The sequence below is a fragment of the Danio rerio genome, chromosome 24, assembly GCF_049306965.1.
Source record: "Danio rerio strain Tuebingen ecotype United States chromosome 24, GRCz12tu, whole genome shotgun sequence".
NCBI lineage: Eukaryota > Metazoa > Chordata > Actinopteri > Cypriniformes > Danionidae > Danio > Danio rerio.
Window position 1 is genome coordinate 44,378,439 of NC_133199.1, and position 72,089 is coordinate 44,450,527.

General features: G+C 36.1%; 3 protein-coding genes and 1 long non-coding RNA gene across 7 annotated transcripts in view; 1 reads left to right on the plus strand and 3 right to left on the minus strand.

The window, feature by feature from the left end:
• Window positions 1-9,741: 9,741 nt before the first annotated feature.
• LOC110439132 (uncharacterized) lies at window positions 9,742-43,416 on the plus strand. 3 transcript variants are annotated; one of them, XR_012399614.1, is made up of 5 exons: window positions 9,742-9,796; window positions 29,677-29,795; window positions 29,888-30,228; window positions 31,931-32,004; window positions 43,276-43,416. It is a non-coding gene; the product is annotated as an uncharacterized lncRNA (long non-coding RNA). The 3 variants fall into 3 exon arrangements; XR_012399613.1 differs by lacking the exon at window positions 9,742-9,796 and having other exon boundaries at window positions 29,664-29,743; XR_012399615.1 differs by lacking the exon at window positions 9,742-9,796 and having other exon boundaries at window positions 29,676-29,836; window positions 29,921-30,228.
• smyhc1 (slow myosin heavy chain 1) lies at window positions 12,173-23,919 on the minus strand. Of its 2 annotated transcripts, XM_005162920.6 has the most exons (38): window positions 23,894-23,919; window positions 23,670-23,719; window positions 23,302-23,510; window positions 21,659-21,802; window positions 21,401-21,557; window positions 21,288-21,315; window positions 21,102-21,207; window positions 20,901-20,993; window positions 20,270-20,333; window positions 20,068-20,166; window positions 19,882-19,985; window positions 19,351-19,489; window positions 19,149-19,267; window positions 18,910-19,059; window positions 18,655-18,825; window positions 18,260-18,569; window positions 18,080-18,156; window positions 17,773-17,978; window positions 17,416-17,676; window positions 17,077-17,332; window positions 16,733-16,975; window positions 16,478-16,654; window positions 16,207-16,352; window positions 16,024-16,114; window positions 15,526-15,915; window positions 15,316-15,442; window positions 15,116-15,234; window positions 14,825-15,021; window positions 14,529-14,712; window positions 14,268-14,433; window positions 14,061-14,185; window positions 13,663-13,971; window positions 13,371-13,574; window positions 12,969-13,265; window positions 12,777-12,881; window positions 12,585-12,680; window positions 12,359-12,493; window positions 12,175-12,268 (listed from the first exon to the last, which is right to left on the minus strand). In XM_005162920.6, exons 3-38 carry the CDS (start codon window positions 23,500-23,502, stop codon window positions 12,248-12,250), a joined length of 5,817 nt encoding a protein of 1,938 aa, XP_005162977.2. In that variant the 5' UTR covers window positions 23,503-23,510; window positions 23,670-23,719; window positions 23,894-23,919; the 3' UTR covers window positions 12,175-12,247.
• Window positions 36,313-56,594, minus strand: smyhc2 (slow myosin heavy chain 2). The gene is given in 39 exon segments (NM_001102626.2): window positions 36,313-36,333; window positions 37,585-37,719; window positions 37,812-37,907; window positions 38,013-38,117; window positions 38,201-38,497; window positions 38,583-38,786; window positions 38,871-39,179; window positions 39,309-39,433; window positions 39,509-39,674; window positions 39,856-40,039; window positions 40,199-40,395; window positions 40,510-40,628; window positions 40,710-40,836; window positions 40,923-41,312; window positions 41,391-41,481; window positions 41,571-41,716; window positions 41,811-41,987; window positions 42,065-42,307; window positions 42,383-42,638; window positions 42,716-42,852; window positions 42,933-43,056; window positions 43,253-43,458; window positions 45,712-45,788; window positions 45,867-46,176; window positions 46,283-46,453; window positions 46,539-46,688; window positions 46,777-46,895; window positions 46,997-47,135; window positions 49,403-49,506; window positions 49,582-49,680; window positions 52,117-52,180; window positions 52,267-52,359; window positions 52,473-52,581; window positions 52,695-52,722; window positions 54,441-54,597; window positions 54,677-54,820; window positions 54,904-55,116; window positions 56,381-56,417; window positions 56,568-56,594. Coding segments are annotated over 37 exon segments (5,820 nt in total). The 5' UTR covers window positions 55,105-55,116; window positions 56,381-56,417; window positions 56,568-56,594.
• Window positions 56,595-68,630: 12,036 nt separating this feature from the next.
• Window positions 68,631-72,089, minus strand: part of smyhc3 (slow myosin heavy chain 3) — a 13,304-nt gene continuing 9,845 nt past the window's right edge. Inside the window, 11 exon segments of the mRNA NM_001136523.1 lie at window positions 68,631-68,742; window positions 69,520-69,654; window positions 69,747-69,842; window positions 69,948-70,052; window positions 70,133-70,429; window positions 70,515-70,718; window positions 70,804-71,112; window positions 71,209-71,333; window positions 71,428-71,593; window positions 71,676-71,859; window positions 71,961-72,089. The exon segment at window positions 71,961-72,089 is cut by the window's right edge and continues 68 nt beyond it. Coding sequence (NP_001129995.1) covers window positions 68,722-68,742; window positions 69,520-69,654; window positions 69,747-69,842; window positions 69,948-70,052; window positions 70,133-70,429; window positions 70,515-70,718; window positions 70,804-71,112; window positions 71,209-71,333; window positions 71,428-71,593; window positions 71,676-71,859; window positions 71,961-72,089 — 1,771 coding nt within the window. The 3' untranslated portion in view covers window positions 68,631-68,721.

Consider the following 72,089-nt stretch of genomic DNA (forward strand, 5'->3'; position numbering starts at 1 on the left):
TTCATAATTACCATTAACTAATAGAACCTTATTTTAAAGTGAGACTATTTTAAGTTTGCACTGAAAGTTTGCCCACCCAGCTTTAATTTACATGAACTTGTTTCCCCATGACCGCATTTAAATTTATATATATATATATATATATATATATATATATATATATATATATATATATATATATATATATATATATATATATATATATATATATATATATATATATATATATATATATATATATGTAATGGAAGCCAATGCAGTAGAAAGTGTAGTATGACCAAACTTTTATGGTTCAAATATTGGCAACATAGACAAAAAAAACATTGGTTACACTTTAATTTATTCACACTGTTAAATACTGGCTTATTACCTGCTGATTATTAAGATATGAACAGTTTATCAGCACTTAAATAAGATTATATTCTACATCCTAATCCTACTCAATGCCTAAACCCAACTACTACCTTACTAACTATTAATAAGCAGCTAATTACTCATTTATTGAGGCAAAAGTCTTGTTCATAGCGTGAATTGTACATTAAAATAATAATAATGTGTAATTAAATGATGTTTTCTGAGCAGCAGAATTTAATATTGAGTAAAACTAGTGGCTTCCTGAACAATATTGATGAGATTTGTCTCTGACTCCTGATGATTTGAAGGCAGCACACACACACACACACACACACACATGCACAGGGCTGTCATGTGACCATCTCTCCTCCAGTATAGATCTACCATTGAGCTCTAGCTGATCTGAATCTCTCTCTATTTCGTGATGGTGTGTGTTTGAGTGAATCCTGTAGCAATGAACTCCGTGTCGTTTGACTCTTTCGTATCTTGACTTTTATTTGATCGTGACCAGCGGATGTCGTTTCCTTTTCCTTGTTATTGTAAAGCAATATTACGGTCTCCTACAATGCCTATAAGATATTAAACCACACGCACAGTAAACAGCGCTCATAGTGTCAAACGCAGCTCCTAGAAAGTGCAGAGGGTTTGAGGATGACGGATGAATGATGACCTGGTGAAAAAGAAGTGCGCTCGATTATAATGTAGTGTACTTCTGATCTTAAAAGTGTCCTTCATTAAGAAAGTGACACTTAAAGAGAGACGTCTTAAATGCACTTTATAATGATTTATACATTATAATAAGTACATTTTAAATAATTTGTCATGCTTTAGCAAAGCACACATAATTTTATGTGTTGACTAACATACAAAAATATGTGATCCTGGACCACAAAATCATGTAAAATCTGAATAAGTTAGCTTTCTATTGATGTATGGATTGTTAGGATAGCATTTTAGATGCAACTATTTTAATATCTGAATTTAAAAAAATCTAAATATTAGGAAAATCACCTTTAAAGTTGAACAAATTAAGTGCTTAATTGCATATTACTAATCAAAATTTGCGTTTTGATTTATTTACAGTAGGGGATTTACTAAATATCTCAATGAAACATGACATTTACTTTAAATTCTAATGCTTTTTGGCATAAAAGACCAAAAAGCTTTAATGCTTTTTTTTTTTTTTTTTTTTTTTTGGCTAATGCATATGATCTACCCATGCAATATGTTAATATGTTTTACTAATTTGAATGTTTATAGTCACAAATGTGTACACAATAGAAATTACTTTATATTTTTGCTCACCATAAACGTTTGCCAGTGCATTAAGCAAAATATTACAGTTAAAGAAAAATAATGAATCTTATATTTAAAAATAAATCTTATATTTAGTTGAAAGTTCACCACAAATATTTTATTTTACTCATCATTTACTCACCTGTTATAATCGCTTATAATTTTTCAGCAGGATATTTTGAAGAATGTTGGGATTTCCATAGTTGGAAGAAATATCATGGAAGTCAGTGGCTGTTGATTTCTTCAAAATATTGTCTTTTAGATGTAATGAAATAAAGAAATTCAATGGAGAATGAGTTAATTACATCATTATTGTTATTATTTTAGGTGAATATAACTTTGAAGGTCCTGTGAAGTGCTTTGAAATGTGCATTTTTATTGAATGTTTGACGTAATCGCAACTGAAACAAAGAGAGGGCGGGACTTATAGTAGCCCCTCCCCTTTAAAAAAAAAACAGCCAATAGTGTCGTGTTTTATCACAGCTCTGCCAGTGGGAGTGATTGAGCTAAAACGCATCGAATGAACAGCCAATGTTAAGAATGAGGGGGCGGAGCATGTCAGACACGAGAGGTCATTTTATTGGTCAGATTTGATAAGAAACTAAAGTTTTAGGTGATGCCAAAATAATTGATAATCCATTTCAGTGGAAGAGACAAACTGCAAGCTTTGAATGTTTATTTCAGATTTATATATTCTAAATGTGAATTTTGTCAGTTTGGAGCACACTAGATATCAAAACTAACAGACTTATAGGGTTATTTTAATTTCACAGGACCTTTTAATGCATCAGAAATGTAAACAAACTTCATTTAATATATTAAAAGTAATATGCATCTCCATGTGTATCAATTAACAAGCTCAAAATTCAAGACATACTCTTTTATTAGAAGTATACTACATGTATGTGTGCTTCTTTTTCGCTCGGATAAAGAAAATCAAGCAAGTTTTGGGTGTAAACGGAGGGTTTCTGTCGTAAGTGAATTGTGTTGATGCTTTATCAGCATGTACAGTAGAAGTACAGTAAGTTTTGACTTGTCAATGAGGGCCAGTTTGTGCCTGGTACTGTTAGCATTTTGCCTTCAGAGGGACGAATGAGCGAATGTCGCGTGATTTGAAGTATTTGCTTAATGAGAAAGCAGTGAGTCTGCTGCTGGTTTCAATGCTTCTGTTCCTGCAGGTCTGTTTCAGAGTGAACGCTGTGCAGTTTTAGTGTGATCATGCGAGTCGAGCGGTTCCTGCGGGGTTTTAATGCTGGAGCTTGTAGCTTTTTTTTCTTCTCTTTCGTAGCATTTTTCTGTTTTACAGTAGCTTATCTTCTAATAGCCTTTTTAAGGTTTGATAATCACGCACGCTTGACATGTGGCTGCTTGGTTTAGCGTCCTTTTGGTGTAATAATGGGGTGAAATATCCGTTAATTAATAGTTTCCATATTTTGTGATTTTTAAATCGTTTATTTTACAGATGTGAGTTGCCATATGAGATCCTGGGCTCTGTTCTGCTGATGTCCGATGTTGAAAAATTGACTTTTATTGACATTTTCTGGTAGTTTTAAAACAATATGTTGTATACGAAATAGGATTGGTGCAGCAGTATTGCTCTCAATATACCGGTCTGTTGTGGAGAAGAGTCTAAATCTACGTTCCTACTCTCACCTATGCTCATTAACTTTGGGTCATGACTGAAAGGACGAGATCTTGGATATAAGCAGCTGAAATAAGTTTACTTCGCTGGGTGGCAGGGCGCACCCTTATAGAGAGGGTGAGGAGCTCAGAGTAGAGCCGCTGCTCCTCCACATCAATTGAAGTCAGCTGAGGTGGCTTAGGCATCTGTTTCGGATGCCTCCTGGACGCCTACCTAGGGAGGTGTTTGAGTAATATCTCACCGGGAGGAGGCCTCTGGGAAAACCCAGTACATGCTGAAGCGACTATGTCTCTCGGCTGGCCTGGGAACGCCCCGGTATCCCCCCAGAGGAGCTGGAGGAAGTGTCTTGGGAGAGGGAAGTCTGGGGTTCTCTCCTAAGACTCGACCCGGCCACGGAAAAGTGGATGAAAATACAGTTTAAGACCCTATTCTAAATTATTTTAAATATTATCCAAGTGCAGTTTATTAACATTTTTAAACATAATTGGTTTATTAACTAATTCCTAATTACTGATATCTTTTGTTTTTGTCATGATGACAGTATTTAATATTTTAGTAGTTATTTTAAAAGATATATAAGTGCTTTATTAATTAGGCAAGTCATTGGGCGGCAGTGGAATCAAAAAAGTCATTAAAATAATCTCAGCCAAACTTAAAAGAAAAAAGACATTTACAGAAGAAAAATTTAATAGGAGTTACTGTGAAAATGTCTTTGCTTTGTTAAACTCTATTAAGTGACCACAGCTATATCACCCTGCAGCCCAAGAGTGGTTACTCAGTGAAGCTAAGCAGGGCTGAGCCTGGTCAGTAACTGGATGGGAGACCACATGGGAACACTAGGTTGCTGTAGGCAGAGGTGTTAATGAGGCCAGCGGGGGGCGCTCAACCTGTAGTCTGTGTGAGTCCTAATGCCCCAGTATAGGTAATGAGACACTATACTATCAGTGAAGGCCGTCTTTTTGATGTTAAACTGAGGTCATTAAAAATCTCATGGCACTTCTCGTAAAGAAGAGTTGGAGGTTGAAACTCCCTCCATCTGCACTTAGCGATCATGACCTCTCAATAACCCAATCATTGGCTAAATCACTGTCTCTCCACTCCACCTATAGCTGCCGTCACATCATCCAAGTGGATACTGGACACTGGTGGAGGTGTGGAGAGACCCCCCTCATGATTGTGAAGCGCTTTGGGTGTATGGCCATACACGATAAATGTGCTATATAAACACACTTTACATAAATTGAGCTAATAACTGTTATAAACATCAATAAAAGTCACTTTGTCAAACTTTTGAACATCACAAGTTGTCGGACCCAAAATGCAATTTAAAATCATTAAAAACTGGAGAAAAATAAAAACTGAATCACAAAATATGGAAAACACTGTTAATTTATGATTATTTTTGTTTTCTCAGTGAGGATATACAGTAGCTGTTCTTTCTTATTTTATTTAATTGTTTCATCAGCGTGAGCAGTATGGAGGACAGACGTTATTTAGCGCGCTTACTTATTTACCAGTATGACAGAGTAAGATGCATCTATTGCTTATTCTCGGGCAGAAATCTTTAATCCCAAATCATTCAGAGCAATAAGACTGTCACTATGACAGAGCCCAGATTCTGACTTTTAGAAACGTATATATCATGCATGACTGTAAAACAATCAGAGTTAACAAATATTGTGAACAATAAAATCAAATTGGCATGTTAGAAAATCCTGTTTCTTTTAATTCCGATTGAAATATAATGTTTTAGATGGAAATACAAGTAACTTCATTGTGTATTTAAAGAATTCATCTATTGTTTGAGTGGAAGAGCCAAAATAAGGTTGCATTAATTTATGAACTTATGATTTTGGGCAATAACAGATTTTATTTATAGTCTTTATTTTCTTTTCAAGACATAAGAGTTGTGTAAATATTAGTATTTGAGCTGTGTTGAGCTTCTTTTCTTTCCTTAAGGGCCCTTTAGTCTTTCAGGATATGTAATAATGTTGGGTCACATTGGAACCGGTGCCTGAATGAACCCAGAGAACAATCAGAGAATTTATATGCTTTTACAATTGATCTCCCCATTAGATCTCCCAGTTGAATGCATTTATTATTTGCACAAAATGTTCAGCGATGTGGAGGAGAAAAAGAGATTTGTACTGGTCAAAGATTAGTAAGGGCTGGTATTATGGATCTTTAATAGCTTTAACTTAATATAATGTACCTTTAATGATGCTGTATCCAGTGAAAATGGCAAATGTATTGAAACACACTATACAGGTCAGAAGTTTTACAACAGAATGATTTTGATTCAATGTTTTTAAAGGATGTAAAAAGTATAGCAAGAAAAATCAAATGAATTTAAATGAGTTTAAGTATTTAAAACAACTGTTTTCTTTATGAATATATTTGAAAATGTCATTTGTTTTTCTGATTTGAAAGCCGATTTTTGCTAATATCATTACTCCAGTCACGCAATAATTCAGAAATCACTGTAAGATTCTGGTTTAGGAAACATTTAATATTTTTGGTTAATATTAAAATTATTATGGCATCACGGATTCGAGTCCCGGCTTAGCCAGTTGGCATTTCTGTGTGGAGTTTGCATGTTCTCCCTGTGTTGGCGTGGGTTTCCTCTGGGTGCTTAGCAGTCCAAACGCATGCGCTATAGGGGGATTAATAAAGTAAATTGGCTGTAATGTATGAGCATGTGTGTGTATGGGTGTTTCCCAGTACTAGGTTGCAGTTGAAATGGCATCTGCTGTGTAAAACATATGCTGGAATAGTTGGTGGTTCATTCCAGTGTGGCAACCCTGATAAATAATAGACTAAGCCGAAGGAAAATGAATGAATGAATGAATTTTTATTTAAGCTTTCTTTGGCGAATGTCTTCATCACTTTTGATCAATTTATTTGCTAATTTCAGCTTAGTCCCTTTATTAATTAGGAGTCCCCACACACACAGCGGAATGAACCGCCAACGTATCCAGCATGTTTTTTACGCAGCTTCCAGCTGCAACCCAGTACTGGTAAATCTTTGCTAAAGTAAATAAACCTATTCGTTTCTATAAACTCTGAACCAAAATAAAAACAGATAGTGACTGTAAACCTTTGAATAATATAGTGTATAATGCTACAAAAGCCTTTTATTTCTGATAAATGCTAATCTTTAGATCATTTTCATTCATCAGTGAATCTTAAACAAATGTTAATGATAACATTATTAATATTAGTATTAATAAATGTTTCTTGACCATCAAATCAGAATGATTTCTGAAGGATCATGTGACTGTAGTGATGCTATTTCAGCTTTTAAATCACAGAAATGTCTTACATTATAAAATATAATAAAGTTAAAACCAGTTATTATTAATAGGAAAACAATATTTCAAACATGTGCATGAAATGAATGACCAATAGAGACTTAAAAACATAAAACTCATACAGTTGTAGAATATTTGACTGGTAGTATAAATTAAAGCACACTATTTTTCTTTTCTTTCTTTCTTTCTTTTTGGCCGCAGTGTCTTTAATATCGCTGTAAAGCTTATGCCCAGGCGGATCACGCCCTGATAGGCATCAGTATTTATCCCATTTTAACAATTACTAATAATCTCTGATAATAACTCCTAGTCTTACAAGAGGAAGATACTCTGAATAACACTGTCAAACTAAACCGGGGGAAATCACATTGAATGTGTTTCAAATGCACAGATTTTATTGTGCCATGAAGGACCAGGGCATCCTGTTCACGCAGGGAGAGGAGAGGTCCAATATTGTTATCATCATAATAATGATGATTTATTATGTTTTGTTCTGTTTTCTGGGAGTGATCTGGGAGACATGTTGCCCTGGAATATAATGACACTCGTAAAGATGTTCAACCCTAAAGTATCATGAAACTAAAGAGACATTGATGTGCAGTAGATGCTCCAAAACTGATAGAAACATTCAGAAAGCAGAATCCAGGTGAGACGTTTACCAGACTCTCATCCTTTGCGAGGTTTTTGTTGGTTTGTTTTCATTATTTTTGAGGTTTTTTTCCATGAAAACTGAAATTCATTGTAATTTTTTTGGTTTGAATGAGGTGTTTATTGTGGTTAATTGTTAACTATGATGTGATTATTAAACATTAAATAAAATAAAGTGTTTAAAACATAGTTTGTGTCATGTTCTTATTAAAGCAACATGGTTTTTTGGTGTGTCAAGGGGCTGTTTTACTTAAAATCTCACTGCATGCTTCACTAAAACTGTTTTAAAGTGGTTGTTTTTGAGGTTTTGAGTTGTTGAAGTAAAATTAATCAACAGAAGATTGGCGTTCTGTAATTAAAAGTTATTAAATTAATTTATTAAAGCATTCATTTTTGACTTGTCAGGTCTCAGACTGTTTCACATTTTATTTTGAAGGCTTGTGGTTTGTCTGCATTGCATTTGTAGCATCATGATGTCAGATGATCCTGTAGATTTTCTATTTGAATATATTTTAAAATGTCTGTATTTTCGAAGGTGGTTTTCAGGTAAGACAAGTGTGCTGGCGTTTCATGTCTGTGATAAAAAATAATGGGAAAAAGTTTCAAGTTTGAAGTATTTTACTAAACAAAATAATTGCACTGTCGCCTCATAGCCACAAGAAGGTTGCTGGTTTGAGTTGACATTTCAGAGTTTGCATGTTTTCCCAATGTTGGCATGGGTTTCCTCCGGTTGCTCCGGTTTCCCCATTGTCCAAAGACATGTTGTATTGGGGAATTGGGTAAGCTAAATTGTCCGTAGTGTATGTGTATGAATGGGTGTTTCCCAGTGATGGGTTGCAGCTGGAAGGGCAACCGATGCGTAAAACATATGCTAGATAGGTTGGCGGTTCATTCCGCTGAGGCGACACCAGATTAATAAAGAGACTAAGCTGAAAAAAATTAATGAAGAAATAAAAATAGGTGTTTTCTATTTGAATATATTTTAAAAATGTACGTTACTTTAAAGCAGATTTTTTATCGTCATTAATCCAGTCTCGTGATCCTTCAGAAGCCATTCTGTTCAAGAAATATTTATTAATATTCCTATTATTTCAGCTTCCTTTGGTGAATAAAATTTCACAATTACCAGCCTGATCTCATGAGGAAACGCAAGTATTTTACATTCTGTCAGATTATTGGCTAATTTGTACGAATTTGTACGATTTCAGTTGATTCCACCCCTACCATCACTGAGTGATGAGCAAATTGTGCTAAATTGTACGCATTAGATCGTACGAATTCATACGAATTAGCCACTAAATCAAAAAGTTACGAATTGCTGTGAGATTGCGTTGGAATTGCAGCATTTATCTGAAATAGAAATCTTTGTGATATTATAGTTTGTTTTATTATCAATTTATTGATTAATTTAAAGCATCCTTGCTAAATAAAAGTATTAATTTCATGTATTCATGTTGACATTTAGCATTCCTACTTAAAAAAAAAAAAAAAAAAATTTCTTTTACAATGAGTATATTGTAATGCTGGAACACAGCTAGCATTTTTCCACCAATGATGAACTTCTGGTAAAAGCTTTGTGACTATTTTCAATTTCATACAGCACCGATGTTGTATTGTCATTACGATACACTCAGTTGAATAGACTGAAGCATCTATTTGGTTGTTATTGCATAAATAGAGATGAAAGACTTTTTAAACGCAGACTCTGACATTAGCAGCAGGCTGCTGCAGAAATTCCATTGAAAATACTGAGGTAAAATTATTTTATAATCATTTACATTTATAATATTTCCATATTTTAAAGACATGGTGTGGAAAAATAGACTTTAATACGGTGCTTCTTGTTTGATCTGATACCCACTTTATATTGTATCTCAGCCAGGCAGTGAAGATTGCACATTTTTTAAAAGAAATCAGATCTTAAATGCAGTAATTTTGTTTGATAAAGTCTAGATGCGTGGCTGGCGGATCAATATAGCAACATTTTTATGACACTGTATAACAATAATTAATATTTTTACAGTTGGGTTTATAGGGCCACAGGTTGGCATTAAAAATACAATTTATTGGGTAATTTAATAGAAAACATAAATAATACTTGGTACAACTACTGTTTTACATTACTGTGACGGTTGGGGTGGGGGTACACGTTAATAAAATACAATAAAATAGGAAATTAGTAAAGAATGTAAATAATTGTCTTTATCTTCCAGCCTCAACTGTATCTGATCTAGCAACAACCATTTTATATTTACTGAAAGCCATGGGGCTAGCTGACTGAAATTAAAATCTGTGTGCATATACCCCATTTATTATAAATGTTTCAAATGTGAAATAAGCCAAATACACTTGAGAGTATAAGCATTTGAACCACTGATCTATAATAGGAAACATATCTATAACATATAACTATCTATATAATAGTCATTATATATAGATCAGTGATTTGAACGCACTGGGATGTATGTGTGCTGCGTGCGCCTGCGCAGTGACATTCTTCTCCAACCGTCGATCCGCTGTAACGAACGTCGTCTCTCCGCCTCAGGTGAGTGAAGAAGGATTAAACTCATTTATATTACAACATTTATATACAACAATATTATTATGTGGTAGTTGTCTAAGAAACAAATGATTCGTTTAACCTTGATTGTGTTGTCTTTATATGTCAAATAACTTTAGCTTCTACTGAATCTGTGTTAAATGGCTAACATTACTTACTGTAAGTAACGTCAAAATGGCAAGTACACTTAAAAATATTACTTATACACTTCGTCCTAAAAATATGTACTTTTTATGAAGGAAAAGTAAACGCTTTTATCGTGTAACAGAAATGTATGCAAAATTTGGGGACAAAACTATCATTTTCAACAGACGGTTATGCTCCTGCTTAATGTTATATGTGCCTGTCAATCATCTCGACATATTCTCGATGTCTTTCATTTATAGAAGTCTCCTCAGGTCGTTGATCAGAAGTTACTGACCAATCGTGTCTCTATTGAAGTTCACATTGTCGTTGCAGATTAAATATAACGGAGAAAACGTGATGACAATATTTTCCAGTGGGTTAACATAAGATATTAGTTAACCCTTCAAACATAAAGCCTCTCTGCATTTAAAGATAAGTCTCGCGCATCCGCCATGATTGTAGTAATATTTTATTACCCGCATTTGTAACTTAGTTATAAAATTCACGTCTAATGACAAGGCTCTAATCTTTCGAATATATTAATATCTTAAATATTAAATATCTTGAAGCAAATCTGAAAATATTTTCTAACGTTTCTTTAGAAAACAAGTGCCCAGTATTAGTCACAAACATGATGATATCAGTGTAACATCTTAATATCCATATTAATTTGTTATGTACGTTAATTATTTTTTAAATAGTCAACCAAGTGAAGTTTAACAGAGCAAGTAATATTTATTTTTTCATTTTGGAGAAAGTCTTGTTTCTTTAATTTTTTAAAAAGTAGTTTTATTATTTATTTATTTATTTTAAATATATAATGCCAATATAAGTAGTGCCCTTAAGATTTTTTTCTTCGATGGCTAACAAAGCACTGCTGTACAATCACTAGCCTAATTTACTTTAAGCCGAATACTAGTATGATGCAAAATAACAAAAAAAAAAAAAAATTGTATTTGCTGTTATGATCAATTATTTATTAAGACTAGTATATTTTAAAATGTGTAAAAAATCTTCCCTCTGTTAAGCATCACTTGGAAAATATTTCCAAAGTAATACAAATTTCTCAGGGGGGATAGTAAGTAAATCTTCAACTCTAAGCATATTATTTGTTGAGTGATAGATTCTGATAGAGGAAGAAGTTATAATTCAGGGTTCATATGGTCATTCAAAACCTGGAAAAGTCATGGTATTTTGAAATGGCGTTTTCCAGCCTGGAAAAGTTTTGGAAAAACAGAAAAACTCACAAAGTTTTGGAAAAGTCATTGAAATTACGTTTACATTTAGTCATTTAGCAGACGTTTTTGTCCAAAGTGACTTGAGCTGCGGTCACACTAGATTGTGTGCTTGCGAAATTCTGTCGTACGGCGCTGTGAAAAACGGCGAAGTTAAACATAATGATTAGACCTTCATAAAAGTGATTGATTGCTCTATATTTTAAATTTCCTATTTTAAATGATTTTATTAGTCTAACTAATGTGATTTCACAGGTAAGAATTCACCAAGCTTAAAATTTCGAATGCAGTAAAATGCTAAACTTGCGTTTCTGGTTTGCCGCATTCGCATTCCTATAAATGGATGTCTATCAAGTGAAAAGTGCGATCACAGCTTCACAATAGAAGTAGTTTTACCTACTATTACTATTTTAACAAACTAATAACATTATCTAAAATTAGTTTGACAAATATTTGGTACTGGAATGGAGGTTAGTTGTTTTAGCTTCTTTTCTTGCCCAAAAACATGATCTCACATCATTAGTGCTGTGTAAGCATCATCTATTTTACATAGATATAGAAAAAAATTGAGACTATTGCGTGTTTATGATATGCTTTATTAAATTGTGCATTGTTTCTCTTTGATCTACCATGTACACGTAGACGTTACATGAAACATTAGCTCATGAAAATTAACTTTAAAGTCCTGGAATTTTTGTAATAAAAATGTGTATGAACCCTGTATAATATAGTTGAAATAATCAAGGAGATGTGATTAAAGAATAAATCACAGATTAAACACTGGATTAAATAAAATAAATTGTTGTAAAAGTAACAGAAGAATGTGCAATAAATGACATAAAAAGTGTTTACTTCATCAAAACCCTTGATAACAACTTCAAAGTTTCCCTTAACACCATTTGACTTATTTATGTGATTGACTTTTTTCGTCACACCTGTAATTCACACATTTTCACTCTATATACATGAAATATAGACTAAAAAGGCACAGATGCAGTAATTCAGAATTGCAGTTTTTATTAGAACCAGTACTTAAACATGGCTTCACAACAAACAAACTCGTTATACTGGATGATTACTCTTCATCATGTCCTTTCTGTAATAAGAGAGAACAAAAGAAGAAGGTAAGTGTCATTACTAACTGTGCTGTGATTTCTAATAGTTATTTGGAGCAGAAAAAATATACCTTGGGTCCTGAATCACGGCTCTTGGCTCTCATCTTGTTGACCTGAGATTCAGCAATATCAGCCCTCTCCTCTGCCTCGTCCAGCTCATGCTGCAGCTTACGGAACTTGCCCAGGTTAGAATTGGCCTGTTCCTCCTGAAAAACACAGGGACAAACAAAACATCATGAGGAAATCATGATGTTTCTAACGCAATGCTTTAATGTCTGAGTGCTATCATTTACTTACAGCCTCTTCAGCAGCTCTCTTGTAGGACTTGACCTTCAGCTGCAGTTTGTCCACCAGATCTTGAAGACGAGCCAGATTCTTACGGTCTTCCTCAGTCTGCAAACAGAATGTACAAAATGACTTCATCGTGTTCTGTATGTGTTAGAAAAAATGGTGCTATGAATAAAACTGCATATTTGTCAAAGAAATAACCTGGTAGGTGAGCTCCTTGATGCGCCTCTCATATTTACGGACTCCTTTTACAGACTCGCTTGCCTTTCTCTGTTCCAACTCTACCTCATTCTCCAGCTCTCTCACCTAACGAAACAAAATTAAATGATGTGAACTACTCTTTAATATTTGCAAAATGTGTAAAGAGAAAACGCCTGATTTTCAGTAGCTTACCCTGGCTTCCAGTTTCTGGACCTGCTTCTTGCCACCCTTCATGGCAATCTGCTCAGCTTCATCCAGACGGTGCTGCAGGTCCTTGATGGTCTGCTCCATGTTCTTCTTCATGCGCTCCAGATGAGCACTGGTGTCCTGCTCCTTCTTCAGCTCCTCTGCCATCATGGCAGCATCAGTGATGGCCTTCTTGGCCTTTTCCTCAGCATTCCTGCACTCCTGCACTGCCTCCTCAACCTCAGTCTGAAGCTGAGTATTATCTCCCTCCAGCTTCTTCTTCTGATTCAGCAGGCTGGTGTTCTGTATCATCAAAATTGTTTATATCATTAAAGATGTCAACAATACCGAAGTATAAAATAATAATTAAACAGTAATACAATCACATGAGTATTTAAAATGTTTTACCTGGGCATGCAGGAGCTGAACTCTCTCACTGACGTCCATCAGTTCCTGCTCAGCCAGTTTCCTTCCTCTCTCAGTCTGTTCCACCAGGGATCTCAGCTCATCCAGTTCAGCCTGCAGCAGATTGTTGCGTCTCTCCACAATGGCGATGTTCTCTTTGAGATCATCATTGCCACGCAGAGCATCATCCAGTTGCATTTGGGAATCCTGTGAGGTATGAATAAACGAAATTACTGCATACCTATCCTGTATTTCACTAAAGGATAATAAAATCTGAACTGAAGCTTGGCCATACCTTGACATGTCCATGAAGACTCTTGAGTTGCTTCTGGGCTTCTGATGCCTGCCTGTTAGCCTGGCTGAGCTGAATCTCCATCTCATTGAGGTCTCCCTCCATCTTCTTCTTCAGTCTGAGAGCTTCATTCCTGCTGCGAGTCTCTGATTCCAGTGAGCTCTGCAGGGTATCCACCACTCTCTGCTGGTTCCTCTTGGCCTGCTCCATTTCTTCATCTTTCTCAGACAGCTTACGCTCAATGTCAGCTTTGACCTGATTGAACTCCAACTGAGCTCTCAAGATCTTGCCTTCCTCGTGTTCAAGAGAACCCTTTAAGTATGAAGGAAAGCATTTTAAGTCATTAGCCTTAAATTACTCTAATGTAAATAACATAATAGGAAATGATCATTCTCGGTTACCTCAGCCTCCTCCAAGGCTGTCTGGATCTCTGCTTTTTCTTGCTCCAACTGCTTTCTGATTTTCTCCAACTCATGGATGCTCTTTCCGGTTTCTCCGAGTTGCTCAGTAAGGTCAGAGATTTCCTCTGTTAAACAGAAGAATAACTGTTAAGCAAACATTTGCTGATGGTAGCATCTGTTAATCTTGTAGTTAACCAAAATACATACCTTGAAGGTTCTTGTTCTCTCTCTTCATAGTCTCAAGTTGATCCAGGACCTCTTCATACGAGTTCTTCAGCTTGAACAGTTCAGTGCTCAGAGATCTGGACTCTTTTTGGGCACTTTCCAGTTCAGTCTGAGACTCCTCATACTTCTGCTTCCACTCAGCCAAAACCTGATTAAAGCAACAATTTAGGTGTTTAATAACCACCTATACTGAAAAGACAAGTAAAATTAATTCAGGTGATACATGTTTATTTTATGTATTACCTTGTCAAAGTTTCTTTGCTTCTTGTCCAGAGCAGCAGCAGCAGCATTGGATCTCTCCACGTCCACCATAAGATCTTCAATCTCATTCTGGAGCCTGTGCTTGGTCTTCTCCAGAGAGGAGCATTTAGCATTAACAGCTTCCACAGCCTCTTCTGCTTCCTGGAGACGCTGTGCCAATTTTTTCCTAATTGTGTTAGAAAGCAGAATTTCACAACCGATTAGAAATAATAAATCATAAATGGAAGAATTAGTAAATTTACTTTTGAAAACCAAATAGCATATTTCCAAGTTCTTACTTGGCATCCTCCAGCTCCTCAGTCCTCTGGATGGCATCAGTTTCATACTTGGTTCTCCACTGAGCCACTTCAGAGTTTGTCTTGGACAGACTACGCTGCAGCTCAGCTTTGGCTTCCTGCTCCTCCTCAAACTGCTCCCTCAGCAGGTCAGAATCATGACGAGCAGACTGAACTGCATGTGCCAGGGCATTCTTTGCCTGAAAGAAGTAAAAATATGTTGTTATTGTCCTGCATAACAAAACGAATTCAGTTTCTAGAAGAAAAAAAAAAGCATTATGAATTACAACAAACCTTGACTTCCTCCTCTAGCTGTCTCTTGAGGTCTTCAATCTGCTGAGTGTAGGACTGCTTTCCTCTGGTCAACTGAGACACCAGGGAGTCTTTCTCCTCCAGCTGTCTGGACAGTTCACCTGAAATACCAGAAAATAAATTTAATGACAAATTAAAATTTTAGAGCGACACATTTTAGCTGATTACTATTGAGACCCTACCATTCTCAGTTTGCAGCTTGGCTTTTTGCATGGTGAAATCGTTGATTGTGCGCTGTCCTTCCTCTGCTTTGGTTCTGTACTCACTCATCTGGTCCTCCAGAGTTCTGCACATTTTCTCCAGATTGCTCTGATAAAATGTATTGCATAAGTAAACTACATGAATTCTCCATTGCCGGTCTTACTTACAAACGTTTCTGGGTTGCTACTAACCTTTGACTTGACAATCTGCTCCATGTTGGAGACCACATCATCAAGCTCTAACTTCAGCTCGCTCTTCTCTTTCTCCAGCTTCTGCTTGACTCTCTGAAGGTTGTCGATCTGCTCTCCCAGATCAGCCACACTGTCGGCATGTTTTTTCCTCAGTGTTGCAGCAGTGGCCTCATGCTGCAGAGTGGCCTCTTCAAGGTCTCTGCGCAGTTTCTGGAACTCAGCTTCACGTTTCTTGTTCATCTCGATCTGGGCAGCGGTGGCTCCACCAGCCTCCTCCAACCTCTCGCTGATCTCCTCCAGTTCTCTGGACAGATCGGCTCTCTGTTTCTCAACTTTGGCACGGGCAGCTCTCTCAGCCTCCAGCTCTTCCTCAAGCTCTTCAATTCGGGCCTGGTGATTGAGGCAAGTCACAGTTTTTGATCTGAATCATATTAAGTGATTGTTTTATACATGTATTTGATTTCTTTTTTGTTTGTTTGTTTGTTTGTTTAAATATACCTGAAGCTCCTTCAGTTTCTTCTGGAGCTGGGCACCAAGAGCTTGCTCATCCTCAATTTTGCTGTTGAGCTGGCTAATTTCAAAGTCCTTCCTTTATTGTATAAATAAAATTGTTTCATGAGAGAATTTTATTTATTGATTTATTTAACAGAAATCTACTTGAATTGTTTCAAGTGTTCTTACTTCTTTAACTTCTCCTCCATTTGCTGTTTGTCATTTTCCAAATCCATAATGCTCTCCTGGGTCAATTTTAAATCACCCTCCAGCTTTCTCTTTGCCCTTTCAAGATCCATGCGGAGCTTCTTTTCTTGCTCCAACGATCCTTCAAGCTTATTATTTAAAAAGTAATTATTTAGCATTGTATTGCAAAACATGTCACATCATTATAGTACACTAGCATATTTAAAGTAAAACTTTGTCAAGACATTTTACAATGAGATTTTGCTCTACCCACATCATCCACTTGCTGCTCCAGCTTGGCTTTGGCTTTGGTGAGTGTGTTGACTTTGTCTTCCTCACTCTGGAGGTCGTCCAGTGTTTGCTGATGGGCCTCCTGTAGAGCTTTCTTCTCCTTGGTCAGCTTAGCGATAATCTCATCCAAAGCTGCCATCTCTTCTGTCAGGTTTTTAACCTAAGAAAAAGGAAATTAGATCAGGGAAAACTCACAACAGCCCATTTGTAAACATGCAAAAACTGTAAAATGTATAACCTTGTTCTCAGTGGCATGTTTCTCCTTCTCCACTTTGGCCAGAGTGAGCTCCAGATCATCAATGTCTTTCTTGAGTTCAGAGCATTCATCCTCCAGCTTTCTCTTCTTTGCCACTAATTCAGCATTCATTTCCTCTTCATCCTCCAGCCTCTCAGTCAGCTCTTTGGCTTTGGCCTCAAGCTGGATCTTACTTTTGATTAGACCCTCACATCTCTCCTCAGCATCGACAAGATTATCTTGCTCCTATCAGAATGGGGGGAAAAAATGAATGAATGAATGAATGAACTTTTTCAACATTATTTGTTTTTTACTTGTTAAACGTTAAAGTCGTTTTATGGACTCACAGACTGCACTGCAAGCTGCAGGTCATTCTTCTCTTGGAGAAGGGAAACCATCTTTTCTTCAAGTTCCTTTTTGCGGGCTTCAGATTTGGCATAAGCCTCCTTCAGCTTGGTGAATTCCTCCTTCATGTTGGCCATCTCTTTCTCAGTCTCTGCAGTCTTCAGCAGTGGTTTGATCTTGAAGTACAGCTTCATCCAAGGCCAATTCTTGACCCCCATGAAGGCACGCACATTCCACTGGATCACCAGCAATGAATCTCTGCAAAGTAATCCAGTGATAATATTAGCTGACAGTGACTAATATGTTTTTCGTTGTATTAAGAAAATATTATTAATCCTAACCTGCGTTCAACAATTTTCTGGAACTCAAGTCTTGAGAGAATACCACGAGCTCTTGCTTGAATACCAGTAATGATGAGAGCAAGACGGTCATCTCGCATCTCCTCAAGAGTACCCAGAAGACCAGCCTTGAAGAACACCTTAGTATGTCCTAACTTGTACTGGTTGTGATCAATGTCCAGTGAGCCCAGGAGTTTCTCAGCAGCTTTCTTATTGTCAATAAATTGTCCCTCAGGGTTAGCAGATGGGTTCAGAATACGGTATCTGACAAGAGGTTAAAAAAAGTAACAAGGTTTTGTGATTTGTGCATTAAAGGTATATTTGTTTATTTAATTTTAGGTGTCTTGTTTAGGTTCTTACCTCTGTTTAAAATCTCCGTACAGGATCCTGTTGGGGAAGCCCTTTCTGCAGATTCTGATGCCCTCCAGCACACCGTTACAGCGCAGCTGGTGCATGACCAGAGGATTCTCCATCGCCCCAGGAGTCTTAGTCTCATTGGGGATCAGGCAGCGCACAAAGTGAGGGTGAGTTGACCTCAAGTTGGTCATCAGCTTATTCAAGTTCTCCTATAAGGTTAAAGAAATCACAACGTCAGAATATTTTTGAAGTACACACTTTGGTTTCATTTGTTTTTTTTGTTTTTTTTAAATTGCTTTATAACTCTTACCCTATGAAGGGCTGACACAGTCTGGAAAGAAGAACCCTTCTTTTTTCCACCTCCTTTACCTCCCTTGGAATCTTGGGCTGAATCATGTAAAATCATGTTATTCTGACTAGTCATAGTTCAACCCCCGAAAAAAAAAAATGTATTCTGAAAACATCTATACTGAGCATCAGAAGAACTCACCAGAGTCAGCACCAGAATATCCAGCAAACAAGAATGACAACAGCTTCACTGTAGACTTTTGGAAGAGTCCGACAACAGTCTCATTCAGAGGATCCTTGTTCTTCACCAGCCAGTTTGAAATGTTGTAGTCAACAGTGCCAGCGTAGTGAACCAAAGCGAAATGGGCCTCTGGTCTACCCTTGACAATCCTGGGCTTCTGGAAAGTAGGGTTCTTACCAAGGTGGTTGTCATAAAGCTTAGCTTTGAATGTTTGATCGCTAGCTTTGGGGAACATGCACTCCTCTTCTAGGATAGACATGATACCCATGGGCTGAAGAGAAATGTAAGACATAAGTGTTAAAAATATGAAGATCGAACACATATATCTGAAGCAGTTTGCAACCAGAATTACCCACCTTCTCAATAAGCTCAATACAAGCCTGCAAGTCCATGCCGAAGTCAATAAACTCCCAGTCAATGCCCTCTTTCTTGTATTCCTCTTGCTCCAGCACAAACATGTGGTGGTTGAAGAACTGCTGCAACTTCTCATTAGTGAAGTTGATGCACAGCTGCTCAAAGGTGTTGAACTGTAGACAGAAGATATTATATAATTACATGTACTGCTTTTACATTAGTTTCTGAATTACAATAATCAGTTGTTATCAGCTTACATCAAAGATCTCAAAGCCAGCAATGTCCAGCACACCAATGAAGTACTGGCGAGGCTGTTTGGTGTCCAGGGATTGGTTGATTCTCACAACCATCCAGAGGAACATCTTCTCATACACTGACTTAGCCAGAGCACCAATCGAGTAATACACCTGAAAGAGTGGAAGCAAATTTAAATGTAATAATATATTTCATGATTTAAGTGGTTGTGTCAGTGGTAAATGATGTGATGTTTCTTTACCTGCTGGACATTCTGTCCCTTGGTGACCCACTCATTTCCTACTTTGACTCTTGGGTGGCACAAACCCTTGATGAGGTCAGCAGAGTTCAGGCCCATCAGATAAGCGACTTTATCAGCATCTTTTAGAGAAAAGAGTTCCGTTAAAACCTTTTTTCACAAAGTCACCAGTGGCAGTGAGGTAATGAGTGTAAGGATTACATGCCTTCAGTGCCATCAGCCTCTGCCTGTTCCTCTCTCTGCTTCTGCTTGAACTTCATGTTACCAAAGTGCATGATGGCACCAGTCAGCTTGTAGATGCCTGATTTTTCATCTTGTGTGAAGCCCAGCACATCAAAGGCATCCTGTCATTTGAAAACAGCATGTCACACCAATAAGATCAGTCTACTTTTATTTGACTTTTCGTAGTACGTATCACTGGCCCCAATCTATGTATATGATTTTGATGAGTTTGACAGATTGATTGGCTCCCTCATCACACTTTGGAGATTTTAGCTGTTTTGATTACACATCATCATGTATTTTAATCAATTGGCATGAAGGCTAAACAGGGGTTGGCTAAACATATTGGTCAAAAAAATCATCATATATTGTCCATCAGCTAAATATTCCTCCATTTAGTTGATGGACAATTTTTCAAGATTTTGACCAATATTCTTAGTCAACCTCTGTTTTCTTAGCCAGAGAAAAACCATATCAGTCAACCTCTATTTTGATAATAATGAATTTCACTAACGTCAGTGGCAATCAACTCTTCGGCATCATCAATCGATGCCACTTGCGTCTCTCCTTGGGAGATGTAGGAGTAATCATAGGGGTTGTTGGTGATGAGCAACATCTCTGTAAAGAACAGGCAGTACAGTTAGAGACAGTGTATAGGCACACTTTAAAATGGTATATTTAATTCCACACCGATACCTACCCAGCAGCTCCGGTTTCTTCTGAGACAGGATCTGGTAGAAGATGTGGTAGTCTCTCTCAGCTTTGAGCTGATAAGTGACACGAGACTTCTCAAGCAGGTCTACACGATGAAATTTAGCAAAGTTAATGCAGTGTTAAATATATTTTATGTGCTATTGGAGTCTTCTAATTATCATAATAGTAGTAATATAAAGCATACTCACAAGTTTCAATATCTGCTGAGGCCAGTTTTCCACTCACACCAAAGTGAATTCGGATAAATTTACCCTGTTTATAATTGAAAATAATAATCACATTATTCATACTAATAGGGTATATGCCGAAGCATGCTAATAGGACTTTTAATTTGCTAGTAACCTGGGTTAAGCACTTCCAGCGAACTGTATGCCAATGCAAAAATCGGTGCGTTTAAGGTCTGTTTTCTTTAAAAATCAGCGATCTCCACTGGCTGAGTGATATCCGATATAAAGTGGGTCTCAGATTGTACAAGAAGCACTGCATTACATTACATTTCCCCCCGTCATGTCTTTATAATATGAGCATTTACTTTACCCCAGTATATTCAATGGAGCTTCTGCGCTAGCCTGCCAATTCTGACGGGCGCGTGTGAGTAAACGGCTTTGTCTCGTTTTACGCTTTAACAACTAAATGAATGCCACAGTTTATTTAACTGAATGTATTTTAAGGACATTACAACATTAATGCTGTAAAAGGAACCATATAAAATGGAAAAAAGTTGACAATAACAGCTCACCGGAAGTTTATCAGTATGGGAACAACAATAGCTCGACATATACCCTAGTACACATCTATACACAGTGCATTTTTACTTACGAATCGGGAGGAGTTGTCATTTCTGATGGTCTTGGCATTACCAAAGGCCTCGAGAGCAGGGTTAGCTTGGATGATTTGATCCTCCAGAGTACCCTATTAACAAACATTAACATTTTTAAAATCACAAAAGAATTACATTTATTAAAATAATTCATATTGATGTTTTTATTTTTGTACAAGGAGTTCTGTAACTATAATCACCTTCTTCTCAGAAGCTGCATCTTTTTTCCCAGATACTGCAGCAATGCTGGCAAAGTACTGAATGACTCTCTTGGTGTTCACAGTCTTTCCAGCACCAGATTCTCCACTGTGTATTTTAAAGGATACACGTTTTACAACATTCAAAGCATTTTTAAGCATTTCACATGATTGTGAGAACTGACTTACGTGATGAGGACGGACTGGTTCTCTCTGTCTGTTAGATGAAATGGCCAGATATAAATGAGGGAAGTTTTGTGCATAATAAAATCTGCTAAATATATGTAAAGTACAGTTCTTACCTGACAGCATGTACTGGTAGGCGTTGTCAGAGATGGAGAAGATGTGAGGAGGAGCTTCAGTCCTCTTCTTGCCTCTGTAGGCTTTGACCACAGAGGAATCATACACTGGCAGCCACTTGTATGGGTTGACAGTGACACAGAACAGTCCTGAATAGGTCTGTAATGTAACAGATGAATAGGTTTAGTGGAGTTGTACACATCAGTACTGGCAGTCACTTCATTACGGCTCAATGTTCATGCTCAATGTTCATCACTCACGTAGATCATCCAGGCTGCGTAACGCTCTTTGAGGTTAAACAGCACAGCAGGCTCGTGCAGGAAGGTGAACATCGCCATGTCCTCAATCTTATCAAACTTTGGCGGGTTCTGAGGGTGAACATCGCACTCCTTGAAAGTAAGAGTCTGTAGAACAGAGCAAATTAATTAGTTTTTCACCAGCTACAATACAAATTTTGTCACTTGTATATGTTTTGCTGTATTAGAAAGTCATAGAAACACAATCATGGTATTTTTTTTTCTTTTTCTTTTACTTTTGGGGAAACTTATGTATATGAATTTCCATTCACCACTTTAGACATTTGATAAATGTGACCAGAATTTCAGAAATATGTAACAAAGGCCCACTATTATCATATTCAAATAACTATAGCATCCTTACCACGGCTCAAAATTAACTTTCTTACTTGGTATCAACCGGTGCTCCCAACCTGAAATATTTATATTAGGAGCACCAGAAAAAAATTTAAGAGCACCAGAAAAAATTTAGGAGCACCCAACAAAAATTAGCAACGCTGCAAATTGTATATTAAGGGATTTATTGTATTTGAAAACAACATCAGTTTGGACTAACAAAAGCCAGAAACAACTATGTAACTAATGCTGTGATGACTTAATATTTGTGCTATAATTCCAAAATTAATGTTGAATAATTATGAAATATTAATGATGACAATAATAGTAACAATGAATTATATTTCTCATCTTCATGCTGCCTTGAATGTACTTTAATGTAAGTTATCTGCTATATAAAGTCCTACTGTTACTATAAGAAAAATAAATTGATGGTTTGCATCAAACACAAATGAAGCATTGCAGTAATATTTATTTTGTACTATTGTTTTTATATGCATGTCAATTTAATAAATAATATTTCTGCTACAAAACAAACTAAAGATTATAATAAATCATTCAATTCAAGGCTGAAAGATGCAAAGCAGTCATCAGTAATTAAATAGAAAAATAATATACACCTCAAGAATGAACGGACGAAAGACGGAAAAAAAGTCTCACTTATAAAAGTTTTGGTTTCGGTTCGTGTCTTTTTAATGCTCAGCCTCACTACGCGCTGAATTACATCTTTCTGTGTTTGCGGAAAAGCATGTGAGTCAGCCGGCCCAATATATGAGGGGGGCAGAGCAGGATTCTCCCGCAATACTGTTCTTTGTTATAACCCGCATCAGTTTAAACTAAGTAAAGGCAAGCTTCTTTGGCGATGGTGTTTTAGCGGACATTTGCGCTGTTGCAGCCTGATCTCACAAGGAAATGTATGAACAAGTTACGAATTGCCATGAGACTGTGTTGGCTGAACACGCAGTGCATGCAACGCATCGAGATTCAGTGTACTTTTTACTCTTCAGCCGTTTCCATTCCCCGCGGTCACAAAAGCCCTCCCTGTCATCTGACAGCAGAAAGTCTTGAGTGATTGACAGCTAATATGAACCAATATAGCGGCAAGGAAGACCGCTTTAACCACGTTTTTAAAAAGAAAAAAGAAAAAACAGGTCGCACTACAACCATTATATGCAGTCGCACGATTGCTCCCAAATATATTATGAGGTCGCATAGCTTAAATTTCAGGTGCATATGCGACAAAAATGGCCGCAATTTCGAGCCCTGCTTACCTTTCCATATTCAGTATCAACAGTGACTTTATCACCGTCTCTACTGGTGATGGAGGCTTTGACGTACTCAACCTCAGGGTCAGGCACAAAGCACTCCTTCTTCATGTCAAAAATACGAGTTTGGGCCTCCAGACGCTCCTTGTCAGACTTGCGCAGGAAGGGAGCAGCAGACCCAAACTCTGCCATAACGGCGTCACCCATTTTGAAATCTAAAACAGATGAACAAACTTATAAATATAATGTGCTTCTCTGAGAAAAGGAACAGCACAGGCAAATTTACAAGTGTAACACACTGAAATCACAGTTACAGGAATGATAAATAAATGCATTTTAGTATTGTTTTTTCAGGTAGATGCAAAACTTCTCACCTTGTGTTTGTCAGACCTCTGTACCTTGTAACTGCAGAGCTGGTGTTATGCTAAGGACACAACAAAAGAGCGTTTAAGAACACTAAAGTGATTTACTTATCAGGAAAATCACGATACCTAAACTTGTACTGGATTTGTCTTTCTGTGTTGGCTTTGGATGCAGTGTTTGTGAGGTCCAGGAGATCTCCCTTTGGCTTTCTGCATGGAAGTTCTTTGGTTCTTACCTCGGGTTGTCCTGAGTGTTGTGTCCCTCCAGAGCTGGTTCTACCTTTTAAAAGCCAGTCGCTGATCCCAAAAATGGTGGTTCACTGTATATGCCCCACCTTTGTTTCACTAAATAAACCTTCAAATGATTGGATGGCGTAGGATGCTCGAGCGGTTGACATATATGGTGTGATGTAACAATAGGCTTAAAGGAGGATGGACAAACGAACACCCGTGTTGCTTTAAAGATTCATCAACACCATCCCAATTAGGAACTTCTTTTTACGACGTTGTCTCAGGTCAAAAAGAACAACAGCAGTCTATTTTGGATCCCTTCCTCGTAGAGCAGGACACCTCTTGACATCTGAGAAATGTGAAACAGGGAACAAGAATTTTTATTGTTCTGCTCAGCCTCCTCATTGTTGTCTTTTCTCAGAAAGATCAAGCTTCACAAAGAGCCAGCATATGCAATTTATCTGATTCATTTTAAAGCCTAATTCTCTCTGCATTGGATGGGGTTTTATTATAAACCTTTTTAAGACTGTTCAAAGATGACTTGGAAAATGCAAAGACTTTTGAAAAGTGCATTTTGGATGAAGTGCTTGAAACTGCTTTAAAATATAAATGGTTTGCTTTCTTAAATTAACTATTAAATAATATTTAAATATGTAAATAATATATATTATATATATTATATACATAGATATAATAAAATATATTATTTAAAAAAAAAATATATATATATATATTTTTTTTGCTTTTGCATTAATTTAAACTCTGGAGTCTGTACTTGTTTATTAAATATAAATTTAAGATGAAAGATGATATACAGTTGAAGTCAGAATTATTAGCCCCCTTTGAATTATTATTTTTTTTAATTATGTCCCAAATTATGTTTAGCAGAGCAAGGAAATGTTCACAGTATGTCTGATAATATTTTTTCCTCTGGAGAAAGTCTTATTTGTTTTATTTTGGCTAGAATAAAAGCAGTTATTCATTTTTTAACACTATTTTAAGGACTAAATTATTAGCCTCTTTAAGCTACATTTTTTCCGATTGTCTACAGAACAAACCATCATTATACAATAACTTGCCTAATTACCCTAACCTGCCTAGTTACCTCAATTAGTTAAGCCTTTAAATGTCACTTTAAGCTGTATAGAAGTGTCTTGAAGAATATCTGAAGTGCTGTCATCATGGCAAAGATAAAATAAATCATTCATTAGAAATGAGTTATTAAAACACGCTAATAATTCAATTAGGCTAATAATTCTGACTTCAACTGTATAAAATAAATTACATTTAATAGGCTCAATGACAGTAATTCAATGCTGTGCAAAAGTGCTATCAAAGATGTCCTTTGGAAGACTTCAGTGTACTGCAGATTAACAAACAGCATGTAATGATGTATCTATATGCATGTAAATATGAAATGTCTCTCTTGTAACATGATGGAAAAGTTTGAAAATGCACCTGGAAAGTGCTTGAAAAGTGCTTAAATTTGACTTTAGAAAGGGTTCATTAATCAGTTCCATTTATCTAAAGTACCACGGCCAGATAATGTGAGAATGTGAGAATAATCTCTCCTTTGTCAAAGTAAAGTCTGAACACATCTGTGAGATTTAAGGTTCAACTTTTGCACACATTGATTGAGACAGTCATATTAGCTAAGTAAAGAGGAGGACTAAAAGAAAATGTGACAAATATTTCAGGTCTGTCTATAGATGTAGGCGATGGACAACCGACAGCTGGTCTTTTGTGCTGTGAAACAAGTCTCAATTGTCACGGCTTGTACCGCTGGACCTCAACCTCTTGCTCTTCTTGTTGACATCCCATTGTTTTTCCTCTATCCTTGAGGACAAAGATAACCGTACTAGATTTTTCTCAGCTTCTTTACAGTCACCGCTGAGGGTCGCAGACAACTGTGGGCAGGGTCTCTGCAGCAGCTGTTCTCAGAACTGCAAAAGCTCTGGTGTGAATTGTTGAAAGTGGCTCATCTTTATTAAGGACCTTGGGATCTTTTAACATGAGGATTAGGATCAACTTGATCCTTTTAACAATATTAGTATCAAAGTAATGCTGTTAGAAGACATTCTTATGAATTGTAGGCGCTTCTGTTGTTTTAGACAGTTGTCAGGATAATAGAATGGCACATTCATGGAATGCTTCTGCTGGACTGTGTTGTCACTCTTGGCTTTGAAGGTCACAGCGTTGTGCTGCTCTAAAACAGTTTTATTTTATTAATATTATCATTATTGTTGTTGTTGTTATTATTATTATTATTATTATTATTATCATTATTGTTAATATATGTTTTTTTAATATTACTGATTTTTTTTTTTAACTGCAGTCCCACTATGGGTTTAAAAGTTTAAATGTTCTCACTTTTCAGTAAGAAAATTTAAGATTACAAATTGGTAACACTTTATTAGTTAATATATTTATAAACAATTGATAATACGTTTATTACAGTATTCATCTTTGTTAGTGGATGAAAATAAAGTTGTTAGCTCACATTGCATTACTTATTGTCAAACAAGCAAGACTTTTATTTTAATAATGCATTAGTAGATATTGTTTATTTTTAGTTCATGTTAGTTAATAAATTAACTAATGGATCAATGTTTTAAAGCAGTACCGAAGGTTTTAGTATATCATAGATTAAGAATATAGTGACAAACAAAACTTATAAATGTGTAGACAAACACATTTATGTTTATTTCAAAAAGTACTAGACATAATACAAATATTTAAAGATTAAAGTTGAATAAAAAACTGCAAAAATATTAAGTGTTTTATTAAAAATGTGATTCTAAAAAATCTAGGTTTTCTCTACTTTTTTAAAGGCTGCACAAATCAACATTTATTGATTTATATTATCACAATAAAATACAAATTTATTATAATAATAAAACATTCTTACTATTACAGTACTACTAAATAAAAACAAAAACAATACTACTTTAAAATTGCACTGTAAAATAAAAGCTTGAGTTTTTATTTTAGATCCTACAATAATAACTTTATACCACTAGGGCTGCAACTAACCATTAGTTTAATAATCAATTAATCTGTTGATTTATTTTTTTCGATTAATCGATGAATCTGATATAAAAAAGGAAAGCATTCATTTCCAACCGTTTATTTAAAAAAGCTCATCACAGAACTGTTGTAATATATAATAATATAAAATTTAAAAACTAAGCAGTTTTGTCCTATTTTCAGTCCAAATATCTAAATATTTTTAAATTAAGACACATACTAGACACATGAAATAGCACAAGAAATGAAATGCACAAAGAAATGTCTTGTTTTCTCAAAATTAAGTGATTGTTTGCTTAAAACAAGTTAAATTATTTGTGAATTGGGTAAGAAAAATAATCTTAATGAGATATAATCTCAAACAGATTTTTTTACTAGTTCATATAAGCGTGTAAGTGATCATGATCTATAGCGTGAGATGGGCGTCGCCATGTTTACTTGCGGCCGCACGTTTGCCTCATTCATAAAAAGCAGAACATGCAGGATTCAGCACGTAAATTCACCAGTTACTCCCCAAATGCATGCAAGAAAGTGGCTGGTGAACTTAGAGAAGAGTAGATTCAACTTTATAGTTACTTTCACAATGTGCAGGGCTCGAAATTAACTTTTTTACTTGGTAGCACCGGTGCTCCCAACTACAAATATTTAGGAGCACCAAAAAAATTTTAGGAGCACCAGAAAAAATTTAGGAGCACCCACCAAAAATGAATGAGCACCGCTGCAAATTGTTTTTTAAGGGATTTGTTGTATTTTAAAACAACATTAATAGGACTGACAAAAACCAGAAACAACTATAACTAATGCTGCGAAGACATTGATATTTGTGTGCAATAATTCCAAAATGAATGTCTAATAATTAGGCGATAGAATATTAATGATGTCAATTTAATAAATAATATTTCTGCTACAAAACAAACAAAAGATTATAATAAATCATTCAATTCAATGATGAAAGCTGCAAAACAGTCATCAGTAAATAAATAAAAAAATAATATACAAATCAAAAAAGAATAGACAAAAGAAAGGAAGTAAAGTCTCACTTCTATCACTCTTTAAAAGTTTTGGTTTCAGTTTGTGTCAATTTAAATGTTCAGTCTGAGCTGATTTTCATTTTTCTGTGTTAGTGGAAAAGCAGGCGAGTCAGCTGACCCAATTTAAGAGCAGGCAGAGCAGGATTCTTGCGCTAACCATCGGCGCAATACCGGTCTTTGTTATGAGCCGCAGTTTCAGTGTAAACTTAGTAAAGGCGAGCTTCTTTGGCGATGATATGTACAGTATTAGATTTGACTTTTAGCGGACATTTGCGCTGAACACGCAGTGAATGCAACGCATGGATATTCGGGCGCCTTCTCCAAGAAGCGCGTACTCGATTGATCTCAGCTGGCGGATCATTATTCACCACGTGACGTGTCATGATCGCTTTCATCTGCGCCTCAACTTTAGGTGGGGTTTGCAAACCTGTGTGCTTTAAGTTTTTACTTTTTAGCCGTTTGCATTTCCCGTGGTCATAAAAGCTCCTTCCCTGTCATCTGACAGCGGAATACCTTGTGTGGATGACAGCTAATATGAAGCAATATAGCGGCAGGGAAGAACGATTCAGCACGTTTTTACAAAAAATCAAAACAGGTCGCACTACAACCATTATCTGCAGTCGCACTAATGCACCCAAATATATTATGAGGTCGCATAGATTAATTTTCGGGCGCATATGCGACCAAAATGGTCGCAATTTCGAGCCCTGATGTGTATCTGATATGAATAAAACACATTAGCAAATTATATTTGAATGTATTGTTAGACTTCCTTGTGTGTTTTACAAACTCTAAATGTTTTACTAGTACGTGTGTATATTTACATGTCTAACACATAAATTAAACATTAGGTGGTGAAAACGCTGCATAATTGTGATAATATGACACGTCTTTCTCAGTAGGGTTAAGTTGGTTTTGTTTTCGAAAAAAAAAACCCTGAAAAAAAAAGTACTTTTCCGACGGTCCCTTACTGAGAGCTCTGCTCAGCGCCAGCTCTCTCTGACTCAGCGCACAGACACCGTGCCAAAGCTCAGTTTGATTTTCTCAGTTGCTGCTCTAAAGGTAAACGAGCTAACGTTAACTTGTCATGCTTGTCAAGCTGGATAATGAGTAAAACATCAGCACCAGGGACTTTACTGTCCAAAACAAAATAAAAGTAGGATTCTGTTGTGATTTACCCTGCTGTTAAACTCTCTTTATCCTCATCCCTGTCTATGAGGTGCCGAACTCTGTATCAGTGCGCATGAGAGAGACCGTGTTCACTCCAATCCACGCTGAACTAAAGTGTTTTTTAAATAATCAAACGTCCCTGTGTTGCGTGACACAACGAATCGATTATGAAATTTGTCGCCAACACTTTTAATAATAATTGATTTGAATCGATTTATTCGATTCGTTGTTGCAGCTCTATTTACCACAACTATAAAATTAATCTAAAACTAATACAAACTCAGATGGATAGTGATTTGCATGTGTCAGAGCAAAATGCTTTACTGTAAAGCATGTTGCACATACATGAATTTGATTATATTGCAGTCTAATAATCTGACTAAGCCATATTTTATTCAAGTAATCATTTAGCCTTAAAATTAAGATCTCAACCTGCATAAAGTGCCATTTTCCGCTTATAAAAACATGCTAGTCATATATCCTAATAATCAATAAATATTTGTATGCCTGGGGCTGTACACAGTACATTCAATCTGCCAGTTTGTTTTTCTTATTAACAGGTCATGAAGATCATAACATCATAAAGCCACTTAGACTACATCCCCTGTGGTTCAGAGATCATTTCTGGTGTGCATCTCCGATTGCTGGATCAAGCGAACATTTGCTGGAGGGTTTGAGTGTAAAAATGTGTAAAAGTGCAGAGTTTGTTGTTTCGGTGATGTAAGTGGTTAGCATGAGTGCCTAATTAAAGCCTTTACTCTGGATTAACAGGAGAGCTTCAACATCCTGACTCTTTTCCTTCAGCTGCCAGCTCCATCTCTTGCAATGACGAGGTGGAACATTCCGATCCGCACGCTTCCCTGAGACGCAGGCGCTTCATTCTCAGCTGTTTGAGCCCTCAGCTCACCAAAAGGTCAATGACTTGACCCATTGTGCATCACCACCATCGAGCAGGCTATTAATGGAGACTTGGGGGGGTCTGTTTGCTTGATTTACTTTGACAAGTGTCCAACTGGGCATCCCATGATGCTTTTGCTCCTTTGATTGAGTTACTTGTCATTTCTTTGGTATCCGTGCTTGGACCAGCTGTGTGATGGAGGCAGAGAGCACAGGTATTAATATGGCACTATAAAACCGTACTCTATCTATCTATCTATCTATCTATCTATCTATCTATCTATCTATCTATCTATCTATCTATCTATCTATCTGTCTGTCTGTCTGTCTGTCTGTCTGTCTGTCTGTCTGTCTGTCTGTCTGTCTGTCTGTCTGTCTGTCTGTCTGTCTGTCTGTCTGTCTGTCTGTCTGTCTGTCATTTTATCGTTCTGTTTATCGTTCTATCTATTGTTCTGTCTATCTATCTATCTATCTATCTATCTATCTATCTATCTATCTATCTATCTATCTATCTATCTATCTATCTATCTATCTATCTATCTATCTATTGTTCTATTTATCTATCTATCTGTCTGTCTGTCTGTCTGTCTGTCATTTTATCGTTCTGTTTATCGTTCTGTCTATCTATTTTTCTATCTATCTATCTATCTATCTATCTATCTATCTATCTATCTATCTATCTATCTATCTATCTATCTATCTATCTCTCTCTCTGTCTGTCTGTCTGTCTGTCTGTCTTTCTGTCTGTCTGTCATTTTATCGTTCTGTTTATCGTTCTATCTATTGTTCTGTCTATCTATCTATCTATCTATCTATCTATCTATCTATCTATCTATCTATCTATCTATTGTTCTATGTATCTATCTATCTGTCTGTCTGTCTGTCTCATTTTATCGTTCTGTTTATCGTTCTGTCTATCTATCTATCTATCTATCTATCTATCTATCTATCTATCTATCTATCTATCTATCTATCTATCTATCTGTCTGTCTGTCTGTCTGTCTGTCTGTCTGTCTGTCTGTCTGTCTGTCTGTCTGTCTGTCTGTCTGTCTGTCTATCTATTTATCGTTTTATCGTTCTGTCTATCGTTCTGTCTATTGTTCTTTCTATCTATCTATCTATCTATCTATCTATCTATCTATCTATCTATCTATCTATCTATCTATCTATCTATCTATCTATCTATCTATCTATCTATCTATCTATCTACCTCTCTGATCCATCTATCCATCCATCCATCCATCCATCCATCCATCTATTTATCTATCAATCATCTGTCTGTCTATCAATCATCTGTCTGTCTATCTGTTTAACTGTCTGTCTACCTATCTATCTACAGAACAAACCACTGTTGTCCAATGACTTGTCTAATTAACCTAGATAAGTATTTAAATGACACTTTAAGCTGAGTACTATTATGTTGCAAAAGAAATTAATTATTAAAATTATTATGTTAAAAAAATCTATCCATTAAACAACAATTTGTAAATATTTGAAAGAGAAAAAAAATTGCTGGAGGGCTAAAATGTTTAATTTTTATTTTTGTTTTTACTCAACTTAAATTCACATAAAATTGTTCCGTTGGTCACATTTTACAGTGTCTTTTTTTCATTTTGTTAATCATAAATAACCACATTAGTTAAAATTAACAGTTTAAGTTTTAACATTTTTAAAGCATTTATTAATCTACAGGAAGTTTTTTTTAATTTTAGGATTTGGTAACACATAGTTAAAATGTCAAAAATATTTGTTCATTTAATTTAGTGAACCTAAGCCAGCATAGTTGCATTTTAAATTATTATTTTAGTATGTTATTTATAGATAAACTATTTTGTTCTTCACAAAAACATCTTCTACAGTTATGCAAATTGTCTTGACTTTTGACCCTTGCTGTGCAAATGTTTCTGTTCCCCTCAGTGTGTTTTCACTGCCCCACACAAACACTGTGATCCTGCAGGAGACCTACAGTAACACACACTGCAGAGATGAAGGTAAATCAATGCTTTTTCTCTTTGAGTTTTACTTGCACTGCATTTTAATTGGCAGGAAACATGATTAGGCAAACACTGTCATGTGTCTTTAATACTGAATTAAATAATTTGATGAAGTAAAAAGTTGTCATTGATTTTGAAAACATCTTTGACATTATTGATTTTGAAAAGACATGTCTGGGTTCACACTAAAATCAAAACAAAAAATACATATTGTAATATATAAGAAATAAAAGACTATGTTTAGAACTTTAGGGTTAAGATACCGGTTGTCCTTCTGTAATTTGGGTTAGGGTTAGGAAAATGTGTTTGTCCTGTTGAAAGTCTAAATTATTGAATAATTGCATCAAAAACGGGAATGTGATTTGTTTGTGCTCTATATATATATATATATAAAAGACATTTTGGTTTTGGCATCAATTTACAAAAGTGATGTTTAGACAGGTGATGATTAAAATCAAGTAAAAAGTCTACATCCATAATTCATGAAATATCAAAGTATGTTTGAAATAATTATCCGTCATTCATTCATTTTCTTGTCGGCTTAGTCCCTTTATTAATCCGGCGTTGCCACAGCGGAATGAACCACCAACTTATCCCACACATTTTTACGCAGGAGATGCCCTTCCGGCCGCAACCCATCTCTGGGAAACATCCACGCACACACTCATATACTACAGACAATTTATCCTTCCCAATTCACCTGTACCGCATGTCTTTGGACTTTGGGGGAAACCGGAGCACCCGGAGGAAACCCACGCGAACTCAGGGAGAACATGCAAAACACACAGTAACACCAACTGACCCAGGCGAAGCTTGAACCAGCGACCTTCTTACTGTGAGGCGACAGCACTACCTACTGCGCCACTGCTTCACCCATTATCCGTCATCAATGAGTGTGACATATGTTTGTAAAATTAGTAAAATATTAAAATATTAAAAAAATATATAAAATAATTAATATTTAAATTTGTGACCCATAAAGCTGAAAACCAGTCATGAGTGTCAATTTTTTAAACAGATGTATACATCCTCCAACTAAATAAGCTTTCCAAGGATTGGAAAATATTTGGGTCAGATACAACTATTTACAAAATATCTTCATGTAACATGATCTTTACTTAATATTCTAAAGATTTTTTGACATAAAAGTAAAATAAATCATTTTGACCCATTCAATGTAATTTTTGTCTAATGCCAAAAAATATACTCTTGCAACTTAAGACTGGTTTTGAAAAAAATAGATGATGATAAAAAATGGATTTTAAATGATTTTCACTTCCTTACAATTTTCCTGACATAAGTGTGAAGAAAGGTTTGACATTTAGTGACAGCAGAGCTTTGACAGTCAGTGGTGCTGGCGCCCTCAAGTGGTCATGACTGACTGTAACAGCGCTCATATTTTATCGTACTTTCAAAGTCATCAGCTCAGCGGGTTTCAATCCTGCTCTGCACATTTTGTAAGTCACTCATATTTATGTACTGTAATATGTACAGTAGCACATTGTTGGCTGTAATGAGTTAGTTACCACTGAAAAGTAAAGTATGGTATAACTGTTCATTTTAATGTACCTGTAGCATTTCTGTCCAAGTTAACTCAAAATAGCAAAGGATTTATTCATTTATTTATTTTGTTATTCAGATATTTTGCATATCATATTTATTTTTCAGAATTCATAGGCGATAATTTAGTCAATGATATTGGGTATGTGTAAAATATGGTGTAGATGCATTGAAAAGTTTCATATTTTGAGACATTATGTTTACCTTTTGGTCAATTAAAGAATGTTATGTTTATTTTTGAAATTGCTTAGTTAAAAAAGGCTAGAAGGCCATATTTAGCTCAAATTAAAATAATTGAAAGAGTTACATTTCTGTTGTTTGTGTTGTGATTTATAGGGATTTACAGCAGCACTGAGTAATCACTTATTGAGTAATTAAATTACCTTTCAGATAGTGTAATTATGTAATAATAATAATAAAAAAGTAATAATACTTTTTGAAGTAACTAACCCAACAGTGCTATAACATCTTGCACATATTTATAGCAGTGGCTGAGGATATAAAGCTGAGCTCAGCTGTTAAATAAAGGTGAAATGTAAAATGTGCAGAGCACTACAGGAGTAAAACCACTGCATTAGCTGACAAATGACTAAAATTACAGTTCAAAATAGAGATTTTTGACATTGGTGGTGACCATGGTGGTGGCGCTCTCCAGAGGTGGTGACTGAAAGTAGCGGCTTGAAGAATAGTGTCAGTGTACAAATATACACACTCACACACGCACACACACAGTTAAAGTCAGAATTATTAGCCCCCTTTGATTTTTTTTTTCTTTTTTAAATATTTCCCAAAGGATGTTTAACAGAGCAAGGAAATTTTCACAGTATGTCTCATAATAGTTTTTCCTCTGGAGAAAGTCTTATTTGTTTTATTTCGGCAGTTTTTGATTTTTTTAAAATTAATATTTAATTAAAATAGTTTTTATTTAATATTTTAAGGTCAAAATGATTAGCCCCTATAAGATATATATACTTTTTGATCGTCCACAGAACAAACCATCATTATACATTAACTTGCCTGATTTCCCTAACCTGCCTAGTTAACCTAATAACGCTAGTTAAGCCTTTAAATGTCACTTTAAGCTGTATAGAAGTGTCTTGAAAAATAGCCAGTGTAATATTACGCTGTCATCATGACAAAGATGAAATAAATCAGTTATTAAAAATGAGTTAATAAAACTATTATGTTTAGAAATGTGTTGAAGAAATCTGCTCTTTGTTAAACAGAAATTGGGAGAAAAAAATAAACAGGGGTGCTAATAATTCTGACTTCAACTGTGTGTATATATATATATATATATATATATATATATATATATATATATATATATATTCCATTTTGTTTTACACACTTTAATTATGCTGAATGGTTTTTTAATGGGTGTCTTATTTAAATCCGGATGTTTCATTTATGAGGCATGTATCAGTATTCATCCTGTGGGGAATCAGGATTAATTTACCACTTTTATTGTTTGATGCCAAAAACAGTTTTCGACCTAAGGAGTCTTTTTTATAATTGCGTCATCATGATTCATGTGACATTCAGTGGTACTGGCGCTTTCAACTGGTGATGAGTGGCTATAACATCTCTTAATTTCACAGCATTGTGGAGGTTGCTTCAGGTTTAGAAAACTGCATTCTGCCATCATAATTTATAATGTAATGTAATGTGTATTTATATAGCGCATTTATTATGTATGGCCGTACACCCAAAGCGCTTCACAATCATGAGATTGTTCTCTCCACACCATCACCAGTTTGCAGCATCCACTTGAATGATGCGACGGCAGCCACAGGACAACAGCGCTAGTGCGCTCACCACACACCAGCTATTGGTGGAGTGAAGAGACAGTGATGCTGTCAATTCGGTGGATAGGGATGATTGGGAGGCCATGATTGTAAGGGCTGATTGAGGGACTTTGGTCAGGACACCGGGGTTGCACCCCTGCTCTTTACTAGAAGTGCCATGGGATTTTTCATGACCACAGAGAGTCAGGACCTTGGTTTAACATCTCAACTGAAAGACGGCGCCCACTGACAGTGTATAGTGTCCCCTTCACTTTTAACGGGGCATTAGGACTCACACAGACCACAGGTTGAGCGCCCCCTGCTTGCCTCTCTTACACCACTTTCAACAACAACCTAGTCTTCCCATGTGGTCTCCCATCCAGTTACTGACCAGGCTCAGCCCTGCTTAGTGAGTAACTGGTCTTGGGCTGCAGGGTGATATGGCTGTGGCCATTATTAATATACTGATTTGAATTTTCCTTACATGTAACTGCTCTGTTAACACTGAGTTTAACTGTATTGATGGAGGCAATGTGATATGTGCATGTAAAGGTTAAATTGTAATGACTTAATACCCTTTTGTTCCCAGAGTATGTGATGTATCTTACAATGTGCATAGTGTAATGCTCTGTGGCTTACTATAGATTAATCTGCATTATGTCATTTGCAGTAGCAGAATTGGTAAACTCCTCAGCTCTTTGTGTGGTTGACCCTGTTTAGAGAACAGCTGAAGAATGCTTTCTGTTTTGTTTATGTTGTAGTCTACTCTGTGGCACATATATTAGGCAACAGGTTTGTTGTTGTGCAGGGTCATTTTGGACTAGTGCAGTGTTTATATGGTTAATAGGAAAAAAGACAAAAGAGGATGACGTATTTATTTGCACGTTTGATTTATTCTATTAATCTACAGAAGAAAGCACCACAGCAATCCAGGTTTGGAGAGATCCGGCTAGTGCTTTCACTCTTCATCAGCCCCCTTCTGTTAGGAAGAAAATAAAAGACAAATGTTAAAGATCAGGGTGGGTAAAATCTACTAGGCAATATTTCAAGGGTTAGTTCACCCAAAAATGAAAAGGCTGTCATCATTTACTCATCCTCCACTTTTTTCAAACATATCTGAGCTTCTTTCCTCTGTTGAACAACAAGGAAAATATTTTGAAATATGCTGGAAAAAACAGCCAACTTCCATTGTATTGTTTAATTCTTCTGTGGATTTCAATGGCTGCTTTTTTCTCAGGTTCTTCAGAAATTTTGTAAAAGTTGAAAATTTTGTAAAACCTCTCAAGTGTGAGAATTCAAGAGTTTACACTTAGCTGATGATTGATAATAAAGCTAGTTTGGCATGCTGTCCCGGGAGAGAGCCCTGAGCTTATAAGATCCTCGAGCCCTGGGCTCCCTCCCGTTGCAAGGCGAGAGGGGAGTTTGAGCTCAGGTAGATCTCGATGACTCCTCCTCTTGCTTGTTGTAGCTAAGTGTCAGATATGGATGCTGAAAGGTGTACTCAGAGTTTAGCTAAAATATTTTGGATTAGATTGCTTATTTTTGAACTGTGGGAGGAAACCGGAGGACCTGGGGAAAACCCACGCGACCACGGGGAGAACGAGCAAACTCCGCACAGAAATGCCGTCTGGTTTGGAAAGGAATTAAACCAGGGGCATTTTTGCTGTGAGGCAACAGCGCTAATCGCTGGCCACCGTGACGCCCCCGTTTGCCCGTTTGGTTCAAGACAAAGATAATGAGATGAGAACAGTCCAGTTATTTATAGTGAGTTAAGGATCTTCTGATAGGATAATCAGTCATTAGCTAAAGTTGGAACAGCTGTAAACAATCATAGGCACGTGATCCTCTCGAAATTTGAAACTTCACATGGTGAGAGATTGTTTAGGTCCCTTTGATGAGTATACAACTGTATCATTTGGGTCATGATGTAAACAGTCTCTAAATAAACAATACTAAATAAGATTTCATATAATAGACTTTAGGATGTCATATCAAATGCATATGCCTAGATACTTCCTATGTTAGAAAATAAGCATGTTAACCTCATCCAGTTTAAAACTGTTTCAATTCTAAACAAATAATTGACATGTATTGTTCTATTGGTAAATACCTGCTTTGCTATTCCTGAAGTCACTGTAAAATGCAGATTTATAGTTGACCCGTGACTATTTTTTAGGCTTTTCTCAGATTTATTTATGACTAAAATAGTTTTTAAGTTTTTAACTGTTACCTTGGATCCTGAATCACGGCTCTTGGCTCTCAGCTTGTTGACCTGAGATTCAGCAATATCAGCCCTCTCCTCTGCCTCGTCCAGCTCATGCTGCAGCTTACGGAACTTGCCCAGGTTAGAATTGGCCTGTTCCTCCTATAGGATACAAACAAGAGTATTTGTGAAAATCACAATTAGGCACATAAATTATTGTATGATGGCACCGATAGGTGGAAAAAAGCACTCACAGCCTCTTCAGCAGTTCTCTTGTAGGACTTGACCTTCAGCTGCAGTTTGTCCACCAGATCTTGAAGACGAGCCAGATTCTTACGGTCTTCCTCAGTCTGTGGAAACATACAACATGTTTTAATTTATGTTGAATACAACGTTTTCAAAGAATAAAATGATCATATCAAGCAAGGACAAAATTGTTGGTAAGTTTTTCCTACCTGGTAGGTGAGCTCCTTAATGCGCCTCTCATATTTACGGACTCCTTTTACAGAGTCGCTCGCCTTTCTCTGTTCCATCTCCACCTCACTTTCCAGCTCTCTGACCTATGAGAGAAGTTTAGGAAATGGAACACCATTTAAGCAAATTCAATGTTTGAAGAGAAAATCCCTGAGTTTCAAGAACTTACCCTAGATTCCAGTTTCTGGACCTGCTTCTTGCCACCCTTCATGGCGATCTGCTCAGCTTCATCCAGACGGTGCTGCAGGTCCTTGATGGTCTGCTCCATGTTCTTCTTCATGCGCTCCAGATGAGCACTGGTGTCCTGCTCCTTCTTCAGCTCCTCTGCCATCATGGCAGCATCAGTGATGGCCTTCTTGGCCTTTTCCTCAGCATTCCTGCACTCCTGCACTGCCTCCTCAACCTCAGTCTGAAGCTGAGTATTATCTCCCTCCAGCTTCTTCTTCTGATTCAGCAGGCTGGTGTTCTGAACATGGACAGTGTTGACATTCATTAAGTCTGCAGATGATCATGTGTAGTAGAAGAGGTTTATTAATATAGGTGTGTCATACCTGAGAATGCAGAAGCTGAACTCTCTCACTGACGTCCATCAGTTCCTGCTCAGCCAGTTTCCTTCCTCTCTCAGTCTGTTCCACCAGGGATCTCAGCTCATCCAGTTCAGCCTGCAGCAGATTGTTGCGTCTCTCCACAATGGCGATGTTCTCTTTGAGATCATCATTGCCACGCAGAGCGTCATCCAGTTGCAATTGGGCATCCTACAAAATACAAGCTCACAAATTAATGCTATTCTGAATTTAGGGTTAGGGATCATAAGATCTTGATATGAAGACACTTCATACTTTGAGATGTCCATGAAGACCCTTGAGTTGCTTCTGGGCTTCTGATGCCTGCCTGTTAGCCTGGCTGAGCTGAATCTCCATCTCATTGAGGTCTCCCTCCATCTTCTTCTTCAGTCTGAGAGCTTCATTCCTGCTGCGAGTCTCTGATTCCAGTGAGCTCTGCAGGGTATCCACCACTCTCTGCTGGTTCCTCTTGGCCTGCTCCATCTCTTCATCTTTCTCAGACAGCTTACGCTCAATGTCAGCTTTGACCTGATTGAACTCTAGTTGAGCTCTGAGGATCTTGCCTTCCTCGTGTTCAAGAGAGCCCTATGAATAGTATAAGGTGTGTTATTCAAAGTCTAGAGAGAGAGATTTGCATTACTTGTTGCTTTAATGCTGCTTGATAAGAACTGATATGACATGAATATGTCGGTAGAAGAAATATGTATCTTTTACCTCAGCTTCCTCCAGAGCAGTTTGTATCTCTTGTTTCTCCTGCTCCAGTTGTTTCCGAACTTTCTCCAGCTCATGAATGTTTTTCCCACTCTCACCAAGTTGCTCAGTGAGATCAGAAATTTCCTCTGTGCAACAGACATAGCATTAGCACTCATGCTAATAATTAAACTAAAGATTTGCAGCTGTACAACCATCCTCACCTTGGAGATTCTTGTTTTCTCTCTTCATGCTCTCCAAATGATCCAGAGACTCCTCATAGGAGTTCTTCAGCTTGAACAGTTCAGTGCTCAGAGATCTGGACTCTTTCTGGGCACTTTCCAGTTCAGTTTGGGACTCCTCATACTTTTGCTTCCACTCAGCCAGGACCTGGTTACATTAAACAAGGTTTAATGACCAATTAACAGTCAGTTGATCAGGTTGTAATGTTCTTTAAAAAAACAGCACTGGACACTATCTAGAGTAAGAAACGTTTAACATTAATTATTTTTCTTTTTTATATATGGTTTGTAAAATGTTTCCATTCTTTTCCAAATAATGTATTTCTTACTTTATCAAAGTTTCTTTGCTTCTTGTCCAGAGCAGCAGCAGCAGCATTGGATCTCTCCACGTCCACCATAAGATCTTCAATCTCATTCTGGAGCCTGTGCTTGGTCTTCTCCAGAGAGGAGCATTTAGCATTAACAGCTTCCACAGCCTCTTCTGCATCTTGCAGACGCTGAGCCAGCTTCTTCCTGAAATCAATCAATCAAAATGATTCAAATTTTTTGACTCATGTAAAAGCATCATTAATTTAGCTGTATTTGAACGTGTTTATAATTCATGTTGGACCCAGTGGGAAAAGTCATTACTAAAACTATTTAATTTAGGTTTAAAAGTTTTCAGTTTCTTACTTGGCCTCCTCCAGCTCCTCAGTCCTCTGGATGGCATCAGTTTCATACTTGGTTCTCCACTGAGCCACTTCAGAGTTTGCCTTGGACAGACTACGCTGCAGCTCAGCTTTGGCTTCCTGCTCCTCTTCATATTGTTCCCTCAACAATTCAGCATCATGACGAGCAGACTGAACTGCATGTGCCAGGGCATTCTTTGCCTAAAAGAAAAAGAATTGTTAGTTGGATGAAAGTCATTATTATTGTCCTCATGCATAAAAAAAAAAATAATTCAGCTTCTAGAAAAAGAAAAACCACTATGAATTGCATCAAACCTTGACTTCCTCCTCTAGCTGTCTCTTGAGGTCTTCAATCTGCTGAGTGTAGGACTGCTTTCCTCTGGTCAACTGAGATACCAGGGAGTCTTTCTCCTCCAGCTGTCTGGACAGTTCACCTGAAATACCAGAAAATAAATTGAATGACAAATTTACATTTTAGAGCGACACATTTTAGTTGATTACTATTGAGACCCTACCATTCTCAGTTTGCAGCTTGGCTTTTTGCATGGTGAAATCGTTGATTGTGCGCTGTCCTTCTTCTGATTTGGTTCTGTACTCACTCATCTGGTCCTCCAGAGTTCTGCACATTTTTTCCAGGTTTGCCTTGCGGATTAAGTATGTAATAGTTGATTGCTTTGTTTGACTGACTAGACATGGATCATGTAGGCTCTCAGCATCATCTCCCTTACCTTGGCCTTTACAATCTGCTCCATGTTGGAGACCACATCGTCCAGTTCCAGTCTGAGTTCGCTCTTCTCTTTCTCCAGCTTCTGCTTGACTCTCTGAAGGTTGTCGATCTGCTCTCCCAGATCAGACACACTGTCGGCATGTTTCTTCCTCAGGGTAGAAGCTGTGGCCTCATGCTGCAGAGTGGCCTCTTCAAGGTCTCTGCGCAGTTTCTGGAACTCAGCTTCACGTTTCTTGTTCATCTCGATCTGGGCAGCCGTGGCTCCACCAGCCTCCTCCAACCTCTCGCTGATCTCCTCCAGTTCTCTGGACAGATCGGCTCTCTGTTTCTCAACTTTGGCACGAGCAGCTCTCTCAGCCTCCAGCTCTTCCTCAAGCTCCTCAATTCGGGCCTAAATAAAATGAGGAAAACTTTACAGCTAGAGTTCCTAGTTATACATCTGTTTCTTGTTAAGAATTAAGAAGTTTACCTGCAGCTCCTTCAGTTTCTTCTGGAGTTGGGCCTCAAGAGCTTGCTCATCTTCAATTTTGCTATTGAGCTGGCTAATTTCAAAGTCTTTTCTGTGAAGTAAAAAAGATCACAAATTTGTTTTTATATTTTAATATTATAGTTTGGATTGTTAAAATGTATAATATATATTATGTCTTACTTTTTTAGCCTCTCTTCCATCTGCTGCTTATCATTTTCCAAATCCATCAAATTCTCCTGAGTAAGCTTCAAGTCACCCTCAAGCTTTCTTTTAGCTCTCTCAAGATCCATGCGAATTTTCTTTTCTTGTTCCAAAGAACCTTCAAGCTAAAATTCGTCCCAAAAAATTTTTATAATTTTTTAATCATTTGCAAAGCCTGGTCTTGTAAATTATAGTAATATTTTATAGTAATACTCTTACATCATCCACTTGCTGCTCCAGCTTGGCTTTGGCTTTGGTGAGTGTGTTGACTTTGTCTTCCTCACTCTGGAGGTCGTCCAGTGTTTGCTGATGGGCCTCCTGTAGAGCTTTCTTCTCCTTGGTCAGCTTAGCGATAATCTCATCCAAAGCTGCCATCTCTTCAGTCAGGTTCTTAACCTGTAGACGTTTTTTATTAAATCAGTCATTCTATAATTGTCATCATCATGTTTCAGTGTTCAGTGTTGACAACTAACCTTGTTCTCAGTTGCATGTTTCTCCTTCTCCACTTTGGCCAGAGTGAGCTCCAGATCATCAATGTCTTTCTTGAGTTCAGAGCATTCATCCTCCAGCTTCCTCTTCTTTGCCACTAACTCAGCATTCATTTCCTCTTCATCCTCCAGCCTCTCAGTCAGCTCTTTGACTTTGGCCTCAAACTGGATCTTACTCTTAATCAGACCCTCGCATCTCTCCTCAGCATCGGCAAGATTATCTTGCTCCTACAAAATTCATATTTTGTTAGTTTTTTTTATACGCAAAAAGTAAAAAGTAATTTTATTTCCATACGGACTCACAGACTGCACTGCAAGCTGCAGGTCATTCTTCTCTTGGAGAAGGGAAACCATCTTTTCTTCAAGTTCCTTTTTGCGGGCTTCAGATTTGGCATAAGCCTCCTTCAGCTTGGTGAATTCCTCCTTCATGTTGGCCATCTCTTTCTCAGTCTCTGCAGTCTTCAGCAGTGGTTTGATCTTGAAGTACAGCTTCATCCAAGGCCAATTCTTGACCCCCATGAAGGCACGCACATTCCACTGGATCACCAGCAATGAATCTCTGTAGATAATAAAAGCAATGCTCAATGTAGTGTTATAAATTGAGAATATGTAAAGACTGAAAAGCTGAAATCAAACCTTCTCTCCACAATTTTCTGAAATTCAATTCTTGAGAGAATACCACGAGCTCTTGCTTGAATTCCTGTTATAATAAGTGCAAGACGGTCATCTCGCATCTCCTCAAGAGTACCCAGAAGACCAGCCTTGAAGAACACCTGAAAAGAAAAGAATTGTGCTTAATAGCCGATGACAGTGGAAAAGTGGCTTGAGGAAAAAGTTACAGGTATAAACATACCTTAGTGTGTCCTAACTTGTACTGGTTGTGATCAATGTCCAGTGAGCCCAGAAGTTTTTCTGCACCCTTCTTGTTATCAATGAACTGTCCCTCAGGAATAGCTGATGGGTTCAGAATGCGGTATCTACAAACATGAAAACACACAAAAATATTTAATGCTTTTTGTACATCATATACTTGTTTTATTTTCTGTTTATATGTGTATTTTTTGTTTTTAGCAAATACTTACTGTAATTCTGAATGTTTGTTATGCATCTTGAAATACCACGGGGTCACATATAGTATTATTTTGCAAGACATAAAATTGGTTTTGTACTAACCGTTGTTTGAAATCTCCATACAGGATCCTGTTGGGGAAGCCCTTTCTGCAGATTCTGATGCCCTCCAGCACACCGTTACAGCGCAGCTGGTGCATGACCAGAGGATTCTCCATCGCCCCAGGAGTCTTAGTCTCATTGGGGATCAGGCAACGCACAAAGTGAGGGTGAGTTGACCTCAGGTTGGTCATCAGCTTATTCAGGTTCTCCTGTGTGTGTACCATTAAAAATTAGATTAATATACAACAGTATCATACAACAGTATCAATAAGGGTGTCACGATCCTCCAAATTCTTGATTCGATTACATTTTCGATTTTAAAGTCACGGTTTGATTCGATTTTCGATTTCAAAAAGAAAAATTTCAGCAGGACTCGTGAATAGGCAGTGATCTGTGTCCTTATAATGGGGTCAGTAAAAAAGGTGCACAACCAACAGGAACCAGCCAACAGTATCTGAGGTGTTCGCTAAAATTACCAAGTACAAGTGTGAAAGTAAAAGACTGAAGCAGTCTACTGACCCGCTGACTGCCTGGACCCGCTGTCTCTAGCGCATGACAGTGTGTGTGCGTCTCTGTGTGTGCCTGCCTGTGTGTGTGGTCACGTGATGTGCGTTTTCAGTGGTAGTGAGAAAGGAGGGCTGCTCAGAAATGCAAAACGCCAGTGTGGATGTGGATTGTTATCATTATAAAATGCCATTTTAAAGAGCCCATATTATACATGAAATAGGGTCATATCTTGGTTGTAAGGGTCTCCAACAACAGTTTAATATGCATGCAAGGTCAAAAAAACACTTTCATGGTCTTATAATCTGCATTTATTTTTACCTAATTATCCCAGCGACTCCCGTATGAATCGTCCAGTGATTCATTTGTTCCCAAACCCCTCCTTAGCGCGAAGCTAATCTGCGCTGATTGGACCAATGACAGCCTGTTGCGATTGGTCGACTGCCTTCAGTCATAGAGTGAAAAGCCAAACAGCTAATCAGCAATATAAAAGTAATCACAGTTCATGCACGCTCAATAGTGTAGGCGTGGAGTTTAGCTGCCAGTGGGTCAATGTAAATACAGACGATGGACTTAAAAATTCAGACGACTAACTATTTTATTGAGCAAAAACTCCAAAAACAGTTGAGGAGATCTCCTAGCTTCTCACTCTGCTCTTTTCACAGACACACACACATATTTCACACACACGCACTTAACCCTGCTCCGGACGACAACGCGCGCGCGCGCACACACACACACACACACACACACAAACACACACACCTCCGGACGACAGCGCGCGCACACGCACACACAGACACACACACTTCTCCTCGTCCATGGAGCTCCGTTAACAAAGCAGCACGCGTCGCGTTTTTAACGTGACTTTGCACGCGATAAGAGAATATAGCCAGTTAACCTGATACAGTACACACGGTTACAAGTAACAAATCACAACTAAATACATTTGCAAGCTCGAGTCAACGAGGCAACTTTAATCGCACGTACTTACACTTGAGAAATGGAGGAAGAAAAATCCATCCTGACGTCCAGCATTAAGTTACTCTTTACTGATCCTTCCTTTAACAAACTCTGATAAAGTATTCTTTGTAGCATGTAGTTTCCAGAAGTTTCCAGTTGTTTCCAACTGCTTGGTTATAATGCTGAGGTTTCATCTTTGGGTAGAGACTCAATATATCCATGTGCAGTGTGACTTCAATCGACCGGCATGTTTGTGTGTGCGTGTGTTTGTGGGTGTGTGTGTGTGTGTGTGTGTCTGGGTTTCTGCGTCAGAGGGCGGGGCCTCAGGTTTGAAATCTCCCGGGTTTGCGCGTGCACGTGAATAACTTGGTTTCGTTCGTACGTCATGGCGAAACACCTAATGAATCAGTATCAAGGCGACTCGTTTGAAGCACTACGAGTCGACTCTTTTATAGATGAATCAATAGTTTTAAACACTGTATTCTTACAGATTTAAGCCTTAGCTGGATACTTTACTTCACTTAGAGCTGTGCTACACGCTACATGGAGGGGAATTTTCAAAAACCCATAATATGGGCTCTTTAAAAACTAAGACCTATTAATGTAAACAGGGCCCTGGTGTGTATTTTTTGCGAGCAGATTTTGCAACGGGGGCGGGGCAGAGGATCACGATGCCGGTGGTGTCTATTGGTCCAATCCTAATACATAGCAGAGCTTGCAAACTATGTATTTTTTTCCATAACTCGAACATTGTCAATATTACTCTAACTAGAAATCCAAAATACTTTTACACCGGCGACTTCATTAAAAGAGGAGAGGGTTTAAGCTCTGTCGACGAGTTTCCTGTGTCTGCAGTTCGGCTTGGCAAGCCAAGCTGACGTGACATGGGGGCGTGGCAGCATCAACGATTCCATTTTTTGATTTGATAATCGAAATTAAGCATAAATTCGAAATCGTGAATTCGAAGTGTAATATTATTAAATAGTCTTACTTACCCTATGAAGAGCTGATACTGTCTGGAAGGAAGAACCCTTTTTTTTGGCACCTCCTTTGCCTTTACCTCCAGAATCAGCTGTAAAATATTTTTCTGGTTTTATTATACAGTAAGCTTATTGCTTGTTATATTTGAAAGTCACACATCAGTACTTGCCTGACTCGGCACCAGCGTAATTAGCAAACAGAGTACCCAACAGTTTAAGAGTTGATTTCTGGAACAACCCTACAACCGTCTCATTCAGAGGATCCTTGTTCTTCACCAGCCAGTTTGAAATATTGTAGTCAACAGTGCCAGCATAGTGGACCAGGGCGAAATGGGCCTCTGGTCTACCCTTGACAATCCTGGGCTTCTGGAAGTTAGGGTTTTTGCCCAGATGGTTGTCATAAAGCTTTGCTTTAAATGTTGCATCACTGGCTTTGGGGAACATGCACTCCTCTTCAAGGATGGACATGATACCCATGGGCTGAAGAGAAATGTAAGTGTTAATATGAGAATGAAAACACACAGAAGCAGTTCGAAACCTGATGTATACATGGTCATGTTTGGAAGACTTCTGCACATAAACTCACCTTTTCAATAAGCTCAATACAAGCCTGTAAGTCCATGCCGAAGTCAATGAACTCCCACTCAATCCCTTCCTTCTTGTATTCCTCTTGCTCCAGCACAAACATGTGGTGGTTGAAGAACTGCTGCAACTTCTCATTAGTGAAGTTGATGCACAGCTGCTCAAAGGTGTTGAACTGCACATGGAATGAAATTGCAACAATAAAACATGCTGTACTTTTTGGTGAATATTTCTGATTAACAACGACCATGCCAGCTTACATCAAAGATCTCAAAGCCAGCAATGTCCAGCACACCAATGAAGTACTGGCGAGGCTGTTTGGTGTCCAGGGATTGGTTGATTCTCACAACCATCCAGAGGAACATCTTCTCATACACTGACTTAGCCAGAGCACCAATCGAGTAATACACCTGAAAGAGTGGAAGCAAATTAAATGTAATAATATATTGCATGATTTAGGTGGCTGTATCAGTGGTAAATAATGTGATGTCTCTTTACCTGCTGGACATTCTGTCCTTTGGTGACCCACTCATTTCCTACTTTGACTCTTGGATGGCACAAACCCTTGATGAGGTCAGCAGAGTTCAGGCCCATCAGATAAGCGACTTTGTCAGCATCTACATGTTGATACAGCAATGTTAATGTAGCAATACAGTGCTACAACTCCAGATACAACATATATTCATTTTATGAAGCTGAGGTTTCAAATTGTTCTGACCCTCAGTGCCATCAGCCTCGGCCTGTTCCTCTCTCTGCTTCTGCTTGAACTTCATGTTGCCGTAGTGCATGATGGCACCAGTCAGCTTGTAGATGCTGTTCTTCTCCTCTTGGGTGAAGCCCAGCACATCAAACGCTTCCTGCAACATATACACAAAGGTCAAAGGTGCCAGGATGACAGAATTGTGCATTTTGGATTTAAAATCTGGGATTCCACAAGTCATGGAAATGTAAAAGTCAATTCCAGATATTACAATTTATTGAATATTAGTTTTCTTTCTTTGCCCGAGCCATGGAGTATCTGAGAAATTTATTTGCCATTTTAAATTGTACAATTGTTTTCTATGCTTAGTTTTTTATCATGTTATTTCACTTGTTTTGCCTGTTTACAATTGCCAACCAAATGAAGTCATCAGCCTGTATCTGTTAAAATATGGTGTGTGGCTGTATTTGTCTGCTCAGTGATCAGTCAGTTCCTCCTGGATTTTGTGCAAAATATTTTAGATTGTTGCGACCTAAAATACAGGGTGTTCGCGGGGTCTTAAAAAGTATTGAAAGCTGATAAATCAATTATGAGACAATTAGGGCCCTTAAAAGTTAATAAAAAGTCTTAATTGCGTTTTTATGAGGTCTTAAATTTTGTTTAAGCATTGTCCAAAGGGTTTGACAACAAAACAGCGTAAATATAATTATTTTTTCTCCTAATATTAACTACGGCGTGCTCCATCCACATGATTGGTTCAGGCCAGGGCGTGTCTAGCCAAGCTCCTTCGTCCCTGTGATGTCATGTAACTTGCCACAAACGCGGGAAGATGATGACGCTTTCCACATGCAGCAAAACCTTAGAGGGAAACTGACAGCAAAATGGGAAAATGATAGTTTGTGTACTCCCTAGTTGAAGAAAGACAAGTTTAAATAATGGCTGAAGCCTGTCACTAAAAACGACCACGTAATTTATTCTTTCATGCTTTATTTCTTCAGAGCTTATCTGAGTTCTGTTGCATTGTTGTGCGTTATTTATTTATTTAACAACAACTGTTTATTAGCAACTGTTTATTAAGTTAAAGGGTTGATACTGATTAGAACTTGAAGTGACAATGGGGTCATCAAAAATTCTGAAAAGGTCTTTAAAAAGTCCTAAAAAGGCAATGAAATTTCCTTTAGGATTCCTGCATATACGATGAAATGACAAATGCGGTGACTGTTGAAAATTTACAGCATTTCTTGTGATGTTTTGCTGTGAAAATATGTACAAATTTACACATCTTAGTTCTTCAGTACTTTTATGACCTCTAGAAGCATTAGTCTCTGTCATATTGCACATATTAATAATTAATTATTGTTCATTCAATAATTTTCCTTTCGCTTAGTCCCTTATTTATCAGGAGTTGCCACAGCGGAATGAACCGCCAACTACTCAGGCGTATGTTTTACGCAGTGGATGCCCTTCTGGCCGCAAATTAATTAGTATAATTAATTAATATAAAGCAATGCAGATGTTTTGGCAGGAATTTGAACCGTGTCCTGGCTTTCTAAAGCAGGGGTCACCAACCTTATTCTTGGGTAACGGTTAATGTGAGGGGCTACCAGTTTGATACACACTTCTCAAATAACAAATATGCTCAATTTAATTTTAATTATGTGTTATTGTTAATAATTAATGATATTCATCTATGTGAAGACACTGATCATGTTAATGACTTCTCACAATAGTTGTCAACAATGATTTATCAAGATAGGAAACAGGTAAATATCAATACACTCCATATCAAAATATGTATTTATATTTTAAAAATATGTATTTTTAAAATATTTTTATATTCATTAGTTTTTTTATATTTATAAATATTTATTTATTTTATTTCTTAATTAAATAATTATTAGTTAATTAATTTATTTATTTAATATTTATTTATTTATTTAATATTTATTTATTTATTTAATATTTATTTATATATTTTATTTGATATTTATAGATAAATATCAAGACACTTCATTTGTCTGAAATAGTTTTTAAAGTTTTTTTTACATACAAAATAACTTAATGTCAATTTTAGTTTTACACCAATGCGAGTGTGATTTAAAAAGAATAGCTACAAAAATATTGGATGGTGCTATGATGAGCTATTTTTAGAACAGGCCTGCGGGATACTCATGTGACCTGTTCTAAAGTCTGCAGGAAATCTGTGGCAATTTTGTATCTTATTTGCTTGATATCCAGTAAATTCATCACAAAATTCTGGAGGGACTGCTCAACACAACAGCAGCCTATTTTCTATTCAGTATAGAGCCATAATTTAGTCAGTTAAAGTCAGGGAGAAGTCAGAAACGTTGACATTGTGTTTAAAGTAGGAACCTTGTACAATGTGCTATCTTGTATTGATAACTGTTTTAACAAACCACCCACATCAGTGGCAATCAGCTCATCCCTGTCATCAATAGATGCCACTTGTGTCTCTCCTTGGGAGATATAGGAGTAGTCATAGGGGTTATTGGTGATGAGCAGCATCTCTAAGGAGAAATAGGAACATTGGTCAGAAAGCACTCTTCTAATTAGAAGTTGAAATGTGTGATGCATGAATTTACCCAGCAGTTCTGGTTTCCTCTGAGACAGGATCTGGTAGAAGATGTGGTAGTCCCTCTCAGCCTTGAGCTGATAAGTGACACGAGACTTTTCCAGCAGATCTAAACAAATTCAGTTTCAAAACGGTTACATGTTTCATGATTGTGGAAATAGCTTAATGAAAAAGAAGTATACTTTAAGTTTAAACAGCAAAGATCAGTCCAAGGCATTTGAAAAATGTACAAGGCTACACAGGGCTAATGTGTAAAGGCAGAGAGCTGCCTTCATCAGGGTAACCGTGATCAGGCCGCATATTTAAGATTAGTTCATTTATTAATTGCAACACTGCTTTTGTTGCATATCGACTGGAATGTCTATGCAGATGCTTTTATATAGGAATGACTAAGAAAAATAAAATTGAGATTAGCTTATCATAAAAATGTGATACATTCTTGTAATCCACAATATCAAACAGCTATATATTATAAAAATCCCAGTTCATTAAAAATGGTTGGTATAAAGCATATTTTTAATTCTACAAGGAGAGGAGACAGGATAAAAAGATTAAAACAGAGAAACCTTTTGGATCTATACATTAAAAGTGACTAGTGTGTGTGTGTGTGTGTGTGTGTGTGTGTGTGTGTGTGTGTGTGTGTGTGTGTGTGTGTGTGTGTGTGTGTGTGTGTGTGTGTGTGTGTATACAGTTGAAGTCAGAATTATTAGCCCCCCTTTTAATTTTTGTCTCTTTTTTAAATATTTCCCAAATGATGTTTAACAGAGCAAGGAAATTTTTACAGTATATCTAATAATATTTTTTCTTCTGGATAAAGTCTTATTTGTTTTATTTAGACTAGAATAAAAGCAGTTTTTAATTTTTAAAAAAACATTTTAAGGTCAATATTATTAGCCCCTTTAGGCTCATTTTTTTCATAATCTACAGAACAAACCATCATTATACAATAACTTGCCTAATTACCCTAACCTGCCCAGTCAACCTAATTACCCTAGTTAAGCCTTTAAATGTCACTTTAAGCTGTATAGAAATGTCTTGAAGAATATCTAGTCTAACATTATTTACTGTCATCATGGCAAAGATAAAATAAACAGTTATCAGAAAAGAGTTACTATTATGTTTATAAATGTGTTAAAAAAATCTGCTCTCCGTTAAACAGAAAATGGGGAAAAAATAAACAGGGGGGCTTCATCTATGGTGTATTATTTGAGAAATATATAACACGCATTATCTTTATTATTATTATTATTATATATATACATATATATACATACATACATATATATTTTTTTTTTGTCTCCATTTAGTTTGTTTTGTTTTGTTTTTTTGTTTTTTCTCCCCTCCATCAATGCTGAATTAATGAGGATTGTTGAGTTGACCTTGTTTAATATATTATTTTAGTATTGTTTAGATATTCTAATGAGTCATGAGACCGTAGCATTCAAAAGAAACTCTAGACGTAAACTGCCTAAAGGAGTAGGCTTTTCAAAGATTAGCCATGTGAATAACGACTTTTTAAAACGTTTTCCACATTTTTTGAGTGCCTTGGACTGATTTAAGCTGTTTATTCTGATGAATCTCTTGCCCAAAGAGCAACCCCTGAGCACTTTTTGTTCGATTTTGGATTTTTATATAAGTTTGTTTAATATAATAAGTATACTTAAGTGGCGTTGAAGTATATTTAGTATATTTAAGTATACTTCATGTATTAAATATACTAACATTTATATACTAGTAGTATACTAGTAAGTGTACAACTTTAATACCACTTAGGACTGAAATGGGCCACTTTTTTTCTATAAATGTTTACTTTTAAGTGGCTTATAAGTATAACAGTAGTAAATTTGTGTACAAGTAGTCCACAGTTAAGTTTTTCAGTTGTACTGTAAGCAAGCTAATCACTATACTAGCCGTTTTCTAGTATTATAGTAATCAATATTTGAGGTGTATCAAGACAAGACAAGACTACATGTACTTAGCATATCTGTTGTTCCTTCCACTATGGTAGGTCTTTGTTGAATTATGTTATTTAAGCAGCTTTTATAAAAATCAGAAGAACACAATACTAGCGTGCATCTCAAGGCAAAACAATGGCACTGACATATTTAAGATTTGTCACTGTGAGTTGGGCCCAATTCTATTTTTTACCCCTTGGTTACAAGTAGTGTCCTGAAAAATATCCGTTTGAAAGGGTATTTATCCCTACCCCTTAGTCCTACGCCTTCAAGATAAAGAGAATTAAGACAGCCCTACCCCTTCACATGAACGTGCAAAATGAGGAGTAAGGGGAAGGTCTAAGTGGGAGAATTGGGATTGGGTTTTTTTTTTCAGTTCAGACCTCTTAAATTTCAAGCTATATATATATATTGGACTTGACTGTAAGACAAGTATATTTAAGTGCAATCTCAAGTACATTCATTTTCAGATAATTACATAAAATCTAGATTGAAAGACTGTGTTTTTTTTTTTTTAAATAAATATAATTACAGCACACTTGAATAAACTTATTTTTCAGAAGGGGGATGTTGGGCAGTTAAGCACTTACAAGTCTCAATGTCAGCAGAAGACAACTTTCCACTGACTCCAAAATGGATCCGAATAAATTTACCCTGTAAATAAAGCAAGGCTAATAAATAACAGACTCTTAAAACACACCATGAAAGCAATATAAAATATCCATACCAAGTGCACTTACAAATCGCGAGGAGTTGTCATTCCTGATGGTCTTGGCATTACCAAAAGCCTCCAGAGCAGGATTACACTGGATGATTTGATCCTCCAGAGTACCCTGAGAATCAAATTTTAAAAATAATTGTGTGGTACAACAATCGCCATATTGTGGTAAAATAATAATCCAAAAAAAAAAAATCCCAATTTAGCCATTGTTTAGGAATTAAGCACCTTTTTCTCCTGTGATGGATCCTTTTTGCCGCCTGGTGCTGCTGCAATGCTGGCAAAGTACTGGATTACTCTTTTAGTGTTCACAGTCTTTCCAGCACCGGATTCTCCACTAAGAATTGGAAACAGAATAGTTCATCAAAAGACTGATCAAAAACAGGACATGGACAGAAAATACTGGTTAAAGGAGGCCTGTTATTCTACGTAATCAAATTAATTACATACGTGATCAGGACAGACTGGTTTTCTCTGTCTGTGAGGGGGAAAAAGCAATCATTTTAGTTTGTTAAAGTATATTATAAATCTCCTGAAATTACTACAAGACAGTAGTCATGATCTGCTGATATCAGATTTTCTTTTTGGGATTAAACGCTTTCATTACACCATCCACTTGTTAAGTCGTGACGTATGATGATAATTCTGTTTCTGTGTCCAAGCCGCTACTCGTTTGAATTGAGAAAATGTTCGTTTATGACCACTTTGTAGTCATGTCACACATTAAAGTGAATTTTCTATAAAGTCATAGTGTACATGACTGCATCTCAGACACCAATATTTTAACAATTTATAAAAAATGAATCACTTTCTGGCCATCAGATATTAAGCATGGATATATACAAACAGTTGAAGTCAGAATTATTAGCCCACCTTTTGTTTTTTGTCTCTTTTTTTAAATATTTCCCAAATTATTTTTAACAGAGCAAGGAAATGTTCACAGTATGTCTGACAATATTTTTTTCTTCTGGAGAAAGTCTTATTTGCTTGATTTCGGCTGGAATGAAAGCAGTTTTAAATTTTTTAAACACCATTTTAAGGTCAATATTATTAGCCCCTTTAAGCTCATTTGTTTTTCAATAGTCTACAGAACAAACCATCGTTATACAATAGCTTGCCTAATTACCCCAACCTGCCTAGTTACCCTAAATAACCTAGTTAAGTCTTTAAATGTCACTTTAAGCTGTATAGAAGAGTCTTATTATTTACTCTCATCATGACAAAGATAAAATAAATAAGTTATTAGAAATGAGTTATTAAAACTATTATGTTAAGAAATGCTGAAAAAGAAATCTTCTCTCTGTTAAACAGAAATTTGGGGGGAAAAAAACGGGGGCTAATATTTCTGACTTTAACTGTGTATATATATATATATATATACTGCAATTATGATTTTTGAAAGTATTACATCGCTTTGTAAATGTTTATTAAAAAAGATTAAAAAAGAGACTAAGCCAAAAAGAAAATGAATGAATGAGTTACCATTTGTTAAGTCTCCCCATACAGTTCGATAAAGAAGTTGGAAAAGAATGAAGCGTCATCGTGTGACCCTTAACAAGCGGATATGTTACTATCACAATATTGACCTAAGCTACAAAAAAAGATTAATGTATGAAATTGTGTATTACCTTACTCTGAATACACGTTCAGAGTAAATAAATGTTTTCAATCAATTAAATTGCAAACATATTATAAAATACAATAGGTGACGCTTTAGTGTAAAGTCTCATTAGTAAAACCTAGTTAATGTGTAAAAATCAACTGTGAGAAACAGCTATATTATAGTTGTATATAGGTTATAGTTAATTAAAAATAATACAGCTGAATTTGATTAGCTATTATTAGTTATTAACGATTATGACTTTGGATCACCTAAGATTTGTTCATTGCAAAAATGACTTCAGCTAAATTAAATAATGTTGAATAGAGCCCTAGCATACAGGGTTAACAAACAAAAAGCCTTTAAACAGTCACATATTTCAGTGTTGTAGGCCAGATTAACATCTAAAATACAATAACTTAATACAAACAAGTTTATTAAGTCGTTAATTTGCTGCTGTAATGAAAAACCACTGGGAATACAACAGCATCAGTGATATAATAATAATTAATATTTGTGATATTTTGACGTGCCCACAAAATCAATATTGTGCATGTTCATTATTATTGGCTCATTTCTACAAGTGAGTTAATCACCTGACAGCATGTACTGGTAGGCGTTGTCAGAGATGGAGAAGATGTGAGGGGGAGCTTCAGTCCTCTTCTTTCCTCTGTAAGCAACGACCACCTCCTGATTGTACACTGGCAGCCACTTGTATGGGTTGACAGTGACACAGAAGAGGCCAGAGTAGGTCTGGAAGAGATCGACAGCAGCTTTAGATCTGCTCCTCCATCATGAAGTGAGTGTGAGAGTGTTTTAAGACTCCACTCACGTAGATCATCCAGGCTGCGTAACGCTCTTTGAGGTTAAACAGCACAGCAGGCTCGTGCAGGAAGGTGAACATCGCCATGTCCTCAATCTTATCAAACTTTGGCGGGTTCTGAGGGTGACAGTCAACCTCCTTCACAGTGACGGTCTGTGGATAACAAAGTTTTGACAGTAAAAAACCTGAATAAGCATTCAATATTGTAAAATATAAGTGCATAAATTAGACCTTACCTTCCCAAATTCAGTCTCAACAGTGACTTTATCACCGTCTCTACTGGTGACGGAGGCTTTGACATACTCAACCTCGGGATCAGGCACGAAACACTCCTTCTTCATGTCAAAAGGACGAGTTTGGGCCTCCAGACGCTCCTTATCTGATTTACGTAAGAACGGAGCCGCAGGCCCAAACTCTGCCATCACAGCATCCCCCATCTTTCAGTCAATCTGCGGAAGAGATGACGATATTCTCTGATTTATTAATATGCTGTTTTATTAACACAGAACACATAAATAGTAAAACAACAGAAATGAAAATAACATAATAGCCATGGCAATCAGAATATTATTGGTAGTATTTAAATAATATTTAGCATTCATAGTCATTATAATAATACCAATAATAATACTAAAATCAGCGATAATAGAAGTAATATTTCTGTGATGAGGACAACCAGTAATAATATATAATATTTTAATTAAATATAATTTAATTTAATATAATATAATAAAATGTAATATAATATATTATAATAAAAAAATATAATATAATATAAATTGATATAATATATTATAATATAATATTATATAATTTTATGCAATATAATATATTACAAAATAATATAATTTTATATAATAAAATATATTTTAATATAATATAATATTATTTTAAATAGTTTAATATAATATAACATAATATAATTTAAGATAATATAATATAATAAAGTATAATATGCTTTATAATATACATAATATAAAGGTAATAATAAGAATAATAATGTAAAAACAATAGTAATAGTCAAATAATTATATAAATAATACATACATACCATACATACACAGCATACTGCATCTATTATAGCTTTTGTGTCAGTGATTATATTTATTATTTTATTTATGCCCACATATTTCAATCCCAGTTGTGTGAAGGGGATTCAATGTGTGAATTTTACTATGATAAATACAAATCAAACTTTTAAATCATTTGTTTCTTTGTCTTTTCAGAGAAGGTCTAAACTTAATATACTGGCAAGATATTTAAAATTCCCCTGCAGGACATTATTATTATGACATCCAGTGAGCCTATGAGGTGTAATCAGGCCACACCCAGCAGTTGGAGGAGTGAGGATATCAGATTGCAGAAAAGAAAAGTTGACAGAGAGATTCGAGTTTTCAAAGATGACTATAAAGAGATGTATGCGTTAACTATGATCCAATCCAGCACTAAATTATATTTGGAGTTAGGAAGAGTGTAGTTGTGCTTTGTTTATGAAAAAAACTGACACCTTAATTGATCAAAGTTGACACTTTTGCACTTGTTATTAATTTTCAATGGCATCTTATAAATATCTTAAATTGTTGATTTGCTATGCATATGCATGTCTTGATAGTGTTTTGAGAACTAAAATCACACATACAATAATAGACAGCACTTAAACATAAATAATATATATCATATTAGAATAAAATATACAATAATATTCTGCCTTACCAGATGAAAGTGTGCCTCGCCAGATGAAATCCAAGTCCTTGCAATGAGAAGGAAACACCATTAATGAAATGTCATCTTTTTTTATTCTTCACTCCTCATCATCAATGTAATGGAATTTTAACACTTAAAATAAACATATGTTGTAAATTAAAGATTAAATATTTTCTCATACAAACTTACGTCTTACCTTTAGGTGGTACAATGATGTGAGCTTGCAGCATTGTGCGGTAATGAATCTCTTATATAGAGGCACAATGACTGTGACGTTGGCCATCTGTATTTGGTTCGGGTCACTTGTGTGTGTGTGTGTGTGTGTGTGTGTGTGTGTGTGTGTGCATCTCTTTTTGTGTGCCTGAAAAAGCTCTTTGTAGGAGTTACAGTAGTTTAGCATGTGGTTTGTGGTGGCAGCGTCAAAGATCAGAAAGGATTCACAATCGTGCTATTTTTGTCTCCTATGTAGATGTGAATTTTTGAGCATCAAATCTTTACTAAATGTATTTTTTTATATACTAAAATTTATTAAGGAAGATCACTACATTTATGTATTAATTATATTGTATTATAGTAGGCTCTATGTCTTTGCTGACTTTACTAAGAAATGTTACAAAATTTACATATTAAGATTATTTATAAATTTTATATTTATAAAAGTTATTATATTTTATAGTTTTAGCTATTTTCATTTACGAAGATTACAACATTTATTTTATTATATTATATTATACTATATTATATTATATTTATTAATTATTATATTTATCGATTGTTATATTATATTATATTTTTTATTATTATATTTATTAATTATTATATTATATTATATTAAATGGTTTAATTAGGAAATATTGCAACTTTAATATATTAATATTTATTTTTCTAAACGTTATTATATTTTTAAATACTTATATTTAAATAATATTATATTTAATAGTTTTAGCTATTAGGAAAATCACATTTATTATATTATATTTATTATTACTGTTATTATATTTATTAATTATTATTATGTATTATATTATATTTTATTATAAGGTTTCGTTAGGAAATATTGTGACATTGATATATTAATATTTATTTTTCTAAAAATTATTATATTTTTCAATGCTATTACTTTATATTTAATAGTTTTAGCTATTTTCATTTACGAAGATTACAACATTTATTTATTAATATTATTTATTTTTAAACGTTATTATATTTCTAAATGCTATTATATTTAAGAGTTTTAGCTATTTTCATTGAAGGAAATTACAATAATTATGTTTTGATATTATTTATAAATTATATTATATTTATAAATGCTATTATATGATATTTAAGAGTGTTTCTATTTTGATTTAGAAATACTACAACATTTATGTATAAATACTTTTATAAATATTATAATTATTCTCATTTGTAAGTCACTTTGAATAAAAGTGTCTGCTAAATTATCAAATGTAAATATATATTATAATTATTCTGCATAATTTATATAATTTGTTTAAAAATTTGAGTCAAAAAAAGCAGAATTGTTCAAAACTTAATTAGCGGTCAGATTCCAGCATAATACATAGACTGTCTACAATGCAGACAATGTTGTGTCTCACATTATGGATAGTGCAAATATTTCATGTCACGTCCACATGATGTGCTCAGCTGCGCTAGGATGCTTGTCTAGAACTGTGTGTCATTTTCTGTCCTCAAAGAGAGAAAGGCATGCACTGGGAATTTCACAGGTTTATCTTTGTGCTCAAGGATAAAGGCAAGGTAACAATGGCTCACGAGTAAGACGGCTGTCACGGAACAGTAAAATTGTCAGTAGACAGCTGTAACGCAACAATGGATATCTGCACTTGCGACCTTTTGTTCTCATCTAATGCACAGACAGCTGCAACTCTTCTGCTTGTTCTTGTTTGAAGCTTTGACCTTTCTTGGCTACCCAGTGATATATCCATCACTTGTGCTTCACAGATTGCCCTGTTGAATAAGTCACTTAAACAATAATAAAATAATAAAATATCTAAAATTATTTTTTATTTAAATTGCATTTTTGATCTTTAATTTTTACTCTGAAAAGTAGTTTAATTACTCAGAAGAAATTTAAATATTTGAGTTTATACTACTTAAAATTCTGTTAAATATTAATGCATAGAAAATAGCAATTAAACTCTTTTCAGTATTCTTATCAGTGTCAAACATAATTTTCAAGCTTTACTTGAAAATATTCCTTAAAAAGAGTTAAATATATATCAAAACAATACAAAACAGCTCAAATTAAAGATATTTTTATTAATTTCAATGAATTTCATACAACTTTTTCAACACATTTCTAATCATAATAGTGTTAATAACTCATCTATAATAACTGATTTATTTTCTCTGTCATGATGACAGTAAATAATATTAGACTAGATATTCTTCAAGACACTTCTATACAGCTTAAAGTGACATTTAAAGGCTTAACTAGGGTAATTAGGGTGAAGTTAATTAGGGAAATCATTGTCAATCCAATACAAATATTGCTTAAGGGGGCTAATAATATTGACCTTTAAATGGCTTTTTAAAATCATATAAAACTGCTTTTATTCTGAAATAAAACAAATAAGACTTTCTCCAGAAAAACAAATATTAGAGGAAATAAAATAAATTTAGGAAATGTTGGAAATTGGTGTAAAATATCAGGGTGTAGCGGGGTCTTTTAGGCCTTAAAAAGTCTTAAATCTACAGAAATGTTTTGTTTTAGCAGGTCTTAATTTTCTTTGTTCATGTTTAGCTACCCATTCTGGCCAACACACATCCAATCATTAAAAACTTATCTCAATTATACTTTTAACTTTTTATTTAAGAACAACATTTTTAACTCTATTTATCATATTGGTTTAATTATTTTCCAGTTGTTTAAATTTTGTGTATTTACTGCTGAGGAAGCAGTCCTGTTGTGCATACTGCTGTTTATGTATTATAGTTCTTTAAAACATTTTTCTGCTTTTTTTTTTTTTTTTTTTTAAGAAATATTGTTGGAATGAAGTTTATGTATGCAACTAGAGCTTGCTTGTTTTAACAACATTTAACATTTTAGTCAGAATTAACTAAAAGTCAGAATTAACTAAAATATTACATTTTTAATTGTTAAATTATTATCATTGTATTATTAAATTTATTAAATTATTTTTAAAAAGTTTGATAGGGCAAATAAAAAATCTTTTCCAACTGGGCTATTCGAAGAACTCCTTGGCGTTTGTAAAACGCTAGCTTGTAACCTTCAGTTGAAAAATATAATTATTCTACAAAATATGTTTGTATAACAAATAATAGAATTACTCTGCTCTCTGAAATGACTAAGACAAAACTGTTGAATTCAGTAATTAGGGCAAGGACATTATAAGTAGATTACCTAAATATTTACAGTAATCCCTTACTTTTTCAGTAATTTAGTCACAGTTACTGTGTGACAGATCATAGAAAGGTCATGTTCAATCATTAAAACCTATTTCTCAAGTTTTTTTGATGATTTTCAAAACAAATGCTTGAAACGGTGCAGTTTCCTACAGTTGAAGGCAAAATTATTAGCCTGTTTTCAAATATATCACAAGTGCAAGGAAATTAAGTGAGCTTAATTTTCCTTAAGCAAGGAAATCTCTACAGTATTTCCTATATATAGATTATTTTACTTCTGGAGCAAGTCTAAGGGCTCTATTTTGACGGTCCATGCTCAGAATGCAAAGCACAGGGCTCAAACTCATTCAGGGTGTGTCAGAATCCACTTTTGCTAATATAAGGACGGAAAAATGCGCTTTGCGCCATGGTGCATGGTCTAAAGTTATAGGTGTGTTTTGAGAACAAACCAATCTCATCTCCCATTCCCTTTAAGAGTCAGTTGTGTCACGTAATGGCGCATTTGCTATTTACATGATGTAAAGTAAGTGTAAGTGAAAAAACGGAGTGTTTTATTAGCAAGAAGACAGATAAACAGAGCATCTACAGCGCAAGAATGAGAGATAAATGATCTACTTTCACTTTCAGTCTCGTGGATAGGGAAACCTTGTACACACAGACATCAATTAGTCTATAAATAATTAATTTAGTTTGTTAAGTGCAAATATTTGTTTCAAAGCTATTTCTAAATTCAGCTCTAATTTCCAGCAAACAAATAAATGAACAATAATAACAAAATGTGCTCAAAAACCTCAGTTATATCCAAACACACATGCTGTGCCCCATATGGTCTAAAACCTGACAGGTGGACAAATCTAAGCTTGTTTCCAATAAAACAAGTATAAATATGGATATAATAAATAATACTGCTAATAATAATATCATTATCCAAAAGCAAATTGTTATGAATGAACTGAAAAAACCTCCCGAGATGAAGAAGGCATAAAAGCAGTGGTTTTTATATTTATGTAGGCTAGAAAATAATATGTTTTGTAATATTTTAATCCTTTATATTTATATCCTAGATATATCCTTATTATATCCTTAATATTTAAATTATTTTTCATATGTAAAGATACTTGTGTATTGCTCTACATCTTGTGTGTATTAAGCAGTGTGTAAGCGAGGCGCACAACCATTGCGCTCTGCGCTGGACAATAGACCGGCTTTGTTCTGGTCTTATGAAAAATCTATTATAGTTTCTCAAAATAGCAACGCACCAGCAATACACCTCAACACTCCTTCCTTTTTAGACCAGAACGCCTATGGCCACACATATAAGCGCAAATGCATTTGCTATTTAAACAGCGTATCGCAAAATGACACTTGCGGCAAGCTGAAACTAGCAAACAACAATTGCATCGCAGCTTGAGTATATATATATATATATATATATATATATATATATATATATATATATATATATATATATATATATATATATATATGTGTGTGTGTGCATGTATGTATGTTTGTATGTATGTATGTATATTTTTTATGTATGTTTTTTTTTTTCCCTCAAGGTCAATATTCTTAGCCCCTATAAGAATGTTATTTTTCCCTAATGACTTGTCTAATCTAATAAACCTAATAAAGCCTTTAAATGTCACTTTAAGCTGAATACTAGTATCCTGCAAAATATCTAATCTAATATTATGTGCTGTCATCATGGCAAAGAGAAAAGAAATCAGTTATTAGAGATGAGTTACATAAGTGAATGTATCCTGAATATATTACAGCACCGAGTCTCTTTTTGCACAAGGTAATGCCGAGCAGCCTGTCTGTTTTAATTGCTCCATCTTAACAGGAAGAACATGGTGAGCAGGTCAAACTAACAGTCTTAGCCTCAGATGTGTCTCTATACAGTGTTAACGCAGTGTCAGCTCTGCAGTGTTGATTTGTGGAGGAGCCGCGTGAGCCGTCACTCAAGACCTTTTGTGAGGTTTGGGTCCTGCCTTGACCTCTCATCCCCCAGTTATTCTGCACCCTCTCAACAAGCACCTTACTTAGTCTTAACACTTGGACAGTCTATTCTAGTCCCCTCATCCTTCACTGAGCCTCATTCTCAGCTGTCTGCTCACCCTGGTTTATCAACACTCAAGAGTAATAATGGAAGAAACCGAGGCACCTTATGGCAAATGAAATTTGTAATGTGAGCTTCCTTCTGTCAGTGGGCACACTGTCATAAAAGCATCTGCTGGGTTAAACAGGAGCACATTGTGTCTGGACGTCCTGTTCGGACTGAACAAAATACCACTTGAGCAATGATATCACACAGTGTGTCTATCCACAATAGTCACATCGCAGGATTAGATTATTTATTAAATATATTCATTTATTAACCTATTTATACGATGATGATCATGTTATTTTATGTTTGATTGTTCAATTTCTGTATTGAATACCGTTTATTTTTTGCTCTGTCTATATAGGCTTGTAATTTGTTATATTTTATTAAGATGCACTGCATGGAGAAAGACTTGATTGTCCCAGTTGATCTAAATTAACCCAACCTTTCCAAATTGAACTATTCAAATCATCTGGTGAAATTATATTCATATCGCAATGTATATTGCAGCAAAACAAAATATTGCAATGTCAGATTTAAATATTGTGCTGCCCTACTACCTTTCTTCTGCTGCTTTAGACCATGCAGTTACTACAAATCAGATTTCAAAGTTTGTCATTTATTAAATGAACCATCTTCTGCGCATTCAATAAATTCAACAGGAGCAGGTTAACATGTCGTAGTAAGCATGGATGCCTATTTGGAAATGTGATGTATATGAACAAAAAATTATGGCTACATGATCATGGGTGTACATATTTGTAATTACTATGGTTGAAACCAACACCATGTTTGCAGTACATAGATATATGTTGCACATATGACATATATTATTTTCATTTCCTTCGGCTAAGTCCCTTGTCTATTATGGTTTACTACAGCAGAATGAACCACCAACTATTCCAGAATATCTTTTATGCAGCTGATGCCTTTCCAGCCGCAACCCACTACTGGGAAACACCCATACACTCTTACATTCACACACACAGACTGATACACTATGGCCAGTTTAGTTTATTCAATTCACTTACAGCGCATGTCAGGGTAACTGGAGCACCCGGGGACAACATGCAAACTCCACACAAAAATGCCCAGCCGGTACTCAAACCAGCGTCCTTTGAGGCAACAGTGCTAACCACTGAACCACCATGCTGCCACAACATATCATTTATATATGTGAAATCCAAACATGGGCCTGTATGTCATTTGCCTGTATTGTGATTAGTCAGATTTCTGTATAGGTGGATCTTGTCGCTTAATAAAAGCTACAAATTTGTATTTCAGTTGGTTGCTAATAATCATATATTTGTTTACTGTATCTTAAAATTCCAATCAATACCAATTGTACAAATATTTGTTTAAATGACAACAAAATTATTACTTTTAATACAAAGTTAATTAACTATAAGGTTAAGGTTAATATAAAGTCAGCATTGTCTGTATTTTAAAATTTAAATACTATTAAATGTTTAGGGTCAGTATTTATTATTATTTTTTAAAATAATTTAAATATCACTATTCTGTTCATCAAGGCTGCATTTATTAAATGTAAAAAAGTTGTTAAATTGTTCAGTATTTATTTTTTTGTATTTATTACTTATTGTATGCAGTTTCAAATGAAATTATTAGTCCAGTCATTACTGCTTTTATCACTATTATAATAATAATTATATTCATAATAACATTAACTACAACAATTAATATTAGAGTAATTTCTGAAGGATCATGTGACTGAAGGCTGAAGCTGAAAATGCATCATTAAAATCACTGGAAGAAATTATTAAATTAGATTGTAAACTATATACTTTTGAACAGTTATTTTATAGTGCAATAATATTTCACAGTTTTACAATGTGGACTGTATTTCTGATTAAATAAATGCATCCTTGTTGGGCAGGTGAAGCTTTTGACCGGTAGACAGCTGAGCAAGCATCTTTTAAACTTTAGATCTGTAGTGTCTGCTTTTTGCTGGCTGTATGTGGGCGGAGTAATACACAAAGGGTAAAGAGGCTGTAACGGGTGCTGCTGATATTACTTAAATATATCACGGCTATCAGTATATATATATATATATATATATATATATATATATATATATATATATATATATATATATATATATATACACACACACATACAATTACAGTAGAAAGCACAACAAAACAAATGTGTAATATAATATGCCACTCCTTAAAATTAAACTTTTTATGTTTTTTTTTTTATCATATCATTTTAATCATATGATTAATAAATACTGTATATGCATGGAACTACTGGTCTCAGGGTTGCAACCATCATATGATGCTCAGTATTTTGATCTGGTGGATCACCAAATGACACCCTCTGTTGATGGTAAATGCAAACTGCAGTTGTCCTGATCCTCGTCAAATTATCAGATTAGCACATCCAGTATATGTGCACAAGTTCATATAAGCCTTTTAGAGCTATTCTTTGTAACCAAAACAATTTCATTTTATTTATGCAATAATAAAAACAGAGCAACATATATTTTTATTATATCTCAATACAAAAAGGCACCAGTATATGTTTTCCCCTGCTGAAAACTTGACAGACAGCACCCATGTAATTTTCCACACAGTGCAGTTGATGTCTGTCGCTGTCCCTCACCCTTCAAGGTGTCTTGTTTACAAGGCATTGTTTCCTTTACTCTAGCCTTGAGGACAAAGATAACCTGTTAAATTCCTTTGAGAGTCCCTCTGCGATGAACTGATCATTTATGGCTGTGTTATGCTCGGAGACACAGCATGTAGGACAAGTCTCATCTGTAGATGTCCATCACTTGCATGCTCTTACAGTACTTCTTAAGTTACATGACCTATTGAGGGAGAACAATGCCATAATTGACGTATTGTTCAACCACCTTGAACTCTCAAGAGCCAATGCTGCCTTTCACTGAACACACATTGGCTACAATTCATCACTCTGCATGTGTGTCTATGAAGAATGGCCATTGTCAAGCTATACTTTACGCCCTTTAAAGATGTTTTATGTGCGTCATGGGCTCCTGTCATATATAGAATGTGCTAAGCTTTATGGAGCCCTTAATATAGCACAAGTGACAAGTGTTAGAATTGTCACACTTTCTTCATCCTTTCAAGAGTTGAGCAACACCCTCCCGACCTCGACTCCTCCTTTATTCAACACATCTGTTGGAGCCAAAGCATCGTCTTGAGCTACAGCAAATCCCTCCTACACACTGACTACTTCTGTACTGGACGGTTCAGCTCTTGCGAAACATGCTAGAATTCAGCTTTAATTCTGTGTGATGGGACCACTGGATGTGGTAAGTCAACAGGATATTTGTTAAGTTTTATTTTGATTATATTGATATTTTAGCATGTGTAGTTTGTTAAGGGTCTGGCCTTTTTATTGACCTTTTATATGAGTTAGTGGACATTTTGGAAGAATTACTGTTGATTTTACTGAATATTATGTGGACTTCATTGCAGACATTTTTACTTAACCCTTGTGCACTGTTCAAATGTGCTCCCCTTTTGAAATGATTATATATATACGTATATATATATATATATATATATATATATATATATATATATATATATATATACACACACACACACACACACACACACACACACACACACTAATACTATATACTACTATATACTAATATACATATACTGGGCTAAACAATATAGACTGCCCGGTGGCCCAGGGCCAGCGTAAGAGACGCTTGGGGCAGTCGACAGGATCATTACTGGCCCGATTGGGACAGTGCTGCCTTGTCACTAACATTTAATTTGTCTGCGACTATTTGTCAATTGCGTGCATTTTAGGTTTGTGCTTTTAAGTCTTTAAAGACTACCTTCTCTGGGATTGTAAACACCATATTGCTTTCTGGTTCCTCTTTTCTGATTTGATGTTTTGAGCATGCTATTTTCTTCCGTAACCTGGTAACAACCTGTACAGCGAAGAAATGGCAACATGGCGGCAACATCAAATTACAAGGCTAAAAGAAAATGTCTGTTTCTAAAGTCTTGGAAACAGACATTTTCGTGTGAACAACACGACAAAAAAAAAAATGAAGTGATGTTTTGCAAAGTTTGCTGTCAGTTGGACAAGTCAGCCACCTTTTGTTAAATAATTTTGAACCGCAATAAAATGCCTGCACATTTTCCTCTGCTCTTTTTGTTTGCAAAACACTTTTATTAACATTTTTTTAAGTATTGAAATTAAAGATTCACAGACTTTATTTTTGACACAATATTTAAAATATGCGGCTAAAAATAGCTATTTACTTCCCTTTTGTTTTTGGTGGGACCAGTGAAAATTTTGGTAGGGCAAGTAAAATTCTGAACCACTGGCCCAATCAGACCAGTAGGAAAAATCCTTAGCGTTGAACCCTGATATATATCTATAATATATATATGAAACTTACAAAATTGCAGGATTTTAATTGCCAAGTTCACAAATGATGTCACAGATTTGGTGACAAAAACACTTAAAATGATGCAATTTTTATATGAAAAGTAATTGTGGACTGGATTATTTAAACCTTTTATCACAGTCTTGCACGTGTGAATGATTACTAACAACGTTGACTTTGATGCATTGTCAGATTATCATTATTTCTCCCTAATTCACTATCGGTGGCTGTTTCTGCTTTACAACATGAACCTGTACGTCACAGCCTTCACTGACTTCCTTTATAACCACACTCATTCATTCACTCATTCATTTTCTTGTCGGCTTAGACCCTTTATTAATCTGGGGTCGCTAGAGCGGAATGAATCGCCAACTTATTCAGCGCGTTTTTACGCAGCGGATGCCCTTCCAGCGGCAACCCATCTCTGGGAAACATCCACACACTTATTCATACACACACTCATTTGGGGGAAACCGGAGCACCCGGAGGAAACCCACGCGAATGCAGGGAGAACATGCAAACTCCACACAGAGACGCTCTGAGCCGAGGATCGAACAGCGACCCAGTTACCTTCTTGCTGTAAGGGAACAGCACTACCTACTGCGCCACTGCTTTGCCCTAACCACATTCAATGGTGTATAAATAATACACAGTATTTGTTTTTATTTACTCCATGTACAGGGTTCATACGGTCATGGAAAACCTGGAAAAGTCATGGAATTTTGACATGGTGTTTTCCAGGCCTGGAAAAGTTTTGGAAAAACAGAAAAACCCAAAAGGTTTTGGAAAAGTCATGGAAATTACATTTACATTTAGTCATTTAGCAGACGTTTTTGTCCAAAGTGACTTAAGCTGCGGTCACACTAGAGCTTATGCTTGCGAAATTCTGTCGTATGGCGCTACGAAATGGGCGGGGTTAAACAATATGATTACACGGTAATAAAAGTGAGCGATTGCTCCATATTTTAAATTTCTCATTTTAAATGATCTTCTATTGGTCTCACGCAATTACCTTATGTGATTACACAGGTACACAAGGTGCTTGTGTTTCTGGTCTGCCGTATTCGCATACCCATGAATGGAAGTTTATGGAGTGAAAAGTGCAGTGTGATCGCAGCTTTACAATAGAAGCAGTTTAACAAAGTATTATCATCATCTAAAATTTGTTTGACAAATATCTGTATATTGGAATGGAGGTTGGATTTTTTTACTTTTCTTTTCTTGGCCAAAACATGGTCTCACATTATCAGTGATGTGTAAGCATCATCTATTTTACATAGATATAAAAATAAATTGAAACTATTGCGTTTTTTATGATGTGCTCTATTAAATTGAAACGTTTCTTATGATTTACCGCATATATGTAGACATTACATGAAACATTCGGTCATGAAAATTGACTTGTCCTGGGAGAGTCATGGAATTTTTTAGCAAAAATGTGTATGAACCCTGCATGTAGTTCTAAGAGCTGAGATGCATATTTTGATTTTCTCAGACTCATCAAGGTGTGTGTAAAGGTGTGTCCCTTTGACACTGTCATTGTTGAGTCTTGTAAACAGTATTGTGAACTTTGCTTTGCCGTGTTTTTGACCCTCGCCTTGTTTGTTAATGTTTTCAATAGCACAAAGCTTCAAAAATCTAATGTTGATGCTAGAATTGATTTTTATTTCCATTTTGGAAAAAGTCAGCAGTGTATTAGTCACTTGACTGTATATTTTATTGTGTGTAGTATGTTGGGGGGAGGGGGGGTCTCAGTGGCGCAGTAGGTAGCACGATCGTCTCACTGCAAGAAGGTCACTAGTTCGAGCCCCGGCTGGGTCAGATGGCATTTCTGTGTGGAGTTTGCATGTTCTCCCTGTATTGGCGAGGGTTTTCACTGGGTGCTCCGGTTTCTCCCACAGTTCAAACACATGCGCTATAGGGGAATTTAAAAGCTAAATTGGCCGTAGTGTATGTGTGTGAATGCAAAAGTGTATGGGTGTTTCCCAGTGTTGGGTTGCGGCTGGAATACGATGCGTAAAACATATGCTGGAAAAGTTGGCAGTTCATTCCACAGTGGCAACCCCCGATTAATAAAGGGACTAAGCCGAAAATAAATTAATGAGTGTGTCAGTGGTCTGACCTTTTTATTAACCTGTGCTAAGAGTTAGCGGTAGTTACATTTTGGGGAGAATAAACTGAATTATTGTTGATTTTACTTTCTATTATGTGAATTTCATTGCAAACATTTTTTTATTCTCATAACTTCTGTACACCATATTTTGACCCTCTCGAAACATTCTTTTACTATGTAAATCTTTAGCCAGTGTTTGCACTCTTATTTTGTAATTGTGTTTTAAATAACAGTACTGCAGAAGTTTCATTTGCACATTGCTTTTATTCTATTGGTCTACAGACTAATGAGATTCAAAGAGAGATTCACACCAGAGTTAGAGAGATAGGAGAGCTTCATTCCTCATCATGTCCTTTCTGTTCAAGGGAGAAACAAACGTAAGATTAATCTTTGACTTTTTACAAAATGTGCTATTTACTCATGATTATTTTTGAGTAAAGGAATAGTTCACCCAATAATTAAAATTCATCATTTACTCATTCTCTATTGTTCCAAACCGGTTTACCTTTCTTACTCAAACAAATATATTTTAAATCATGTTTAAACAAAAAAACAGCCATTGATTTCCATAGTATGTTTTATTTCTAACATGGATGTCAATGGCTGCTTTTTTCCAAGAATCTTCAGGATCTCTTGTTTTGTGCTCAACAAAAGAAAGAAAGTCATAATATGTTAGTATAAAGCATAATATAATAGAACCTCTTGAGTATGAGTAAATTACCAGGAAACTATCAAATTTGGGTATACTGTCCCTTTAAGATTGCTTTCTTGCTGATTTAAATAAAAAAGGCTTTGTGATTGAGGTAGGTCTCCACAGTATGATTGTTCCAGCCTGATCCAATGAGAAAATGTAATTATTTTACGTTTTGTCAGTTTAGTGGCTAAAAAATTTAAAATTTTATAAAGGTGGCGTGGCACCCAACCCCACCCCTAACCCCAACCGTCATTGGGTGATGAGCAAATCGTACTAAATAGTCTGAAATAGATCGTACAAATTCATACGAATTAGCGACTAAATCAAAAAGTTCAGAATTGCCGTGAGATTTTGTTGGATTGTTCCTATAATTTATATATTGATTTGTTTGATGTTTAACAGTCAGAGAAGTCATTTAACATTGATAACAATCAAATACCTTGGATCCTGTATCACGGCTCTTGGCTCTCAGTTTGTTGACCTGAGATTCAGCAATATCAGCCCTCTCCTCTGCCTCGTCCAGCTCATGCTGCAGCTTACGGAACTTGCCCAGGTTAGAATTGGCCTGTTCCTCCTGTAGAATACAAACAAGAGTATTTGTAAAAATCACAGTTAGGCACATAAATTAATGTATAATGGCACCGATAGGTGGAAAACAGCACTCACAGCCTCTTCAGCAGTTCTCTTGTAGGACTTGACCTTCAGCTGCAGTTTGTCCACCAGATCTTGAAGACGAGCCAGATTCTTACGGTCTTCCTCAGTCTGTGGAAACATACAACATGTTTTAATTTATGTTGAATACAACGTTTTCAAAGAATAAAATGATCATATCAAGCAAGGACAAAATTGTTGGTAAGTTTTTCCTACCTGGTAGGTGAGCTCCTTAATGCGCCTCTCATATTTACGGACTCCTTTTACAGACTCGCTCGCCTTTCTCTGTTCCATCTCCACCTCACTTTCCAGCTCTCTGACCTATGAAATGTGTAAGAGACAAAACTAGTCAAGCAAAGTTATTATTTTAATTACAAGTAAGAAAATAAACAATTGCTTACCCTGGCTTCCAGTTTCTGGACCTGCTTCTTGCCACCCTTCATGGCGATCTGCTCAGCTTCATCCAGACGGTGCTGCAGGTCCTTGATGGTCTGCTCCATGTTCTTCTTCATGCGCTCCAGATGAGCACTGGTGTCCTGCTCCTTCTTCAGCTCCTCTGCCATCATGGCAGCATCAGTGATGGCCTTCTTGGCCTTTTCCTCAGCATTCCTGCACTCCTGCACTGCCTCCTCAACCTCAGTCTGAAGCTGAGTATTATCTCCCTCCAGCTTCTTCTTCTGATTCAGCAGGCTGGTGTTCTGAACATGGACAGTGTTGACATTCATTAAGTCTGTAGATGATCATGTGTAATAGAAGAAGTTTACTAATACAGGTGTGTCATACCTGAGAATGCAGGAGCTGAACTCTCTCACTGACGTCCATCAGTTCCTGCTCAGCCAGTTTCCTTCCTCTCTCAGTCTGTTCCACCAGGGATCTCAGCTCATCCAGTTCAGCCTGCAGCAGATTGTTGCGTCTCTCCACAATGGCGATGTTCTCTTTGAGATCATCATTGCCACGCAGAGCGTCATCCAGCTGCAGTTGGGCATCCTACAAAATACAAGCTCACAAATTAATGCTATTCTGAATTTTAGGGTTAGGGATCCTAAGATCTTGATATGAAGACACTTCATACTTTGAGATGTCCATGAAGACCCTTGAGTTGCTTCTGGGCTTCTGATGCCTGCCTGTTAGCCTGGCTGAGCTGAATCTCCATCTCATTGAGGTCTCCCTCCATCTTCTTCTTCAGTCTGAGAGCTTCATTCCTGCTGCGAGTCTCTGATTCCAGTGAGCTCTGCAGGGTATCAATCATTCTCTGCTGGTTCCTCTTGGCCTGCTCCATCTCTTCATCTTTCTCAGACAGCTTACGCTCAATGTCAGCTTTGACCTGATTGAACTCTAGTTGAGCTCTGAGGATCTTGCCTTCCTCGTGTTCAAGAGAGCCCTGTCAGTTGGTGAAAATGTTTAATCAAGACTTTTTCAGCTCGTGAATATCAATTATCTGTTGGCGAAAGAAAGTTGAACGCTACACAATACACACCTCAGCTTCCTCCAGAGCAGTTTGAATTTCAGCTTTTTCCTGCTCCAACTGCTTACGCATTTTCTCCAGTTCATGTATGTTCTTTCCAGACTCACCAATTTGTTCAGTAAGATCAGCAATCTCCTCTGTTTGTTAAGAAATGTTATACTAGTTAAAACACGAAATTTAAGTGAAGTGTTTCAGTTTAATGAAATGTATGTCTGTGTCCAAATAAGAAACCTTGGAGGTTCTTGTTTTCTCTCTTCATGCTCTCCAAATGATCCAGAGACTCCTCATAGGAGTTCTTCAGCTTGAACAGTTCAGTGCTCAGAGATCTGGCTTCCTTCTGGGAGCTTTCCAGCTCACTCTGAGACTCCTCATACTTCTGCTTCCACTCAGCTAGGACCTGTTTGTTATTTAAAGAAGCTTTAAATATCTGCTGATGGTTCTCAATTGGTAATTTATTCAACACTCAGTTTTTTGTTCACCTTGTCAAAGTTTCTTTGCTTCTTGTCCAGAGCAGCAGCAGCAGCATTGGATCTCTCCACGTCCACCATAAGATCTTCAATCTCATTCTGGAGCCTGTGCTTGGTCTTCTCCAGAGAGGAGCATTTAGCATTAACAGCTTCCACAGCCTCTTCTGCATCTTGCAGACGCTGAGCCAGCTTCTTCCTGAAATCAATCAATCAAAATGATTAACATTTTTTCATTTACAGAGATTGATCTATGCTTAGATTATTTTTGCAGGTCTGTTGGTGTTTTCTTATTCATACTTGGCATCCTCCAGCTCCTCAGTCCTCTGGATGGCATCAGTTTCATACTTGGTTCTCCACTGAGCCACTTCAGAGTTTGCCTTGGACAGACTACGCTGCAGCTCAGCTTTGGCTTCCTGCTCCTCTTCA

Coding starts and splice junctions, on each gene's coding strand:
- smyhc1 (XM_005162920.6), bottom strand. CDS start 23,502: ATGGGTGACGCCGTTATGGCAGAGTTTGGGTCTGCTGCTCCCTTCCTG. Junction 17,979..18,079: donor CTGTGTCAGCCCTTCATAGG/GTAAGAGTTATA, acceptor TTAACCTTATAG/GAGAACTTGAATAAGCTGAT. Junction 15,022..15,115: donor AGCTAGAGGAGGAAGTCAAG/GTTTGTTGTAAT, acceptor TACTTCTTTCAG/GCAAAGAATGCCCTGGCACA.